This window comes from Heterocephalus glaber, unplaced genomic scaffold (genome assembly GCF_053883595.1).
Source record: "Heterocephalus glaber isolate CG9 unplaced genomic scaffold, H.glaber_assembly_v1.0 deba00001720, whole genome shotgun sequence".
Classification (NCBI taxonomy): domain Eukaryota; kingdom Metazoa; phylum Chordata; class Mammalia; order Rodentia; family Bathyergidae; genus Heterocephalus; species Heterocephalus glaber.
Genome location: NW_028258433.1, coordinates 9,183,480 through 9,255,568, shown reverse-complemented (window position 1 = coordinate 9,255,568; position 72,089 = coordinate 9,183,480). Strand labels below are relative to the sequence as shown.

General features: G+C 37.6%; 1 protein-coding gene across 1 annotated transcript; it reads right to left on the bottom strand.

The window, feature by feature from the left end:
• Positions 1 to 25,990: 25,990 nt before the first annotated feature.
• Positions 25,991 to 48,013, bottom strand: Sertm1 (serine rich and transmembrane domain containing 1). Its single transcript, XM_004854731.4, has 3 exons — positions 47,766 to 48,013; positions 47,065 to 47,227; positions 25,991 to 28,833 (listed from the first exon to the last, which is right to left on the bottom strand). Exon 3 carries the CDS (start codon positions 28,644 to 28,646, stop codon positions 28,323 to 28,325), a length of 324 nt encoding a protein of 107 aa, XP_004854788.1. The 5' UTR covers positions 28,647 to 28,833; positions 47,065 to 47,227; positions 47,766 to 48,013; the 3' UTR covers positions 25,991 to 28,322.
• Between the last annotated feature and the right edge of the window lie 24,076 nt (positions 48,014 to 72,089).

Sequence of the window (72,089 nt, the reverse complement as noted above, 5' to 3'; positions counted from 1 at the left end):
GAGGCAGAGAAGCTGAGCCAGTCCCAGCACCCAGAAGGAAGTTCCCTCAACCCCTTCCCATGCTTCTAGGGCAGAGAAGCTGAGCCAGTCCCAGCACCTGGAAGGAAGCTCCCCCGCCATCATCCCATGCTCCTAGGGCAGAGAAGTGAGCCGGTCCCAGGACCCAGAAGGAAGCTCCCTCGCTGCCATCCCAAGCTCCTAGGGCAGAGAAGCTGAGCCACGTGGGTGCCAGAAGCACCCCCCCCCACCCCGGGGAAATGAGAAGACACATAAACAAGCCTCAAAAACAGACTTCCAGATCACCTACACCAACCCCAAAGGGAAATGAGATGGAACAATCTGATACTCAACCACCTGGACTCTCTGAACTGGCAACAAAAGAGGATCTGGGAAAAATGAAATTAGAAATAATTACTCAGATAACAGCAAAGATTGTGCTCTTGGTGCAAGACATGATTAATAAATCTAGAGAGGACACAGATAAAAAAATAGAGGATCTGAGGAACATGATGGAATCCCAACATAGGAAACAAATGGAATCCATAAAACAGATACAGACAGATTTCCAGGAGATTAAAAACTCCATCAAAAGTGTGCACAGTAGAATGAACCAGTGTGAGGATAGAATTTCAGATATAGAAGATAAGATTGCAATTAGTGAGGAGGAAAAGAAAAATGGCTTTAAAATTGTAAGGGAACATGAGAAATCGATCCAGCAGCTGTTAGATGATGCAAAGAAGAATAACATAAGACTGATTGGAGTCAATGAAAAAGAGGAGAGAGTGCAGATGACATAAAAAACTGTTCACAGAAGTGATGGCAGAAAACTTCCCAAGGAGGGGAAAAGAACTTGACATACAGGTAATTGAGGCATATAGGACTCCAGCTAGCCTTAATCAAAAAAATCTACACACAGGCATATAATAGTTAGGATTCCAGAAATCCAACAGAAGAACAAAATTCTACAAGCAGTGAGAGAAAAGAAACAAATCACATACAAAGGAAAGCCCATCACAATCACAGCAGACTTCTCAACACAAACCCTCAAGGTAAGAAGAGCTTGGAGTGATGTATTTCAAGCCCTAAAGGAAAACAGCCTCCAACCCAGATTGATGTACCCTGCAAAACTATCTTTCAAAATTGATGGAGAAATAAGATACTTTCATGATAAAGAGCACCTCAGGGACTTCATGAATACCAAACTGGCACTCCAAAAAATTTTAGACAATACCCTAGGAAAAGACAATGAGGATCACAACCCCAGGAAACCCAGCAGAATGAATCCATTGGGCATGACAAATTAAACGCAAAGGGGGAGAATCCGACAAAAAAAAGTCATGACAAGGCTTCTAAAACTTTTAACTTCATCTCCCTAATGAGGGGATAATTCAATCTTGTTTTTGTACTGATTAGTATTTTTATCATTCTAGAGTTGCACATCTTTCCTTGTGCTATACTGGCTATTTATTATCTTCTTATGTCTACTTTTTAATTGGGTTGTCTATTGATGAGCTCTAAAAATTCTTTATATACTCTGGTCATAGGTTATATGTATTGTAAATATGGTCTGTTTAAGGACTACTTTTCATTTTAATGATGTCATTTAAAGTTCTAAATTTTGATGGAATCTCTATCAATTTTTTTCTTTTATACATCATGTTTTTTGCATCTCAGGTAGTTCTTGTCTACCCTAAATTCATAAACCTTTTCCCTTATAATTTCTTCTTAAAGTTTTATAGTTTTAGTCTTTCATATTTAGATTCATAGATCCTTTCAAGTTATTTTCATGTATGGAAATAAAGGGTTGAGGTTAATTTTTTATATACGGATACCAGGTGTTCTAGTACCATTTGCTGAAAACACTATCTCTTCCTCGGCTCTTGAATTGAGTTTATATTCTATAAAATGCTAAAGTTAAATAATCTTTCAAAACTCAGTGGACCATATATGTGTGGTTCTATTTCTAGATTCCCTGTTTTAGTCCAATGATCTATATGTCTTTCCTTACACCAACACTGCCTTGATTACTGTAGCTTTAGAAGAAGTCTTAAAATTACTTGATAAATGTCTTCCAACACTGTTTTTTGTCTTTTTTAAAAAACTTTTCTAGGTCCCTTGTACTCTTACATAACTTTTAAATTTCAATATCCAATTCTTCATTTATAGCAAGTATACACAGACCTGAATTTTTACATATACCTTGTGTTTTCTAATCCTGCTAAATTCAAATACAAGTTCTAGGGGCTCCTAGAGATTTCTTAGTATTTTCTCTGTAGATGATCATTTCATCTACATACAAAGTTTTGCTTCTACCTAACCAATCCTATCCTAGTTGTGTCATTTTATTGCCAGACTATTTTAGTGGGGACTAGGTTTCAAAGTTTAATGGACAGATAAAGAGTAAGCATATCTGCCCTTGTTCCCCACCTTAAGGAGAAAGCATTGTATCTTCTCCATTCATATAAGGCATTCTCACTGGAAGTATGGAGTACATGTCTTTAATCTGTTGAGAAATTTCTGTTCTACTTTTAGTCTCCTGATAGCTTTTACCATGAACAGCTGTGGAATTTAGTCCAATACTTTTTCTCCAACTAATGACAGGATCACATGGCTTTTTCCTTTCCTCTGTTAAAATGATGACTTTTGGGGGTGGATCTTCCAATCCTGAACCAACACTGCCATCCCTATAACAAAACTACTTTCTACATCCTGCCAGATCTGACTTCCAATAGTTTATTTTGTTAAACAAATTTCTATCTATGTTCATACTTTTTTCTTCTATTATCTTTATCCAGTTTTAGGATTAGCACAATGTTGAGTTCCTAAAATGAGGCAAGAAGTGTTCCTTCTTTTTTCTGCTTTAAATGTTTGATATAATTTATCGGTTAAAATGTTTATGAGCCTGCTGTTGTCATATAGGTAGGTTTTCAAGCTAGAAATATACTTTCTTTAATAGGTGCTATTCAAATTTTATATTTCCTCCAGAGTTAGTTTCATTAATTTGTCTTCCAAGGTACTTCTTAGAAGTTGTCAAATTTATTTCAAAAAAGATTTTTGTAATATGCTTTCTATATGCTTTTAAATTCTGTAAAATCTGTGGTAATGTCTCCTAGATCTTGATATTGTAATTTAAAAATTGTATAATTGATAGTGTGTAATAGGAAGGAAAGGTCTATCGGAGCAGGGGAAATGGGAGGGTAGGGGAAAGGAAAGAAGGGAAAAGAAAAAATATGAGAAAAGGAAAAGGAAACAAAGTCTTTGCAAATAGGGAAGGGTGGAGGGGGGTGAAGGGAGTGCAGGGGAAGGGGAAAAAAATAAGAACCAAGATACTCATGTAATTGTACAAGTTTCCAATGATGAATGCAACTGTATTTTATACCTAGAGTGCACCAATAAACTTAATGGGGAAAAAAAAAGAAGTGAGGCCAGAGTACACAGGAAGATCACACAAACTCTAGGGAACTGTTGAAGACAAGTGAAAAAGTCAGAATGAAAGAACAAAGACAAGAACAGAACAACCTATCAGCAATAGGGAAGCTAGAAACTGTATTCACTTTCCTTTGAGACTAATGATAATTGGGAGAAGGAAAAAGAGAGAAGAAAAGAAAAAGAAAGAAGCAATCTGAATTAGGGCAGAAAGAGGAACAAAAAGAGAGATGAAGAACAATGTGGCAGAGTGAGAGACTAAGAAAGAAAGAAAACAAAAAAAGAGAAAGAAGAAAAAAATTTGAAAAGAATAGAAAAAATAACTAAAAATTAAAAATAAGAGAAAAATAATTTTGAAAATAAAAAATAAAAAATAAAAATGAAGGGTTTCCTTTAAGGTATGTCTCTGCTGTCACAATAGAGAATGTTGGCATCAATGTGCAGATCTAAGTTAATTAGTCTCAGCAAGCCAGCAGCAGACCCCTAAGGTTCAGGCTGATTTCTGGCTGCAGGGCCCAATTTGAGGTCACTGACCTCTTGCAGGATTGAACTCTGCAAGGTTCTACTGCAGGCTCCAGCTGCCCGTACCCTGAAGATAGTCCAGGTACTGGTGGGAGGTGATGATCCCTCCAACTTACCAAGTACGGTGGTCTGGTGTGTCTTTATTGCAGAGATTCTCTTCACTTTTCTGGTGGGCTTCAGTTTTCATCAAGGAGCCTGAGAGAGGGCCTTTTTCTGTTGTTCACTTCTGCTGTATCTTCTGGAGCTCAGGACAAAGGCCTTTATGACCCCCTGTGCCTCTGGGGTGTGGATCCAGGTACAGGAGCAACCAGGAGATGGGAGGGGGGACGCTGGGGTGGTGCTGCATGTGCCTGCACAGCTCCTCTCCTCACTGGTGTGCCTCTTACTGGGAGGCCTGCAAGGGGGTGGTGTGGCGCCACTGGCTCTAGGAGGCTCCGCTCCTCACCATACCGCCCCTGCTGGGAGCCCCACAAGGCTCCTGGTGAGTTTTAGTGTCCTTTAGAAGAGTCAGACATCTATAGTCTACAACATTTTATTATATTACTTAGCTTTGAGTCTTTGCAATAGGTACAAAAAGAACAGTTAGCAGGAACGGGAAGAGTTGGAGAACTCCCTAAAAGGGGGCCTTGTCTAGTCTTGAAGGATGGAGAAGGTGTTGGGAAGGGGTTGGAGGAGGAAGGCAGGCATCCCTAATGGTAGGAGCATTAGGGGAATATCTGAGAATGGCCCCATACAGAGAAGGGCCAGTTCTATTCATATTCATATTCATATTCATATGTTGTGTGTCAGCAGCATAAACAGGTAGGACTAGAGTCAAATTCTGAAGGCTGTAGAAGCTGTGCAAAGAAATTAGGACCTGATGTAGAAGACAATAGAAGCCATTGGAAGACTTTGGGCAGGACCTCAAAATGGTAAATAATACATGTATTCAGAAAATCACCTGGAATTGTACATCATATATGGGGGAAAGCAGTTTGGAGAACAGAGCAGTCTTCCAAGTTGTTTCAATTATTCAATTCCGATTGACCAAGTGATAACAGTGGGAATGGGGAAGAAAAGAAGGTATTTATTCATAATCACTTATTATCCAAATATCATTCCTAGAGGAGAACATTGGGGATGGAAGAATTTGGAGAAAATTGTTGCATGATGAAAAATTTAGGAAAATAGCTGAACAAGTTTATCCATTGAAAAATTTTGGAAGTTGGACATTTATACAGAGTTCCCTTACAAGATTGTATCCTTGGAAAGTAGCTGGCTGTATATTCCTGTCAACAGAAGGCTGAACAGGGAGCAATATGATCTTTTTACTGGAATATGGAAGCCTGTACATGTGGAGATGCAGTCTTTCTAAGTTAGAAAAAAATATCAAATCCAGAGCGAAATAAGGTGGGTGGCATTTCTGTGACAGAGGTCCCAGATGCTGGACAGATTCTGCTCTTATCTGGGCCCAGGGTCATGTGTTGCCTCCAGTGGTACTTGGAAAAATGAATGAAGATAAATCCTCCTGTTCCTTTTAAAAATTCTCTACACATTTATATTTCTTTCAACATAACCCAAAGATTAAAGGCCTATGTAATTATCTTTAAAGAACAGGTTCTTAACATTTTCTGTTTCCTTGCTGTGGTCTCTACCCTCTCCCGTTGGACCAGCACCAAATTAGAAGGGCAAATTTCCACATTTCACTCATTTTATTCATCTCATTTTTAATTTACCCATGAATATATTCTATATTATAGCAGTATCTTTGTAATGTTTAAAAATCATAATTTCCATAATGCTCAATAACCAATTTCCTTTTCAAGAATATACTTCACTTTTAAATTTTATGCTATCAACAGGAAGAAGCTTATAGCATTTGTTGTTGAAAACCAGGAGAAGGCCATGTTGGCACATCTACTAGAGAACTATTGATAATGGCCAAAATTCAACTTGGTTTATTGGACTTCTTTTAAAAATAAAACCATATAATTGTGAAATTAAGAAACACTGTTTAGGTATATTTTGATAACACTGAATATAATTCATTCATTTCATCCACGTACATTTGAGTTCTTCCCCTCTCTGAGCAGTGTGCTCTGTGTTGGTGATTCTAGTGTCAGAGGTGGAGGTGATTCTGTCTCTTTCTGGGGCTGAATCTCCTAATCTTTTCTCCCTAAGTATTAATTAATTATATCATTCATTCAGTAGTCTTACAAGCATTTCAGAGACTCTATGCTAGATATGGAGGTAAAGGTGTGAGAAGACAAACCTAAGCCTTCTATGCAGTGGAAGAAGACAGACCCCTTCTGGCCCATTTTCTACCATTCTGCTCCACTGGGCTGTCTCTCCTCAGGCATAATCCAACTCAGTCCTTCCTATATCACTAGGAAAGTTCAATTTATCTTTCCTTTGCCATGGGCTCCTACTCAACAGCTTTTACTTCATGACACCATGTTCTTCTGCGCTATCTTAGATTTTTGGTAAAGTCTTCTTTTATGTGCCTCTCATGTACTGTTTTTGTTTGTTTCAATCCTAAATCAAAGCCTTTATCTTCTGAGTATATTCATGATACCAAAGGATCTCATCCATACCTTCAGTTCTGGCTCTCTTCTGACCTCCAGACCCATATTTCCAGCTTTTTGAAGGACCTCTTCTTGGGAATGACTTACAGCAATATCAAATGTATTACAAAATACCTATGTCTAACCAACCAAGCCCTTCCCACCTTCCTATTTCTTTTCACTCAGCCAGATAGGCCTGAATCCTCTGGATTTTGCAGCTTTTATCACATTGCTTTGCAGCAAATCACCAGTTATTTGATCTTGGCAAATAGATATCTCTGATCTCTTTCTCTAACAGATAGCGATGCTAGTCTCAATCATATGGGGTTATTGTGAAGATCAAGTGAAATTATTATAGACAGCTGAGTTAGGTAATAATATTATAGGCAGTCAGATAGGTCTAGGTCCTCGAGAGTCAGAAAAAAGGTAAAACATATCACAACTGGAGCCAGAGACACATCTGTTAGAAACCGGACCCCAAGATAAAGACAAGATAATCAGGCCTGTATACTTCCTCAAAGAACAAACACTAGGCCTAATGAAGTCTAGATAGACATCAGCCACCTTGGTGGGTGACCAGAGACCTCTGGACACACCATTTCCAAGGAGTCTTTGTTCTTTCTATCCACACTTATTATGGGGCTTGTTTTCCAATTGGATCACTATTAACTAAGTGAATACACTTGTAACCTTATTGGTTGATCATGGCCGTGGCCCACATTGTATCCATGTGGGTTTTACTCCATAAAACTTCTCTATACAGTGAAGTCCCAGGCTACCCATTTGGGACCCTGCCTGCCTCTCAGGAGCTATCCTATCAGTAAATATCTTACTACTCTTAACCTCCATTGTTTCTAGAATTCATTCTTCAATTTTTAGAGAACAAGAGCTTGGTGTATCAGACATCTAACAGGTGGGAAGATATAATATTTCACATTTCATCTCTGGTATTATTTCCAGTATCAAAATTATTTGTAGCATTTCACATGGTGGCTGATACCCAGCACAGGTTTACTTCTTTCTTCTCTTCTCCCTCAGGAGATGAGGAATATCCTGAGGACAGGGTCTGTATATTTCTAATTTGCAATGCTGTCATTGTTTCGTGAATCTGGGAACCTAAACAATAGCATGAATCTAAAACAGACCCTTCAGATTTGAAATTGGGGCTGCCAGTCCTTTAGCTTGTGTATCCATTCTGCAGGAAAGTACAAAAATAACTTTAGGATAGATTCTATACAGTGATGACAATAAATACTCATTACAGGTTTTAGGGTGTGTCTTCACATTTGTACATTCAGAACACAATTTGATCACAAACAGATCAACCAGACAAAAAAATCAACAAAGAAATATCAGCACTGAACCAAATTTTTGAATTTGATTTAGTAGATGTCTTGACTTAGTAGATGTCTGCAGTGTATTCCACCCCACAACATCAGAATACACATTTTTTCTAGCTGCACATGAGATATTCTCCCAAATAGACTACATAGTTATGTTCAGGAGTGGACAGCTCACCATGCCATGCCATGTCCTGCCACTGCTCTGTTGAAAATGCAGCCCTCAGCGATCCTAAACCCGCACTAGTAAAGAACTAAAAAGGGCAAAGTTTAATAAAACAAAAGGCAGTTTATTTGGAAAAAAGAGAAGAAGAAGGGTAGACTATTATGCTGGAGTGGTAGGGGACATTGGAGCTGAAAGCCCACAAGCTCTTATCCCTGGCTCCTTTTATGGGATGGGGACTATTGTTTTTCCCATCCCTCAGTTAGGTACTTGTCAATATCTGATCTGTTCTCTTGACTGTCTTTGATCCTAATCTCGCCATGTCTGCCTACTTTCCTTCTGGTCATTTTGTTTGTTCCTGTCCCTTTATAATGAATAAGTGAAGGTAGGAGGGCTTATAGGGAGGCAGCTTAGACTTATAGATTAAGTGTAGGGGACATGTGTACATGTGTGGATCTGGTGCAATACTATACTGATGTTATACTGATGTTACTGATGTTACTGATATTATACTGATGTTAAAATGAGAGCATACATATATGTGTATATTTGTAGGGGTATGTGTGTGTGTATGTGTACATGCATGTCCTACATATTAAATAAGAGTTCTTAGGTGGGCATCTCTTATCTCCCTTGCATTCTTTCAGGTGGGTGAGGGGAACTGGCTTTCCTGATCTTTCATGTCCCTGGCTTCCTCAATGTCCTGTTAAATTGTTATAGTAACTGTGTTACCTGGCACTTCTTTCAGTCTAGCTTCTCTCTCCCTCCTTTGTCTTTCAAATTGCCCTAATTACAATGTCTGCCTGCAGAGGCAGAAATTCTTTTTCCTGCCTATGATCCCATGTCCCTATAACATGCTAACTCATAGAACATGCTTAAGTAAATGCAAAGGAATTATTATCAGACCATTGTGCAATGAAATTGGAAATCAATGGCAAAAGAAATCCATGGCAAAAATTGCATAAATACAACAAAATTAAATAACACATTCTTGAACAACCAATGGGTCACAGATGAAATTAAAGAAGAAATTAGATAGTTTCTATAATTAAATAATGCCAATACAACAAACAAATTACAGGACCTGATGAAAGCAGTCCTATCAGTGAAATTTATAGCAGTGAATTCCCATATCAGAAAAACAAAGCAAGCTGAAATAAACAACCTAATGTTGAACCTGAAGCTTCTAGAAAAAGAAGAGCAAGTCAAGCACAAAGCTCATACAAGGGAGAAAATTGCAAAGATCAGAGCAGAAATTAATGCAATTGAAACTAAGAGAATGATACAAAGAATCAATGAATCAAAGAGTTGGTTCTCTGAAAGATTAAATAAAATTGATAAATCCTTAGACAAACTTATTAAAAAGGAAAGAAAAGACTCAAATTCATGCAATAAGAAAGGAAAAGAGCAAAATCACAACAGATCCTGCAGAAATCCAGAAGATTATCAATACCAACTTCGAGAACTTGTATTTTAATAAGATGGAAAACAGAAAAAAATGGGCATATTCTTAGATACATATGAATTACCAAAGCTCAATCAAGAAGATATAAAAATTCTAAATAACTCAAAATCAGTCAATGAATTTGAAGATGTAATTAAAAACCTACCAACAAAGAAAAGCCCAGGTCCTGACAATTTCAGTGCTGAAATCTACAAGAAATTTAGAGAAGATCCAATGCCACTACTCCTCAAACTCTTTAATAAAATTGAAAGGGAAGAAATGCTCCCAAACTCATTCCTGGAAGCAAGTATTGCCCTGACACCAAAACCAGAGAACAATCCAACCAAAACAAGAGAACTACAGGCCAATCTCCTTAATGAACATAGATACAAAAATCCTCAATGAGATAATGATAAAATGCAGCACATCATTAAGATGATTAAACACCATGACAAAGTAGGATTGATCCTAGGGAAGAAGGGATGGTTCAACATACACAAATTAATAAATGTAACACAGCACATTGACAGAACTAAGCACAAACCCCACATGATCATCTCAATAGATGCAGAAAAAGCATTTGACAAAGTCCAACACCAATTCATGATAAAAACCCTACAGAAAATTGGAATAGAAGATTTTTATCTCAACCTGAAAAAGTCCATCTACAACAAACCAACAGCCATTGTCATACTAAATGGCCCAAAACTCAAAGCTTTCACTTTAAAATCAGAAACATGACAAGGATGTCCACAATCACCACTCCCATTCAATATAGTTTTAGAAACATTGCCAGAACAATTAGACAAGAGAAAGAAATAAAAGGAATAAGGATAGGAAGGAAGAAGTTAAATTATCATTATTTGTGGATGACATAGTACTCTATATAGAAGACCCCAAGAACTCCATCAAAAGACTTCTAGATTTTTTTTTTTTTTCTGTACTGGGGATCGAACTCAGGTCCTTGCGCTTGCTCAGCAGGCGATGAAACCACTGAGCTAAATCCCCAGCCCCCAAGACATCTAGATTTAATAACCAAATTCAGTAGCATAGCTGGATACAAAATCAACACCCCAAAATCAATAGCATTCCTGTACACAAATAACAAACTATTTGAGAGAGAAACTAGAAAAACTACAACTTTCACAGTAGCATCAAAAAAAAAATAAAGAAATACTTAGTAACCAATCTAATGAAGGAAGTAAAAGTCCTTTACATTGAAAACTATAGTACTCTGAAAAAGGAAACTGAAGAGGATGTCAGAAAATGGAAAGATATCCTTTGCTCATGGAAAGAAAGAACCAATATAGTGAAAATGGCCATACTCTTCAAATCGTTATACAGATCAATCCCAATCAAAATACCAATAGCGGGGCGGGGATTTAGCTCAGTGGTTCTGGTGCCTGCCTCCCAAGCCCAAGATCCTGAGTTCAATCCCTGGTATCAAAAGAAAAAAACCCAGAAACCAATAGCGTACCTCATAGAATTAGAGAAAACAATCCTAAATTCATTTGGAACCAGAAGAGACTTCGAATAGCAAAAACAATTCTGGGCAAAAAAGGCAAGGCAGGGGGCATCACAATCCCTGACTTGAAATTATACTACATAGCTACAGTGATAAAAAGCATCATGATATTGACAAAACAAACAAACAGAAAATAGACCCAAGGATAAATAAAACAGATTAGAAGATGCAGAAACAATTCCAAAAACAATCAATTACTTTATCTTTGATAAAGAGCCAAACACCTTTACTGGAAGAAAAATAGCCTCTTTAATGGGGCTGGGAAAACTGGCTTTCCACATGCTGAAGATTAAAACTAGATCCATTTCTCTCACCATGCACTAGACTAAAATCAAAATGGATCAAAGATGCAAGTATTAAAACAGAAACACTAAATTTTCTGGAAGATAGATTAGATAGAACTCTTGAAGACATAGGTGTAGGGAAAGACTTTATGAACAAAATCTTGACTGCACAGGAAATATTACAAAGAATTAACAATTTGGATCACATCTTATTAAAAAGCTTTTGCACAGAAAAGAAACCACCAAAAGAGTAAAGGTACAACCAACAGAGTGGGAAAAATTTTTGCCCCCTGTTCCTCAGAAAAAGAAAGAATATTTAGAAAATATAAAGAACTAAAAAAAAAAAAGCCCCACAAGATCCCCCAAATTTAAAGACCCAATGCAAAAAATGGTCATCTGAAATGACTAGACACTTTTCAGATGACGTAAAGTGACAAATAAATATATGAAAAAATGCTCAACATCACTGGTCATTCAAGAGATGCAAATTAAAACAACATTGAGATTCCATCTTCCTCTAGAAAGAATTGCTATTATCAAGAAATCAACCAATAACAAATTCTGGCAAGGCTGTGGGAAAAAAGGTACCCTTCTCCACTGTTGGTGAGAGTGTAGACTGGTGCAATCACTGTGGAAATCAGTGTTCAGATTCCTCAAAAAACTAAAAGTAGAGGCTCCATTTGACTCCTTCTTGATGTCTTCCCAAAAGAATTAAAAGCATCTTAAACCTGTGATGCATGCACACTCACATTTATTGCAGCACAATTGGTAATATCTAAATCTTGGAAACAGCTCAAATGCCCATCAATGGATAAATGGATAAAGAAGATATAGTTTTTTATACAATAGAGCACTACTCTGCCATAAAAAAGGATAAACTTGAGACATTTCTAGGTAAATGGATGCACCTTGAGACCATACTCTCAAGTGAAAGAAATTTGACACGTTTTAAAAATTAATTTTATTGGGGCTGGAAATTTAGCTCAATGTTTCCACCATCTGCCTGGAAAGCAGAAGGACCAGAGTTTGATCCCTGGTACCGAAAAAAAAATTAATTTTATTGGTGCATTTTAGGTATACAATATAATTACATTCATCTTTGGAAATTTGCGCCTTTACATAATCTCTCTTGGTTCTTATTTTTTCCCCATTCCCTTGCCTTCCTTTCAACCCCTCCATTCCTCCCTATTTACAAAGACTTTGTTTCCATTTTTACATTTTCTCATATTAATTCCATTCCCTTCTTTCCTTTCCCCCACCCCTCCCACTTCCCCTTCCCCTTAGCCTCTTTTCTTCCTATTTCACATTATCTATTATACCTTTTAGTCCTTATTTACACTTTCAGTTTCTCAAACTAGAGAAACTATTCAGTATTTACACATGTGGGTCCTATTTTTTTCACTTAAGAGTATGGCCTCAATATGCATGCATTTAGCTCTAAATGTCTCTAATTTCTCATTTTTTATGGCTGAGTAGTACTCCATTTTACTAAAAAATTTTTTCTTTATCTAGTCTCCAGTTGATGGGCAATTGGGCTGCTTCCAAGTTTTAGCTATTACAAATTGTCAACACACATATTTAAATATCATATTGGTTTCTGGTGTGAGAACTGAAAGGGTAAGTAAGAAAAAAATGTATAATAGATGTTGTAAAGTAGAAAGAACATGTTCAAATGGGAAGGGAAAAATGAGAAGGATGAGGGGGAAAGGAAGGAAGGGAAAAGAAAAAAAGGAGACTAGAAGGAAAATAATGGAAACAATGCTTTGGTAAATAAGAAGGGGAAGAGGGGTTGAAGAGAGGGGAGGGAATTGGAGAAAAAAGAAGAATCAAGATATATTATGAAAGGGCTGGGGATTTATCTCAGTGGTTCTGGCACCTGCCTTGCAAGCACAAGGTCCTGAGTTCGATCCCTGGTACCAAAAAAAAAAGATATATTATAAAAAAAAAGATATATTATGTACAGGTACAAATTCCCTGTGGTGAATGTGATCATTATGTATATCTAAAATGTACCAATAAAATTAATTAAAAATAGTGCTGCATAATAGAAGAGCAAAAAAACCTGAAATCCACATTTCTAAAATTTACCAAAGTTCCCAATCTGCACATTGTTGCATCAGAAGGTTTCATGATCTTAATTTTAATGGGAGTCTTATAGTCTTATATTTTCATTAAATTTGCCTTAGATAAAATGCAAGGTATTACATTATTTTGGGGGATACCATCTCTATTCTACAGGGAAAAACAGAGGACTGAATATTAATAGCACACTTCCTTCACAAGGAATTCTTTGTTGTAGTTCAGCATTTACTATGACAATGTGGTTGAGTGTAGTTGAATTATGATCTTGCCTTGAGAAAAAAAATAATGAGTCTACATACCTGTGGCTTGTAAGCAGGTGCCCTGTAATTATGAAAGGGCAATTTGGTGTTTCTCCAACTTAACTGCTGAGTGATATGCAGTGGGTAACTGTGTTCATTCTGCTTTGAGCAAAAATGTCTAATTCATTGAAGAAGGCAGGTTTCAAGCTGCTGAGTCATGAGAGGTTCCTTCAACAAAGAGAAAGAGGATCCAGAGAAGAATTAATAACAACCTGGGGGGCACACATAGCCCACTGCAAGAGGAGTGAGTGGAGTGTCTAATTTTGATGCTTGAACCTCACAAGAAGCTAAGTGGCACAGTCCAAAGAGGAACTTATTGATAAAACAGTGCAAATGCAGTCAAGGGCTGCATTAAAACTTCTGCTTGAAATGATTTAGTAAAATTATTTAAGCTAAGCTTCTTTCTTGTTTTATGAAACATTGGATAGCTTCTAAGCAAACATTTAAAAGTAAATTTTATTTGTTTTTCCCTTAAGTGTATTTTGTATGGAAATATTTTTTTTCCCATTAAGTTTATTGGTACTTTTTCGGTATAAAATACAGTCACATTCATCATTGGGATCTTGAACCTTTACATGAGTATCTTGGTTCTTATTTTTTTCCCATTCCCCTGCGCTCCCTTCACCCCCTCCACCCTTCCCTATTTGCAAAGACCTTGTTTCCTTTTCCTTTTCTCATATTTTTTCTTTTCCCTTCTTTCCTTTCCCCTACCCTCCCACTTCCCCTGCTCCGATAGACCTTTTCTTCCAATTACACACTATCAATTATACAATTTTTAAATTACAATATCAAGATCTAGGAGACATTACCACAGATTTTACAGAATTTAAAAGGATATACAAAGCATATTTCAAAAATCTTTTTTGAAATAAATTTGACAACTTCTAAGAAGTACCTTGGAAGACAAATTAATGAAACTAACTCTGGAGGAAATATAAAATTTGAATAGCACCTATTAAAGAAAGTATATTCCTAGCTTGAAAACCTACCTATATGACAACAGCAGGCTCATAAACATTTTAACTGATAAATTATATCAAACATTTAAAGCAGAAAAAAGAAGGAACACTTCTTGCCTCATTTTAGGAACTCAACATTGTGCTAATCCTAAAACTGGATAAAGATAATAGAAGAAAAAAGTATGAACATAGATAGAAATTTGTTTAACAAAACAAACTATTGGAAGTCAGATCTGGCAGGATGTAGAAAGTGGTTTTGTTATAGGGATGGCAGTGTTGGTTCAGCATTGGGAGATCCACCCCCAAAAGTCATCATTTTAACAGAGGAAAGGCAAAAGTCATATGATCCTGTCACTAGTTGGAGAAAAAGTATTGGACTAAATTCCACAGCTGTTCATGGTAAAAGCTATCAGGAGACTAGAAGTAGAACAGAACCTTCTCAACAGGTTAAAGACATGTACTCCATACTTCCAGTGAGAATGCCTTATATGAATGGAGAAGATACAATGCTTTCTCCTTAAGGTGGGGAACAAGGGCAGATATGCGTACTCTTTATCTGTCCATTAAACTTTGAAACCCAGGCCCCACCAAAATAGTCTGGCAATAAAATGACACAATTAGGAGAGGATTGGCATGGCAGAAGCAAAATCTTTATATGTAGATGAAATGATCATCTACAGAGAAAATACTAAGAAATCTCTAGGAGCCCCTAGAACTTGTACTTGAATTTAGCAGGATTAGAAAACACAAGGTATATATAAAAATTCAGGTCTGTGTATACTTTCTATAAATGAAGAACTGGATATTGAAATTTAAAAGTTATGTAGGAGTACAAAGGACCTAGAAAAGTTAAAAACAAAAACAAAAACAAAAACAGTGTTGGAAGACATTTAGTACCTAATTTTAAGACTTCTTCTAAAGCTACAGTAATCAAGGCAGTGTTGGTGTAAGGAAAGACATATAGATCATTGGAATAAAACAGAGAATCTAGAAATAGAACCACACATACATGGTCCACTGAGTTTTGAAAGATTATTTAACTTTAGCATTTTATAGAATATAAACCCAATTCAAGAGCTGAGGAAGAGATAGTGTTTTCGGCAAATGGCACTAGAACACCTGGTATCTGTATATAAAAAAATTAACTGCAACCCTTTTTTTCCATACATGAAAATAACTTGAAGGGATCTATGAGCCTAAATAAGAAAGCCTAAAAGTATAAAACTTTAAGAAATTATAAGGGAAAATATTTATGAATATAGGGTAGGCAAGAACTACCTAGGATACAAAAAACATGATGTATAAATGAAAAAAATTAATACATGAGATTCCATCAAAATTTAGAACTTTAAATGACATCATTAAAATGAAAAGTCCTTAAACAAACCATATTTACAATACATATAACCTACGACCAAAATATGTAAAGAATTCTTACAGCTCATTAATAGACAACCCAATTAAAAAGTAGACATAAGAAGATGATAAATAGCCAGTATAGCACAAGGAATGGTGTGCAACTCTAGAATCAGAAAAATACTAATCAGTACAATAACAAGATTGACTTATACACTCATTAGGGAAATGAAGTTAAAACTTTTAAAAGCCTTGTCATGACTTTCTCTTTTTGTTGGATTCTCCCCGTTTGCAATTAATTTGTCATGCCCAGTGGATTCATTCTGCTGGGTTTCCTGGGGTTGTGATCCTCATTGTTTTTTCCTAGGGTATTGGCTAAAATTTTTTGGAGTGCCAGTTTGGTATTCATGAAGATCCTGAGGTGCTCTTTGTCATGAAAGTATCTTATTTCTCCATCAATTTTGAAAGATAGTTTTGCAGGGTACATCAATCTGGGTTGGAGGCTGTTTTCCTTTAGGACTTGAAATACATCACTCCAAGCTCTTCTTGCCTTGAGGGTTTGCATTGAGAAGTCTTCTGTGATTGTGATGGGCTTTCCTTTGTATGTGATTTGTTTCTTTTCTCTCACTGCTTGTAGAATTTTGTTCATCTGTTGGATTTCTGGAATCCTAACTATTATATGCCTGTGTGTAGATTTTTTTTGATTAAAGCTAGCTGGAGTCTTATATGCCTCACTTATCTGTATGTCAAGTTCCTTTCCCCTCCTTGGGAAGTTTTCTGCCATCACTTCTGTGAACAGTTTTTTATGTCATCTGCACTCTCTCCTCTTTTTCATTGACTCCAATCAGTCTTATGTTATTCTTCTTTGCATCATCTAACAGCTGCTGGATCGATTTCTCATGTTCCCTTACAATTTTAAAGCCATTTTTCTTTTCCTCCTCACTAATTGCAATCTTATCTTCTATATCTCAAATTCTATCCTCATGTTGGTTCATTCTGCTGTGCACACTTTCAATGGAGTTTTTAATCTCTTGGAAATCTGTTTGTATCTGTTTTATGGATTCCATTTGTTTCCTATGTTGGGATTCCATCATGTTCCTCAGATCCTCTATTTTTTTATCTGTGTCCTCTCTAGATTTATTAATCATGTCTTGCACCATGAGCACAATCTTTGCTCTTATCTGAGTAATTATTTCTAATTTCATTTTTCCCAGATCCTCTTTTGTTGCCAGTTCAGAGAGTCCAGGTGGTTGAGTATCAGATTGTTCCATCTCATTTTCCTTTGGGGTTACTGTAGGTGATCCAGAAGTCTGATTTTGAGACTTGTTTACATGTCTTCTCATTTCCAGGGGAGGGGTGCTTCTGCCTCCCATGCGGCTCACCTTCTCTGCCCTAGGAGCTTGGGATGGCAGTGAGGGAGCTTCCTTCCAGGTGCTGGGACTGGCTCAGCTTCTCTTCCCTAGGAGCCTTTGATGGAGGTAGGGAGCTTCCTTCTGGGTGCTAGTACCAGCTGAGGTTCTCTGTCCTAGGAGCCTGGGATGGAGGCGGGGAGCTTCCTTCCGGGTGCTGGGACAGGCTGAGCTTCTCTGCCTGGAAATATTGATATGCACAAAGAAAATTTTCTTCTTCCTTAAACTACTGCTCATTCATTTTGTGGGCATATTACTGTGGGTACCTTCTGTGCCCTGGCCTGGCAGGCTAGCTTGAGCCTTGCCTGAGAAAACCTCAGGGTGTCCTGTGTGAGGGACAGATGAACCATTGCAGTGGGGTGTGCTGTGGGTTCCATCAACAGGAGTGGTATTTATCCCAGAGGAGATACCCTGCCTGGGATGTAGGAAATAATATGTAAGAGAAGGTGAAGGATCAGGGTAATCTAGCCAGGCATTAGGGATGGGGAGGAACTGGTTCATGGTGCAGACAAAGGGAAAAACTTGTCCAAAGTTTGGAAGCAGAGGGATGAGAGAGAGAGGAAGTTGGGATGATGGTAAGAGAGAAAGGATGAAGCGCGTGTCCAAAGGCCTCTTAACCACAGAGAAATCTTATCTTTATTCCGAGCTCAATGGCAAGCCACTAAGAGATGGTAAAGGATGGATCAAATTTTTATTTCAGAAAGATTTCTTTGACTGCAGTTGGGAGAAAGAATTGGAGGGGAAAGAGGGCAAAAGCCAGAAGACCAGTTAAGGATCCTAGCTAAGTGACTTAAAGTAGGGCGATGATGTTAGGGAGAAATGGTTGAATTTAAAAGCTCTTTGGAGGTCTGAAGGTGAGGACTTTGTGGTTGTTTGAATGTAGGCACAACAATAGGTAGGATCAAATATCACAGAAGCCAGAAAGAGAGGAGCAGGTTAATGGGTGAAGGGGGGAACATGAACAATCTAGTTTTGGATATGCCGAGTTTGTGGCAAAAGGAAGTTGGATTTTGGGTCAGCCTAGAGTGAATGGCATGGAGATGGAAATGAGGCCAGGGAAGGAGCTGTGACTGCGTGCAGTGGAAAGAAAAGAAGGCTAAGCACAAATATCTAAAGTTTAAAAGAAAAGTTGAAAAAAAGATGCAGAGAAAGGTCTTGAAAAGGTGTGGCTAGAAGACTGAAGAGGGAATTAGGAGGCCTTGTAAAGAAGTGAAAGAGAGTTTCGAGAATGGGATTTCCTAGTGTGTCAAATGCTGCAAGGAGTTCAGACAGGGCAAGGACTGAGATGTGGGCATTGGATTTACAGACAAGAAGGTCAGTGACCATGAGTTAGCACAGCAATTTCAGTCACTGGATGTGTGTGTATGTGTTTGTGTGTGCATGTGCACACGTATGCACCCATGTGTGTAGAAACCAGACCTCAGGAGGTTGAGACAGTCAGAAAACTCTTTGAAACAGTCGAATGACAAGGGGAGGAGAGTGTGACAGCTGAGATCTCTATTGGTGCTTTGGACAACTGACACTGGCTCACTTGAGTGCCACCTAAGAACACGTCAGACAGTTTTCCTCGGTCATTGCTCTGCCTGCTCCTGGTGACCGTGATCTCTTCCCACATTCTGAGCCACATCCCCAAATTCCTGACATTTTGTCTGTTTGCTCTCTCCTAACTTAAGTTAGGACCAGGCAGGCCAATTAATGTATTATAAGAAAACAAACATCTTTTAAAATGATACTTTTTTATACAAGATATTTTTGCCTAAATTATTTTGTCAAATGTGAAATATTGGGGCTGGAGTTGCAGCTTGGTGGTAGAGCATTTATTTGCCTGGCATGGGCTCAATCCCCAGAACAATATATGAGATACTGAATATAGCATTCTTGTAGGAAGAAAGAGTGATATTTTACCTTTCTGTTGCTGGGACAAAATTCAGTAGTACCTTGGTCCTCATTGTTAATTGGTTCTGAAAGGTGTGATGAATGCCAAGTATAATAAGTACCAAACAAACTGTTTTAGCTGGAAAGGATGGTGAGTCACAAGGCAACTGGCATCAACAAGTTCTAGCTTCTACATTAAGTATCCAATGATGGATATTAGGACAAAATTCAACAAGCTTCAAAGTAGCTGAGTAACAAGGTATGACTATATCTGACAAATACAACTTCAATGAGGAAAGATTCATTTGGTCAAAGTTTCTGAGGTTTCAGTTGGTGGTCAGCTGGCTCCAAGGCAGAAACATCACAGTGGAAGGTCATGGTGGAGGAAAGCTTCTCACCTTACAGAAGCCAGGACGTAGAGTGGGTTGGAAAAAGCAAGAGAAAGAGGAAGGGGTTGAGGATAGGTTTTTGCCCCCAGTGACCTAATCTTAACAGCACATTCAACTGTGAGCTCATCAATGGATCAATCCATGGACAAGGTGAACACCCCCCAAATCTGATCTGATCACCTTCCAAAAGCACCACCTCTGAACCCATGAGCCTTTTGGAAGACTTTTTAAAAAAAATCCATAACAAGTGATGTTAAGATGGGAACAGACTATTTCTGCATGGTTTGTTTATATTTGTAGTTTATGTTATAGTATTGTGTCATACCATTACCAAAACAAAAATGATCACTCTAGATGCTTTCTGAAAATTTTATATCAGTTGGTTAGTTGGCTCTACTCCAAGTAACTGGGAGATGCACAATCATTCCATAAATCCTCTTTCAGAACTTTTTCATTGCAATGCAATTGAAAGACAAATTCTCTAGAGGAACTTTCATAGATTGGAATACAAATGTCTTCATGGCCTTAGTACTGTTAGGGATCCAGAAGAAGATAGTTTAAAGAAGCTCAGGATGTAGATGAACAAGCCAGCAGGTGCTGCTGACTCTGAGCACAGCATAGAAACTTCAGGCAAGTCCCTGTGTGGGAGGACTTTATGCTCCTGGGAAAAGTCATTGAGATGAATGGAAGCCCTAGAGGAGAACCTCTGAGGTTAGTGAAGGACAGCATCAGAAGGAGGGGAGAGAAAGTATAGTGAAACAAATTATTTTTACTAGTTTAAAGAAGCCCAAAGCAGGAGGCAGTAAAATCTGTAAAGAGGAAAAAGAATTCAGGCGGAACCCTGGATTTCATTCAACCTAGCAAACAGTGCAGGATAAATTGTCTGCAAGGTCACTGAAGCGGAGAGTACAAATAAGCTTGAAATACTTTGATATTTATATGGAAAAACTGATGGAGAGCTACTCTGGTAGAGTCAGAAAGAGAGGTTTAAAGTTTCAAAAAGGGCAAGTTCCATGAAACAAATAAGATCCCTTTTCCTGTTCAACGTTTTTTGTATGTTCTTTGACTTATTACCACTTTCCCTGTCCGCACGAACATTTTCAGGGTGTAGAGTGTTCTCTGCTCCATCAAACTAGTACTCACTTCTAAAACTCAGTGATCCATGTAGTTGTGTCTTTCAGTCTGACTTCTTCTACTCTCTTGTTTAAGCAAAAGAATATTTGCTATAGCTGTCATGAAGAAGTTGGCACATTGAAAGGATCCTCCGAGGGTCTCTGATTCACATCAATTTCACTAGTTTTTGAATGATTCTGGTGATGTCCCCGTGAGTCAGTTCTCCTCACAGATCTGAGTTCTGCTGTTTTCCTTCTTGGAGGAGATGGCATTTGTTCCTGCATAGTTGGTCTGTCTTTTATTCCCTCATTCATTCTAAGAAAATTACTAAGCCCTCCTATGTGCAAAAAACTGAAAAAAAAAAAAAGACCTGAAAGTTTGCAAAGTGTGTACACACACACACACACACACACACACACACACACAAATTGCTTTTACTTTCAAATAAATATGTGAAGCAGAAGGTTATGGCATTCCTCTGCTTATGAGGGCTCAGCAACTCAGCCACAAGATAACACCCAAATCTAATGCAGTGTACAAGGTCTGCTGGCTGGGGTCCTGACTAGCTGAGGTCTGGCAATTTCATTCTGTACATTCCCTGGAAGAGACTTAATAGCCTTTCTGTCCTCCTGGGGTCATTAGCAGGAAATCTGTCCTCTGTTGCTCTCAGATGAGGGCACATGGGTGAGGTGAAAAGCAGGAACAGCCTCCCTATAAGGGGACTCTTGTCTTTGACCTTGGATTTTAGACTCCACCCTGTCAACATGTTGCCTGGGGTATCTGGCTACAAGCCCTGAGGTGCAGTTCAGACTCCAGGACCCTGAGAATTATGATGCTGCACCTAGTGTGGAAGGTGGGAGTATTTTGAAGATGGTTCTTTTCTGATCTGCTGATCAGCCTTCTGCTTCTGCAATATGGAATGCCCAGCAAGCCTTTGCACATACTTTTCAGCCTCTCATATCTTTGGATATTCTGTTCTCCCAGGGAGCCTTCTTCAGCATCATACAAGTGGCCTGACTCAAGCCTCTTCAACACAGAAACAGGCTTCCTCCTTTGTGTGTCTGCTGTGCCTTGTACCTCCTTCTAGTAGAGCTAATTTTACAGCTAACAAGTGCTAATAGCAATCTATTCTTGCTTCTAGCCATTTTGCTGAGGCTGGGTTGGCAGGACACCAAAGTGCATTCATTTCAATTAGATAAAAAAAAAAGTCAAAGGCATTGAACTTGAAATTGGCCTTATGGGCCACATCAGTGGGTGGAATACAGAGAGAAATGAGAGGTCAATTAAATGTAAGAAGGATTATTTTTTCCTCCAGGTAACTGTGGAGTCTGTGTTTTGATTTGTGGTTTTATGCTTGTGGACTCCAAGTGATTGAAATATTGGAGATCCAACAATCACTTTCATGTTGTAATCTTCTAGAAGGTCATGCTTTGGGTTGTAAGTTTGGGGGTGGGAGGAAATGACTCTTTCTGCAACTCAAACAGGATCCTCTCAGAAAGGTCTCCTTTTGTCTAAACTGTCCAAACTTCCAACTAAATTCAACATTTTCTATCTCCTTTCTTTGCTGTGTTTTTTCCTCCTACTTTTGCACCTATAATTATTCAACATACTATGTACTTTACTTATACTGTTATTGTGTCTTCTCCACTATATGTAAACTTCTTGAAAGATTTTTGTCTGTTATTCTCAGTGTTGAGCAAAGAACAATGACTGGCATACAGTAGGTGCTTAGTAAATATTTGCTAAATGAAAGACCATCTATCATTTCATCAGAAGTGGATGTCTCCAAAAGGGACTCCTGCATACATGTTGTGTGAATGTGTCTCCATGTTTCCTGGGCTTCCCACAGAACTAAGATGTTTTTGTGTCCACATATCAGAAGCAGGGTCCTTTCAGTATTCCAAAGCTTTGGCCTCTGGTATGTCAATGAGTAAGGAGGCTGTGTAGGACCTGTAACCACATTTAGCAATAGCCTACTGTTCTTCTCTCCATTTTCAGTGAGTGCATGTTTATACTGCTCTGAGATCGATTACAAAGTTTAATGCTTGGTTATATACTTATTCCTCAATCATATCTATTATAAATGACCATGAATGAAAGGAAGGAAAGGTATGAAGCCTAGTAGTCATGCTGCAAAACATGGAGCCTGATTTTTGGAGCAGAGCCTCAATTTTACCATTCATCAATTTTGTGACCTTCCTCAGTTTCCTAATTTGTAAAATAGGAATAATAATGGTACCTATCTCATAAGTATTATGAATGAATGCATAACGTGCTTGTAAGAGTATCCAACACATAGAATGGACCATATAAATGCTAATAACTAGTATTACTTATCATTACTATTATTCCTGCTTGACTAACCACCTTGAGCTAAAGCAGTTTCTTTTTACTGTATTACTAGTAGTATGTTTAGACACTTTTAATGTTATTACAACTGGGAGTATAATAATATGGCATATTCTTAACCAGAATTCTCCGTGGATTTCCGTCTATACATGCACAGCAAAATGATGTTTATAATAATACTAGGGGCACCAAGAGATCTTGAATTACCTTCTGAATCATCAAAGCTGAGTTACTTTAGCTTTGGAGTTGAATGTATTTTATTATAAACAAACAATAAGCTTCTTTGAAGTTTGGTAATCCATAAGTAGCAATAAGCAAAAATTTTTAAAGAATTATATATTCTTGAATGTTAGGACTAAGAAAATACGGCTGCTTTGAAAACCAATGATATGCTTGCTGGTTAATTGGGTCAACTCTGTAATTTGAACAACTGCAGAAATACAGAAAAGCTAGGCTTGCAATGGGTTGATGGGGTCTCTGGGTATTTAGAAGTGACTACAGAGGTAAGCTGGCTCTATTGCAATAAAAAGTAGTATTAATAGAAATTGTCTCATGCAAATGTTGGATGCTTAGGCTTTTGAAGTAGAAGGCTTAGGTCTTGAAGGCACCATCTAACTCAAATCTGATTTTACTTGTATTAATTCAAGTTTGATTGTAACCCTAAGTCTCTTCAATATATCTTTTACACTTCCTAAGCCACAGGACACTCACCATCAGTCTCTTTGTCCTTGATCTGTTTCACCAACATTATTGATTGCATTCCAATACATAACTGTCCCCAACACCAGTGGGGACGCCAACATCCAAAGGAGAGAGGCATGAACAGATGGAGCTATTGGCAAGACAGCTGTGGAGTTTTCCTTATGTACCCATAGGTCTCTGGGGAGACGTATGTAGGGGATAGGCAAAAGCAAGAACACAGCAAAAGAGTAAGGGCATAGTGCAGGGAAAATTAGATTAGATGTGTAGAGAGAGGATGAATGAAAGAGGAATTTGATGTAGGAAGGTGGGCAAAATAGGCGGCAGGCAGAAACAGGAAATTTAAAAATGTCTGAAGCCAAAAATTCTACATTATATATGATTGACATTTGCATACATAATATTATATGCCATGTATTAAGCAATGTAGTGTTAGTTTACATAAAATTTGTTAGTTACTCTTCACAGCACTGTAAAGATATTATTCTCTTCATGTTACCAAAACCTGGAGCCTCAGAGAGGTTACCAAAGGTTACAGAAGTAGCATTAAGGGCTTGGGGTTTGAATAAAAGTCTGTGAATCCAAATCTTATGTTCTATGATAGGTAGCACTAATTAAATGGGGCAGACAGATAACTGAGGAGAAGCTGTCAAAAAATATCAACTATTCACAAGAGGCTAGAATCCTAAGGAATGGACCACGTAATGTACAAAGAATGATAGCTTTTTGAGGAATGAGATTTTAAAAAGAATAATATTTTAAATGCTCCAATTTTACTGCTGCATTAGTTTCATTGGACCATTAGTCACACATTTTGTTAAAAATACTGGAGTAAGACTTATTGGAACTAGGGACTATAGATGATTGAAAGAATTCAAGAAAGGGCCAACTGGGGTGAAGCTAGGAGAGGTTAGGAGGGGAATGAGAAGTGTGTGTGTAAGAGAGAGGAGAGGAGAGGAGAAGAGAGGGAGGGAAGGGGGTGGAGGGGGAGGGAAGACAAGAGAGAGGAGAGGAGAGGAGAGGAGAGAGAGGAGAGGGAAGAAGGAGGGAGGGAGAGAGAGAGAGAGGTGGTGGTAATGGTTAGAGGAGGGAAGTTGTGTGGTTAAACTCATTCTTAGCTAAGATTGTTTCCATGGAAGATGAACAGATATTTGTAGCAGACATCACACTCTCCACCCACTCTCGTATCCCACCCAGGGTGGATCAGACAAGGACTTTTTGTCCATCTCTGGTCTATTTTTCAGAAAGCAACTAGATTAATCTTTCTTAAACATAAATTCAATTATATAACTTTCCTGCTTAAAGTCCTTCAATGGATTCCCACTGCACTCAGAATAAAATCCAAGCTCCTGTACAACTATAGGGCTCCACATAACCTGTGCCTGCTCATTTCTCCAAGCTCATGCTCTGCATCTCAACATAGGGACTTTTCTGCCTGCATGAGCCAAGGCCTTTCCTGCCACTGGACCTTTGTATATACTCTTCTCCTTGCAGAGATCACTCTTCTCCAAATATTTCCAAATGACCTTGTCAGAAATGTTCTAACCACCATATCTTAAGTGAACTTCCCTTGTGGTCTATCATTTCAGTCATATTCTCTTGATAGCACTATTTGCAATTGTAATTATACATATCATTTTCTGAGCTTCGTCTTCATTAGGTTATAAACTTTGTGAGGGCAGGAACTATGTCTACTCTATTCAGTACCAAGGCATGTATCCATTGATTTACTAAAGGCCTGTTGACAACAATGTCTTCTTATAGTATTCAAGGTGGCAAATACCCTAATTCAGAATGGGTTCACTCTAAAATGAAGCCACGTTTGGGGTAGTTTGATGAGGTCTCTAGAAAATCAGAGGTGATGACAGAAGTTAGAGGGCTCTGTTGCCATAAAAGCAGTATTAATAGAAAATGTCTTTTATAAAATGGCAGATGTTTAGACATGGCTTCGAAGTAGAAGGATTACATACATACATATATCCTTACAAGAGAGAGAAAGAGAGAGTGAAAGAGAGAGAGAGGCAGGTTATAGAGAGAAAGAGAGATGATAAATTCTATAGACATACAGATGGATAGAAATTTCGTGTACAGAAATATAGATATAAATTTACTATATAGATAAAATGATACAGTTAAAACTCCTAGGAAAACCCTCTTTCTAAGAGAGAAAACTGTGGATCACCTCAATAAAAATATCACAGAAGAAACCAGGCTTCAGTGGACTTTCCTTCTTTATTTATAAATTCATCTTCCAGCCTTTTGGACCTTTTTTACACAATACAAATTCATCTCAAGTTGTACAATCTGTTATGTTGACAATCTTGTAATGACAAATCCTGTTTTCCATCTTTGAATGTTGCTCCTAATTATTCCATTTAATGTTGTGAGCAAGAATCTTTGTGGCAGGGGAGGTGGGGAGTACTTGTAGAATTGATCAGATTTGATTTTTTAAGTAGTTTTGCTATCAAAAGTCTTTGTATTTCTTCCAGAAGGAAAGGATATAAAGTTACACCTTAGGGTAAATCATAATCAGATTGTGGGGCATTTGTCCTTTTGTTTTTTAAAAATCACTTTACCCATGCTTTTTCCTTCTCAATAACCAAAATAGCACAAGAATAATCAAAGAGCAAAAGTGGTACTATAGATGTCTCTAATCTTGTATAGCTTTCACACAACTTTTAACTGGAACATGTGAACATATACATAAAAATATCTTTATACATGTACATACATATGTATACTTAGAGAATGCTAATAATGATCTAAAACAGCAGTCTCTCTAGTGCAAATTTTATGCTACACAGTAACAACAAACCCACTGTTATGCTTTAAATGGCAGCAGAGAGAAATTTTTCACTCATAAATTTTAGGGCAGCAAGTTTGTCCTGATCTTACGATGTTTGGAGATTTTTTGATATATAAAGAGTTAAATGTGGTATGATTTAAGTGAGGGTTATGGATTTAAAAACAGGACTTCTGATCCACATTTCCAGGCCTCATCTGGAATGACATTGCTTTCTAAAATGACAAAGATAGACTGCAAAATGGTGGGTTGTTTCTCCATTCTTGTCCATTCAGAGTGTTGATTCTACAACCAAAAGAAGTGTGGACGCTCCACCACTTAAGTTTATGTTGTATTTTAAGCAGGGAATGATTTGGTAGCCACGGGAAGACTGTGGCATGTTGGTACAATGGCCACACACTGTTAGGTATTTATACTGTGGGCCATTTATTTTTAAAATTAAATTAAAATTCTTATTCTTGAGAAGCTGTAGTTTGTTTACTTTGTTTTGTTTTTAGTGGCAGCTTCATTTCCTTCACACTCCTTGCCTGTGTTCATGTGCATATTTAATTTCATGACACCTCTCCCTTCTCCAAGTTCAAGTGTACCTGACAATCACAGTATGGCAGCTCCCAGGATTACTAAAGCTCCCAGCAGCTGCACAACTGGGGATGCTACAACTTTAATATAATCTCACATCCTGAAGTCCAAATGCAGAGTACTATATTAACAGGCAACAACTACTTACCAGAGACATGGAACGTTCATGGAGTATATAATGGCATGTATGTTAGCAATTTAGTCTCTAAGTATTGCAACCTCATGTGAATGAACATTAAGCTCTGACATTTTGGGGCCTTAATATAATTATGCACTGAAATTATAAAAACTATAACACCGAATAAAGGAACATACACAACTACTTGGAGTCATTACTGTATAAAGTACAACTAGATGAATATTTTCCTATTCTTAATTCTCAACAATGGAAATTATAAATCTAAAATAAAAACTTCTTAGTGTCTCTCCTGGTGCTTCTCTTAGCAATAGGAATAGCAATTATCACAAGAATTCCGCAACTGAGGATCATTACGGCTACAATATAAGTAGAAGAAAAACTTCAAGAAGCAGAAATACATTATAAACTGCATCATGACACATGCACTTCTTGCTATTAAAAGTTATAAACTCTTCCAATACTTTTCTAAATGACTTATATCCATGAATAAATGTAATTTTCATTTGTTAAAGTGAAATGAAAAAAATTTAGCATATTTTTATCTCCAGTTTTAGAAATATTATGCATTTGATCCAAATTGACTCCTTTTTAAAATTTGATATCTCCACTTTATCTCATTAATAGGAAAATATCTCCTACATCCTTCAGAGTTAATTTTTCCAGTTTCTGTGGGCTCATTTGGTCTCGGGGAAATGAAGGAAAAGAGTCCATACCCAGCATTCACTGTGAGGCTTTCTTATTTGAGTTCATGGCATTCAACCAATGCTGCTCCACCTCGAAGAAGCCAACTCCAGTTCTGTCAAAAGGTGAATGTGAAATTCCACACCTCAAAGTCAGTGCTCATTTCTGTCAGGATCAACTTCCCCATTCATAAATGAAAGCATCAGGAACAGCAAAGGAATCAAAGATGGAGGATGAAAACAGGTTGAAACCGAAAGGGTCATGCCTTCCATGAGGCAACACTCCCCATGAGGGAAAAACCTAATCTACTGTTGCTTTAATTAAGAATTTTTCCATTTTGTTTTCAGGATGAAAGGTTGGAAAGAGTGGACCTTTGAGAGGAAATGCTACAGACTTCTAAGTTGGTGAAGGAACTTCCAGCGTCACTTGGATACTCTGGGTAGGAAGAACTGGAGGAGATGATATTTTTGAGCCTCTGGAGGGCAATGATTAAAAGCAGAAGCAGAAAGGCTAAGAGGCTGAGAAATATGGACACATAGATGTAGACATTCGATAGATGGCCAGAGGATGGGTCCACTGACGTGGACAATGACGTAGGATATAGCTCAAGGAAAGTTCCATTCTCCACACTTCCTGCAAATCCAGATGAGGAGTCGGGCTCAGACATCTTTATAGAAGGTGAAAGATGAGCAAATCTTTTAGCAGTCAAAGTTTCACAGAGGGGTTAAAAAGGGAGACAGTGGCATTGTGTTTTCATCATAGCATCAGTAGAAATTGCAGGCTGATAAATCAGCACAATAGAATTCTTGGTTTTTAAACAAAATCAGCAGCAGGGGATAAAGTGTCCATCGAGACTGCAAAAATAAACACAAAACAGCAACTCAGTGCATTCTTCAGAAAATATAACATTTAAATCTAATTTTTAGTTTTTATTTCAGTAAGTTTTCATTATAAAACTCACTAGGGGAGGAAAAAATGAAATCACCCTCCCAGGAGCAAGTAATGTTTATGTCTTTATATTACAAATTATGATATAAAAATGAGCCTTTATTTTCCCTCCATGGTACCTGAGGTGCCAGGTTTCTCTGAGAAACTAAAGATAAAATGTGTTCCATCTGCTGTGATTTCAACAGATGCTCTACGTGAAAGCTCTGAGAAGAGAACCCTAAAACTTTTAACTGCAAACCTCCTTCCTTCAGAAAATTAATTCTGCACATCCTGACTCCACTAGCATCTTTCTGGACCGATATTTCCCATGTTGGAGAATCCCTTGACATGTAAATATGCTTTAGTTGAATGTTTGTAATTCAACTAATTTTTTAATAAAAATTTTATCTCTGTGAAATCAGGGGCCATTTTTATGTATTTCTTTTCTTTCAATGTGCCTAGGTAATTTGTTTTACATACTTTAGGCTTTGAATAATAATAAAAAAACCCCTTCAGACTAATTTAAAAAAAGCTGGATTCCTGAATAGTAGGGAGTACTATGTTTGCTCTTCAGAGATTTAGGTTTAAGACCTGATTTCTGTCACCTTTGGGAAGTGAGGCATGTTGCCGACATTTCCTGAGCTTTTGTCATCTGTGAAATGGGGGCAGCTGCCCCATGTCCTCACCAAGACAGTACACATGGAAGCACTCTATGAAGTGTAAAGGTTGAGCCAAAATTAGTGTGTGTGTGTGTTTTAAGGGGTGCTGAAGGGGAATGCTTTTCCCTTAGCCAGGTATAAAGAAAGGCTTTTCATTACATTCAGGTATTAGGGAAGCAGCTTGAGGGAAGAGGAACTCTTCAGGTAGAAAACTTCAGAAGTCTCTTGAAGTGCAGAAAGGTTGCTTTTCCTAGCTCCTTCTGGCACTAGATCATTTGGCTATAAACTGCTACATTGTGATTCAGGTGTGGTGGTAAAATGTCAGCAGAAGAAAACTTTTTCTCCCCCTGGCTTTCCCTTCTTAGACACTGCCTGGCGTTTTACTTTGAGAATTTGCCTTTTCCTTCTCTTCTCCAAATCTAATTAACCAGCTGATTCTTTGAGTGGCTGACATTTGCCATCACGGCTGGAGCTGAGCAGCACTAATGATCTCTGGGAAGGGGGAGCATTTCAGAGGGCTGTCCCTGTTAGGTGTCACACAAAGTAAAGGCTCTTAGCTTCTCAGAGTAGGCCGGGAACAATGTCTTAGTAGTTCTTAAAATAATTTGACTCCTACTCCTCAATATGCTTTGCCTTGAAATTTCAATCCCATTAAGCTGCTATAGGCTACTAGCAATGTTAAAAAAAATCACAGTGGGAATGCCAATGTACTACACTGTTTTGGCAATACTTAGCTTTATTTTACAGCATGTAAATGCTCCAGTCTTTCATCTTTAGGGAATATAGCAAAGTATCTCTGAATATGGCGCACAGAAAAAAAAAACCTAGAATAGAAACCTCACAGACTAAATTAAAAAAATTCTTGAAACAGTCTGGCACAACTAACGTATGGCTGAATGTGACAATCCTGTGATTTTAGCACTTAGTATACTGAGGCAGGAGAATCCTGAGTTCGATGCTAAATAGGGTTACTTGATGAGTTTGAGACCAGCCTGGGCTACTAAGTGAGACCTTTTCTCCAAAAAAACAGAAAAGCAAAGTGCTGCTGAGGCAACTGAATAGCAAAAAGTTAATTGATTTGACATGAATAACATTGTAAATAAAGATAAATCAGAGTTTTAAGCTTCTGCCTCACCCCACTCCCACTCCTTATATTATCTAGCCTCAGTTTTCCTACTATCCTGGTAATAAGGACTGTATGTTTACCCCTTTTGTAAGCATGGACAAAAAAGGCAAGGGCTGTTCATCTTTCATTTTCCTCACAAGTCTGTAGGGCAGAGAAAGAGGAAGCAAAAGTTGTACCCATTTTGCAGACGAGAAAACTGAGGTGCAAAGACATTGTGATTTAGTCTGTACAGTAGTAACTAAAACCCACTTTGGAATCATGTTCTTGGTTTTCTCCACTTGGTAGGAAGAGAAAAATGGTAAGACTTGGGTAGTTAGTTCTTCTCTGCCATTTACCTGGGGCAACTCCGTAGCTAGTCTTACCAGTTCAGTTTCCCAACTGCACAAGAATAACATTCACCTTTCCTATCTCTCCAAGGGGCCTGAGTTAAATGTGATACTGTTTCCGTAACCCTGCTTAGAAAATCAGAAAAGGCCATCCACATAAAGTACAGCAGACTGACAGTTCCTTCTGATCACTTAGAAAGACTGATGGAGCTGCAAGATCTCGGCCAGTCCTACATTTCTGACATGAGAAGGTCAAAGATTCAGCCAGAATTGGCTGAATTTTCTCCAGTCCCTTCTCTGCACCCAAATCTGTTAGCATTTCTTAGGGTTGGGCCTGGAAGCACACAGACAATGTCACTGTGGTATTAGTTAAGTCTGTGGCAAAGCTAGCAGTTGGCTACCAGACCACCTGTTAAAATCATGATCCTTCTCCACTGTGTGTGTGTGTGTGTGTGTGTGTGTGTGTGTGTGTTACAGAAGACTGAACCCATGGCCTTCACTCCAAGCTACACCCTCAACCCTTTTCCTACTTTTTATTTTGAACATTAATTTGGTTTTGGACTCGAACTTGCAATCATCCTGCCTCAGTCTCCCAGAGTGTTGAGATTACAGATGTGCAGAATGATATCTCGTTACAGGGTTCATATTCCCAGAGGGCTTCTTCACTTTCTGAAGGTCACCTTGGTTACTGTGATCCTCAACTATCTATGGCATAGTCTATAGAAAATTAGGCATAGAAGATTTGGGCAAAGCCTCTGATCTCCTAAGTGGCCTCAGAAGAATGATAGAAAATAAACAAATGAAATCCCTCTTCGATAAGACAGCTTTATTGTCATTTCCAGAGTACATCTTAATTTAAAATGATAGCTACACAAATTTCTTGTCATCGTTCTACTCTGAGATGAATAGATTACATGCATTGTTAGAGATTATTTTAATCTGGCACCATTATTTCTCATTTCCTCATGAATTTAAAAATCGGTATATATCTTCCTCCTCTCTGGAGAATGTTTCACTTGACAGTGATGAATAATGCTCAGGATGAACCCATCCACACGTGCTTAGGGATCATGATGGCTGGCACTGCGGAAGAGAAGTCAAACATGCATGGTGGGCTGTTTCTTTCAGATAGGTTTGAAGAAAAGAAAGAGACTTCACCTTAAATGCATAGCCTTGACCTGTCTCAGGGCAGTGGCACCAGCACACTTTCATTTCAGCTAACCTCTGAAGCTATGCAGAGATTTTGATGTTTTTTTCTCCTGAACTGTGTTCAGAAAGTGATTTTTTTGAGAAAGGAAAATGAGACAGCTGGATCACAACACCATAAGCGAAGATCTGTGGAATTGTTTTAGCTCACGATCAGCCAGTTTTCCCTTGTCTCTTTGAATAAAAACCTGTGTTGGAAAGAAATCTACAAAAAGGCAATGACCTACTGAATTGAGCCAAGAAGAGTGTAGCCTAGCGTGATGGGAGGTGGAGAGACCTCACACACAGGGCAGATCCTGTTTTAGGTCACTCAGTAACACGTCCCTGTGGCCTCCTGAACAGAATAAAGCTTCCTTCGTACAGGGTGGTTGTGAGGATTGGAATGTTCTGAAAAAACAGAAGTATATTCTTTGTCATGTATTTCCATCTCTTTATTCCTTCTAAAGGCCCTCACCACAGAGTCCGCTCAGAGAAGTGTTCAAGTCCTGCAGCAGACAGACAGCACGAGGCCTGAGCCTACACCTTGGCCTTGACTTCTGCAGCACAATGGTTTATAAAATTCAGCCTCAAATGTGGCACAGCAATTTTGGAATTTCTGCCGTTTATTCATATACATCTCTGTGGGTGACAGTTACTTAAAGGGTTTTTGGTAGTTGTGGAAAACTAGGACAAGCTGCTTTGTCCCCTTGCAGACATTGTTTAAAGAGTGACCTAGCTGTTATGATCAACAATTTCACACCAGGGTCTTATCAGTGTGGAGTCCTGCCGTGTTACCTTCCAAAAGAAGGTCCCCCTAAAATATTAAGAATGATGCTGTAGCGTGTTAACATGATATACTTTTGCCAGTAGATGGATGTAAAATTAAACATAATGCAATCAAAGCTTTTAGGTGATGTACTGGATCTCTTTCTCTGTGGAACACACAGAAACTCCCAGGAAACTTCCCACATCTGAGCAAAACTGTTTTGAGCTTACTAGAAAATAATACATTTTATGTAAAACCTTGCAACCATTCCTTTGCATAATTATCTTCTCTTTTTAATACTTTCTTCCATGGCCTTTAAGTCATGCTAGGAGAGAGAAGATTGGTGCAGATGATACATTCTTTTTACCACTGGCTCTAATTGTAAATCTTCACATGCAGGCAATGGCACTTACCTCTGGGCTTGCAATATTCACAATAAGGTTTATTGTCTTATGAGTTATTCTTATTCAAAGATGATTCAGCCATCCATGTATCTGCCTACTTGAGAGCTATCCTTACATATCTGCACAGTGCTTTGGGAGAGGAGAATTTTGTGTGAAGCCTTCTTATGATTCCTTCTATCAGCCCAGTAAAAAACAAAATCAAGTTAAGGAAATAAATGCTTCTATCTGCCATCACCTATTGAGCCAGAGGGGCATCTTCTAAGAAGAAACATGGAGAGATAGAGATTCTAAACAGTGCCTTAGAATTCATGGATCTGAACACGATAATGTAAGATGAAAAATTAGAATTAACAGTCCTTTTTACCTACAGTTCAGATGAATGCTCATAAAATATAATCAGAACACTTCCATCATACTTTGGTAAAAATCATATAAATGACAAAGTAATAGCTCGGCACTGGTGATTTATTTAAAAATCAGTTCTAGGGCAAGTTATTATGTTCTTCTGGCTTCAATCCAGTCTTCTCTGTCTCTCCCTCCGTGGACTTATGCCTACCTGGAATACTCTCGGGCTCGGTAAGATATCCCACCTGCCATCTTAAAAATATATGATACTTTTAGGTTAAACAACTTATGTTATCCTAAATATTTAAAAATTATCAATATAAGGTATAATTTGCAGAGTATTCAGAATATACTTTCTTGATACACAAAAGAGTAGATTGAGGGACATTAAAAAAAACAAGAGAATATTGGAAAAGTGGATATGAATATAATTGGTATGACCTTCTACTTTGTATAGTCTCAAAAGTAATTGTAAATGAAGTCCCTGGCATTTACACAGCACTGATTTTGGAGGGGAAATCAAACTATCATTCTTAATAAATTTAAATATATTTATATTCCATGGGAAGATTTTATGACCAATCCATTGCGTTATCCAGAATAATCTTTACAAAATTATACTTTAGAGTTTAAAAATAATATAATCATAGGCCCTGTTGACTAACATAAACCAAATAAGAAATGTAACAACTTCAAGGTTAAAAAGAGCATGAATTGGTTAAGTAGCAAAATGATGAAAGTCACTTATAGAGTAGGAGAGAATGGTATTGGCTAAATGCTTCATTTTAAAAAATGCAAACAGCCAGAGAAATAATGATTTGATGATCATAGGCAAGGTCATAATGAATCAGTGAGAAAAGAAAGTGAAAAGCAAGATTGGCTTTTCAAGATATTACAGCATATTTAATGAGGGATTTTGGGCTCCTCTCCCTATACCCAACTCCAATCACTTCCAATATTTTAGAAGTATATTGAGAAAATTATTTTTTACGCGCAGAGCAGCTAGAATAGGTCAAATCACAGCATTAGAAATACAGAAAGACTTGCTTATTTTTAGCAAGACTAGGTATGTTTTTAAAATTTCACATGCTGTGGTAGGAGAATGAAATAATGTTTATTCCTTTTCTGTTCTGTCTCATTTTGTCTCTGTAGTTATAATAATTTGTATCCTGTATATACTTTTTTGTCTCATCAGGATATGCTCATAACAGTCTCTTTATCTATCATGATATTTGGAAAGAATTTGTTCTTACAATTGTAATTTGTAATTGTCATAAATCCCTGAGCTTTTAAAACATTTTAATCTGTATCTGTAAACCACTAGATATCTGCAGCCATTCAGGGCATTTTGGGTGCCTTCAAAGCTTTGTTAAAGGTGCAAGAAAGAGCATGAAAATTTGGTTTTGCTATAACCTTCGCTGAAGTCCTCTTTGAATGTAAATAGATCCTGAGACATGGGCAGCCACCAGCTATCAAGCTACTCAGAATAAGAGGAAAATGTGGATGGAACCACTGATTCCTTATTAGAGCCACTCTCCCTTTCCTTTTTGTTTCTACTTCTACCTTCTGCTTTAAATATTCAGACTCCTCAGACCATGGCTTACTGTTATCTTGGTCTTTTTTTCTGTCCAGTTCTCATTCCATTTCCCTCCATCTCCCTTAGGCATCCAGGCTAAGGTGTTCCTGTAAATGCACAGAGTTGTTTTTCAAATGCCTATTTCTCATTTACAAGAACGGCTCTTCAGTAAGTGTTTCTTTCACTCTATAACGGTGACCCACCCTTCCTTTCCACTTGGAATAGCTTGATAATTGAGGCAACAGAGAAGAGAGGAATGTAAATTATCTAACATACCCATTCTTTATTTTTGCACATAATATACTACAAACAAAAGCCATTCTCTATCCATAAAATCACATATATAAGCCCAATTTGGAAAAAAAATGATGATATTGGTTGGCACATGCCTGTTATCTCAGCACTTGGGAGGCTGAGGCAGGAGGTCAAGGCCAGCCAGGCTTACACAGGGAGTTCAAGGTCAGCCTGGACTGCAGAGCGAGAACCTGTCTCAAAAAACAAACTAACAAAAAAACAAAAATCAAAAAGAACTTCTGTATTAGCAAAATAATTAAGCGGGTCACTACTTATATCTATCTTCATTAACAGACATAATCATGTATTTGTTTAAAGTAGGGTGGTTTAGAGACCATGTCTACCTTTTACCTAAAAATGGATTAGAACATCATCTATATCTATATCTATATCTATATCTATACCTATACCTTATATATCTTCTTTCATTTCCCAACAGGGACACAAGATCATAGATCTTTCACTTAATAACATTGTAAACTTAGCCATAGCATTTACTTGAATTAATGAAACATCATCTCTCACAATAAAATTACAAATAGAATCCTAGTTGATTATATAGTCTGGATATCTCCTCTGGATATTAGCCAAGTATTTAGCATAACATATACATGTGAATTTTGCCAAGTAAATTTCTTAATTCTTCCAGTCTTTTGTGGTTGACATTCAAATATGGTGACACTTTCCACAGTAAAATGGGTATTTAAGAAGAACACTGCTTAGAAACTCCTAGTTTAGGCAGGCTAAATTTTGGACACATTCAGTTTTGGCGGTATGACATTGATAGTGATCAGCTGACTACTCAAAGGGGGAAAAAATACCAGTAAGATGCAGGTTTCAAGATTTATCCCCCTAATGCAATGCAAAATTATTGGTGAATCTGGAATTAGTTAAAAGAAAGATGAGCTTTGTTATAAGGACATTATTAGGACACTGGGGAAACGTGAGTATGGACTATAGATAATTGTATTTAATGAATATTAAATTTCTTAAGTGGGATATAGGAACATGTTCTTGATAATATATTGAAATAGCTAGCCATAAATTGTCATAACATCAGCAATTAACCCTAAGGTGGTTAGATCAAAATAAAGATGACATACATATACATCAAAAGATGATAAAACAAGTGTGTCAAAAATGTTCACAAATGGTTATTCTCACTGAAGGATATATAGGTGTTTCTTATTATTCTGGCAACTGGTTTTGAAAATTTTCAACATATAAGCTGAGAAAAAGTGATTTATTTCTGAAAATTTCAAGGAAATATTTTGGAAATAATATGCAGTGAAGCAGCCATAATGTTAGAAGCTTCTAAAGATATACAAGGATGAAAGGGTGACTTTCAAGTAGGCATCAAAAAAGTTCAATTATTTGTTGCTACTACAAGCTGGTGATGCTCACTAAGCATCAGAGGATGAGTTGGAGGACATTTCACATGGCCAGGAAACTGGATCCACAGTGGGGGAAGAAGCTATCTGAAAACCAGGAATGGTGACTCACCAACTGGCCTTATTCATGACATTGCTCTTGCCACCACCCTCTGGACTGAAGCTCATCTGAGCCTCCTAGATTCAAGAATCCATTTATGTTCTCTTACATCATCAGTCATTGTCAGAGGCAGACAAAGATATTCCTCTTGCAGTTTTAATACCCAGGCAAAGTTAGGGGCCTGAGCCTAAAGAATAGTTTTTTTGTTGGAGGGTTCCGGGGATCGAACTTGGACCTTGTGCTCGCAAGGCAGGTGGCGGCACCAGTGAGCTAAATCCTGGGCTCAAAAGAGTAGTTTTTTAATGAGGACTGTCAGTAGGTGGACTGTGAGAACCTCACAGAGAGCCCACAGTAGCCAATAATTCTCGGTTCAAAGTAGAGACTGTAGAAAACAACAGCAGCTTATAAACTAAAGAGTGGGAGACTTTATCTAGGCAACAAAAGCAAATAGGTTGCAAAAAAGCAAGTTCCACAGATTAAAGACTCACACTTTTTAAAATTCCTAACTAGCAACCACCTCCTGCATCATCCTGGTTTGGTTGAGCTCTCCCTCTCTCCCTAGTGTAGCAAGAGTTTAAATGTGACCCCATGGATCTACTTCCAGTCCAGGATCAGAATATTTTGAAATAGGGGAGAGCAAATAATTTAGAAATTGAATTTAGTCACTGCAAAATGTAGCTGTATTGAAAAAATCAGGAGCTTTGATTTTTATAGTAATCACCAATCACCAATGAGGTTACAGCTAGGTACCCAGAAATGATGAGTACCAGATGAGTCAGATATTAGATGAAGATATAGAAAACATCATAATTACAAGGAGACAAAGTGTTCTCTCTAGGTGGAAAAATCATCTGGATTTCATCTATCTGGATTTCCAGGTGTACCAGGGAATGCAGGAACAGAAAGAGGATGCCATGTCCTTCACTAGGAAAAGCACATCCACATGTGGGATCTCCTGAGCGCCTCCTAATTGCCACTGTGAGCAGAAAATCAGAGCTTGCCTCCCTTCTTTCTCTCACAGGAGACACAGCAAACACAAGCCTGTCTGACAAGGAAAACGTCTACATGTTCCTTGTGACGTGGAACAATATGGTGTGGTAGGCTATCGAATATAGGAAGAAACCAAACCCTCAGCAGCATGTTGTCATTTTAGACAATGAACAAGACCAAACTCTGCCAAAGACAATATGGAAGCAATAAACAAGTGTAGGTTCAATTCTCACAGAATGTATTTCATCTTGCAAATGTAAATAGGTGAAATTGAAAAATAAGTTAGAATTATTTGTAGAAAACATACTACCTCATGGTGAACTATTGAAAATAGTTACATATTCTTTTATAAATATAAATAAATGTGGTTTTGGTCAGCAATTGTGGATAATCTTTTACACAAAACTTCACTGAGTCTGACGTTGTCTATAATCAAGGCTGAATTCTCCCTCCTACCTTTGAAGGTTGTATGCTTTGTGTTTTTTATTCAATTGTAGAAATAGTCTTGGTCAGAACCATATATTCACTCACCTTTAAGTATTTTTGCTTCAGTGATGTAGACTGGAAAGAAGGCAACATGAGCAGAAGGGTGGTGGGAAGTAGAGGAAAGGAGTAGGTGGTGGTGGGCATCCCTGAGTCATGTGGAATAATGATCTGTGAACAGACCATGATAGGAAGAGAAGCAACCTAGGATACTTGGGAAATGGAAAGAACATTCAGACAAACCAGTCTGAGAAAACCACCACCACAGCCATCATAACAACATAAATGACAGCTACTGACATTTGTTGAATAAAAAGCACATGCCAGGTGTGGATATGTGTTTGTGTGTCTGTGCATGTGCGTGACTATTTTCTTTAATCATCACAATTCCTCAGGGTAGGTATTATTATATACCTCACCATTTTTTAAAAGATGAGCAAATTATATTTCAGAGAATTCAAAGGCTTGTCCAAGGTCATGCAGCCATTTAGAGGCAAGGCTAGAATTAAAAATCTATGATTCCAAATGTTATGTTCATCACATTTCTCTCTGGGAGGCTGAGAATTGAAGAGGGATACCACTGAGACTTGTAGTCTGGTGTTATTCATGAAATGCTTCTGATGTAGGCATCTTGTAGGATTGCATGTTCCCACCCCCTCTGAATATATGAGTTATTTTGGCCAATAAAATGTAGGGAAAGTGGTAGGTGTCACTGGATAGAAAATGGCAGACCCAGTGTGAGGACTGCTGTGTCCTTTCCCTCTGCTGCAGTAACTACGTATGTACTTCTCAGTTTGTATCAGTCCAAGTCCTTGAATGGCCTTGGCAAGTGCCTTCACCCTTTCAGATCGAATGGTGTGTGTGTGTATGTTTTTGACCAAGACTATTTCTACAGTAGAATAAAAAACACTGAGCACACAATCTTAAAGGCAGGGGGAAGAGTTCAACCTTGACAATAGACAAGGTCAGACTCATAATTCCCACTGACACTTAGCATCGACAATAAATAAACGTGCTGCTTTAAACCACCTACAGAGAATTCTAATTTTTTTGTTATTATAGTGTAGTCTACCTTCTCCTGACAAGTGTAAGATCTCACTGTCCTATGACAGCAGCGTTTATGTGGGGTCTCCAATACCTGGGCAGTAAAGAAGTCAAATTCTGAATAACAGAGTTGTACACAGTGAATATATAATTTATAAATTAGAAATTATAGTTAGTAATTATTAATACAATAGTATGTTAACTAACTAATCTATTAGTAGGTAGAGCCACAGATATGTTCCCTAATAAGCTAGAATATGATAAGCTGCTACAGTATAAGAATAATCTTTTTTTTTTTTATTGGGGATTGAACCCAGGGCCTGCAAACTGAGCTACATCCTTAGCCTACTGACTGTTCTTTAAATATGCACAAATGGTTTCAAGGGGAGTAAGTGACAGACAATGAAGATATTAAGAGTAACTCATGATCTCTTAATGGAAAAAAAACTCCCTCATTGTACAAGTAAGGGTCAGTGACTCTGTCTTTAAGAAAAGCTACATTTAGCCATTTATTCAATGAACAATTGTCAACTATGAGCTACATACAGGAAGTGATAGTATGCTAGCATTAAGTGCACAAGTCTATGCAAATACAAGTTTTAGAGTTACCATTGTGAGTAAGATGTGTAAGAGGCTCCTATATTATTTGTCTTATATGTCTCTTATTATCTGGACCTTATTATCTGTCTCTTATTATCCCACAGATTACTTTTCCAGTCTCATTTTTCCTACTGTATTTCAAAATGATGTTTTATGCATATCAAACTGTTCCAAATTCCTCAATTACTTTTAAATATTTATGTGTCTTTAAATGTATCTTTTGAGATAGCATCTTGCTACATTTCCAGGCTGATCTTGAATTCCTGGGCCAAAACAATCTCCCTGCCTCAGCCTCCTGAGTATCTGGGACTACAGGCATATAGCACTGTGCCTGGCTAATACTGATCTTTAATGTCATAGACTCCACCTAGTTTCTCCATGCAAATTTATGGTTCCCTCCTCTGCATTCTCAAGACATTTTCTATACCTTTCAACACTAGCATTTCTCACATTTTATTATGCTTGTTATATTTATTTACCTGTCCATTTGCTTTGCTAGACTGTAAAGTCCTAGGAAAAGGATTAACAAACATTTCACTTATTTTTATATTTGTAGGCCAGCACAGAGTATGACATAAAGATAATTATTTGTTGTTGAAAAAATAAAGAAATTTGAAGCTTTATGGAGAGACAGCTCATGTTTATTCTATTTTTCACAGACAAAAGAATATTTATCAAATGAATGAAAAATGACTATATAAATCACAGAGATTATTGAAAAGACTACTCAACAGTAATGAAATTTGATGAACATTTCTCAATTTTATAAATATTTTAGATATGGCAATAAAATTAATAGTTTCAGGTTCCAGAGAAAACTCTGTCCATACTTTCTTATCAATTAATTGTGTCTTTCAACAATATCAAAAAAATTTAGATTTTATTTGGTTGAGTGTTCAGGATTCTTGAGGAAGGGATGAAGGAGTATGGTATAAATTTTGAACTACATTCTTTCAAACATAGCTGGAATGTTGTAAAAAAAATACTCCAAAGGGCACAAAAAAATTCCAATTTACTACAGTGAATCAATGAAACTCTAAGTGGATGAGCCCAACTGCATTTTAAAAATGTAAACTCCATGATAATACCTTCCTTTGAAAATTACAAGTCCCTTATACTCACAACGTATGATACTATGTTCATCTGTGGGGATATCAAGGAAAATACTTTACAATAGTTTTAGGGGAAGTTTGTTATAATTTTATACTTTGAGGAATATCATATGTCATGGTGCTATCAGCCACTCTATCTGAAGGTGAAGTCAAACCAAAAACAAAAACATTTATTTGAAACTTCAGTGGAAAAGCAGCACAAATAAAGAAAATGTTTATATTTTTATACACTTTTCAATTTGACCACCAAGTGCCACTTCAGAGATCAATGCTACACAAAGTAATCTCTTGGCTCCCTTGGTGACATGCTGGTCACAAGTCCAGGTGAGATGAAGAATTTACAACCTGAACAATGCTTCCTGCATCAAGAAAGTCAGCTAAACTAAAAAATGTGATTACTGACTTATTTGATTCATATTTGGACACATGTTCCATGTTTCATTATGAATGAGTAACTAAAAATTCTAAGATTGGCACTGGGCATGGACCAGACTTCCAGTAGCACTTCAGGCAGACTGTAGCCCTGGCAGCGTGAGGAACAATACTTAGAAGTCTCATACTAGAGAACTAATCCAAAAAGTTCAGCTTCTTAGGTAACGAGTATGAGAAATGAAAACAGATGAGCATAAAAGGAATCAAGTACTTCCTATTGTTATTCATTGCACAACTAACTTAAAATATTTATTGTTTACCTAATTTATTCCTTTCATTTATAGTCTGTCTCAATAGTAACTTTTCTCTCTATATAAGAAAAAACTTAAGCAACCAAAACCAAACAACAATAACAACAAAGGCAAAAAAATTTTCAAAAAATCAGAGCTATAAGCTTCAAAATCAGAAAACAAGGACACCAAAAAGTGAAGTATATTTTGAAGGTTGTTGTTCATGTTTTGTGTTCTTCTGAAAAAGATGTGCATAGGAAGACTGAGCTTGAGACAGAAGCTACAAATTCGGAATTGAGGACCCCTTTTTCCAAACTTAGGTCCACTCTATACTCATAGCCAAGGTGGACAGTCAAAGCCAAACGTTCAAAATATTTTTGTTTACACAGGCTTTTTATCATATAAATAAAAATCTGTGTTAAGCAGGGTCCAGCGGACATATTTAAAATGAAAACTGACTCTGATAAACAAAAGGGGACAGTGTGTAGGATTTTGGAAAGTCATTGCGTTGAACTAGACCAACTTTGTTGGCAAGGGGTCTTTCTGAAAGCCTGAGACCTTCATCAACTCAACAGTTCACCAGTCATTCTTAAAAGCAGTGCTCTTGATGTAGCATGTTCATCAGGAAACCAAGGTAGATAAGCTTATTGAGGAGTGTTAGAAAGTACAGGTGGCCAATACTCTTGAGTGAAATAAATAGGACACACATGTGTAAATACCAAATAGTTTCTCTGGTGTGAAAAACTAAAAGTGTAAATAAGGATCAAAATGTATAATTGATATTGTGAAATAGAAAGAAAAGGTCTACAGGAATAGGGGAAGTGGGAGGAGTAGGTGAAAGGAAAGAAGGGAAAAGAAAAAATATGAGAAAAGGAAAACCATGGAAACAAAGTCTTTGTAAATAGGGAAGGGTGGAGGGGGTGAAGGGAGAGCAGCGGAATGGGGAAAAAATAAGAATGAACATACATCATGTAAAGATACAAGATCCTAATGATGTAACTGCATTGTATACCTAAAATGTACCAATAAACTTAATGGAAAAAAATTACAAGTGGCCAAGGCATATGGTAGGAATGGTATTGATAAGTATTTTCTTCTTTGATCTAAGTCCCATTTACTTGTAAATTTATGTTCTTATTATTTGTGTAATTTTTTATATGAATACAAAGTGTCAATAAACATCTTCTATAGGTGAAAATATTTTATGTGCCACACATCAAGAAGATACTCTGTATGTCTATTGCCTGTTTCCCTTTCACTTCAAAATATGTGTCAGAGGCTAACCATGTAAAGAATAAATCCTAAGAATTTATCCTCTGGGAAATAATCAGACAAGTTTAAAAGTTGCATTCACAAAGATGTATTCCATAGCTAAATGCTTCTTCAGCTAAGCCTCTGGCTTGACTCCTGTAGGTAGAATATTGGCTAGAAGGAATCCTGCCAACTCATGCACTTAAAGTTTGAGCTTCTTCTTCGTTGTATTCTCTATATCATTAACTAATAGGCTTTGTTATTTTTTTTTTCTTTACTTGTCATTATGATCAGTAATGAATGTCTATAAAATTAGGCCTATGGAGCTTTATATTACTATAGTAATACAGTAATACAATATGTCCACGAGTTAAGGATTGGTTAACTAAGTGATGGAAGAGTCATACATTGGAGTATTCTGATGCTAATGAAAAGGATTTTATGTTAGAAAACATGGATGCTGGACATGTATGGCTAAATCAAGAAAGTAAATTTTAAAATAGTACACATTATGATTCCATTTTTGTAAAACAACTATTACTTCTCTTACTGAACACACATATACAACTTTAGATTTAAAAACAAAACAACGGGTTATGCACCAAGATGTTAATATATGTTTCCGTTACAGGGTAGCATTATGGATATATTAATATTCTATTTTGTGTTGGGCAGGGGATTTAACTCAGTGGTTCCGCCCCCTGCATCACAAGCACAAGGTCCCGAGTTTGATCACCAGTACCAAAAAATATATTTATATTCTATTTTGTGTATTTTGTACTTGAACTTTGATACAAAGAACATGTTGTTTTATAGAAAAAATAATAAAGGTATTTTCCTTATAAAATAAAATTTATTTATAGCATATACAATGAAAATGCTGCTAGTTTTTAACCCCAGAACTCACTTTTGTCTTCCTCCCTTCGTCTCCCCCCTCTTCCTTCCTCTTTTTATTCCTCTTAGTCCACTTGCTCTTGCTCTTTCTACTCAATATATATGTACTTAAGACAAACTTCTGAAATGGTTCATTTGTATCATTTCTTTCAAAATTTAAGACTCTCAGCTGAGGCCTGAAAGCCTTCCCAAAAGGGCTTAATTGTGCTTTCAGTTAAAGTTATAACCATGCTATTTAAGAAAGGAGAAGAATGAATCCCTCTGTTATAATCCTGGTCACAAGGGAACTAAAAGTGATTAAGAACCTAACATTGGCAATAGTTGATAGATTATCAGGTACTTTTAATCAGTACAAGATTATTGTGGCAAATTAATTAGGAAAGCTGTTGCTTTGGCTTCTTCTGGGGAGTGAATCTGTATGTTGAATGCTACCTGAATCAGTGGAGTTAGTGTTTCAACCATGGGTTAAATTACTTTGTCTTTCTGAATTTGAAACCGGTTCTATCAGACATTTGTCCTTTTGTTTTCCATCAGAAGTTGAGTTCAGGTCTGTCATCTTAAGTGACCCTTTTCACAACAATTGTAGGCTTACATTTTCCATATCTTTTCACTATTGTCTATAACAAGACTAGCATGAACAACCAAATCCATACTACAGATTTTAAGACTGCAATGCATAATTTCTCTTTTTAATATAATAGTTTGGAATTTAAAAGTTAGGAACTCAGAAAATGTTAATGATGTGTCCTATTTCTGATATGATCGTGGAGCTTTGAAACACTGGCACTGTTCTGACTGGATTGTGCCATGTTTTGCTCACAGATGTTGTTAAAGTGTATATGGCCACTCAAAAGTCAGGATTTCTCTTTCCTCAGTCTTTTTTATTACCAAAACTTAGTAAAGTGTAAATAAAGACTATTTCTTGGTTCCAAATGCGAACACGAGTGTGGTGGTATTTAGAAGTAACTCTTGAAGGAAACATTCTTCATCCAGAGCCTGAGCCTCTCACTATATCCTGTAGATACATCCCAAAAATCAGAATAAGAGCTGGGGCAATCACATAATTTAGCTCAGTAGCTTGTCATTCTGTATCGGAAATGGCCAATGAATGCCCGAATAGATTTCCTTAATTCAAGTCAAAGGATGGGCCACAAACATACACCAAGGACTTCTTCACCTGTATTGTATTCTCTAAGCCATTACTAACAGGCTTTATTATTTTTTCTTTTACTTGTCATTATGATTAATAATAAATGTCTATAAAATTAGACCTATGATGCTTTATACTACTATAGTAATATAATAATACATGTTCTACATTTGTAAAATTCTTCCTAATACCTAATTAATATAAAAATCATCATATAAACATGAATATTAAAATACAAACAAGTAGAGTGGAGAAAAGCCCAGAGAGAAGTATTATCCAATTACCTCAGCCTCGATCTAGAATAAAGGCCAAATAAGAGAATTTTGCCCGTGATGGATTAGTTTTTCGTTCTTATAATGAATGTATAATTTCAAGTTTACTTAATGACTCATGTGATTGATCACGCTTCCCAATCATCTCTGTCATCCCTCACCTGGTCTCATTAAAAAAAATAAGGAAAATAAAAAAGAAATTAAAGATCCAGTAAATAAATCCTCTGGTGGATTCACTACCATACAAATCACCTTGTTATTTATCTCTTAACCCCTGAAGTGCTTGTGCACATCATAAACATTTAGTAAAATCTGGTGAACTGAATTAACTATTAGCACAGGTAAACAGAATTGATCTTACTATGAGGCTTCTTTAATGACAACCATGAATGTGTATTGAGCTTTTCAAAGCATTTTGTTTTATGTACAGAAATAAAAAATAATAAATAAATATGTTCCTCAAACTCAGAACACAAAATGCAACACCCTACCCACTTTCTAGAAACTCAGCATTCCCAGCACAGTTGGGGTTGGTAGATGGTTGGCCATCCCCACCATGTCCAGTATTTGAAGGTGACTAGGGCATGGCCCGAGGAAGGGTCAGTGTCACGGGTGACAAGGCACCCACGCATGCACTTCAAACGTCATCTGCATCGCAGATAAACAACAACTAGTGTGGCATTTAAAGAGCATCCTGCATGTACTGGTTGTAGGGGAAAGATACCTCTCTATTTGGCAAAATGGAGCATATTTAATCACAAAAAGATACTAAAGATCCTCTATGGGCTATCTCACAAATAAGATAAAAGAATCCTACTGGCTAGATAATTAAGTAAATTAAATACAGTATTGCCTTTTTAATGAGGGTGCATTCAGCAGCAAAACTGCATCAGGAAACCTTCTAGGAAAAGACTATCACTTATCTAGCCTCTTTTCCCTTGATAGGCTATTGTCTGAACAAGGAATCTGGGAACTCTAAAGTGAAAGGCAAACGAGGAGAAATATCTTTGGGAGTGGCCCCCAGGTGGGCAACGGGACAGTCACCGCTGTTGCACTTGTGTGACGGACCTCTCACCTAACTCGATGGCTTTGAGATGTCCTCTAGCCTTTGGATCTCATGATCCACCACAAACAAACGAACAACAAACAAACCCGGAACTCAATTTGGGGGAAAAAAACCCCAAAACCAAAAACAAAAAACCAAGGAAAATTAACAGAGGAAATGGAGGACATTAAGAAATAGACCCAGTCTCTGGAATCCAACACCGAACCCCAGCTCCCACAAGGGCCAGGCATCTGGTGGCCAGTGGCAGAAAGAGCTCAGGCACAGTTCCAAACCTGGTTCTCAACAAGATGTTTCTGTGAATGAACGGATCTTTCTGCTCCCTAAAGGACAGCACATTACGTATCCTTCTTAACAAGATCTCAAACAATTTGCCCGTAACCCACGCGCCTTGCCTGGGAAACACAGGATTCCAGCGTCTCATCAAACCTAGGAAAGGAAAAGGTCGCCAATGCAATTACTTACTGGGTTTTCGGAGAACTCGGAAAAACACTGCTGGGGAACGCGTGCTCAGCGCCAGGAAAAACTTCTCCGGAATTGAAGCCACCCGAAGACAGGTAAAAAACGTGGTAGGGAGCAAAGGTCGTCAGTGTGCCAGTGGCCAGTCCCCAGGAAGGGGCAGATGACTCTAGAAATGCACATAAGCACAAAACAAACAGAATGACCACACACCATCACAAAGACCAAACGAAATGCACCTAGAAGCACACTCTGCAAAGTGTAGAACTGTCTGCTCCTGTGTGGAAAAATCAACCTCTGCAACGGCGGACACCAGGGCAGACCTTTCCTGCTCCCTGTGTCTGGGAACGAGGCGGGTCATCCTGGGGCCAAGGACATTGTGCGCCGGGTCTCTCGCGGGTCCCACTGTAGCCTTTGGAGTCTCCCTGAGCCCCTGCAAGCTGGGCTGCCAGAGGCTGCTCCGGGACCCTACGGAAGCAGCCCGCGGCGAGAAGGACAAGATGGGGTGGGGTTTCTACAGCAAGGAGCCCGGGGAGAGTCTGGGACGAGGCTCGGGAGGCCGAGGGACCCAAGGCCGTCCTAGAGGAGGAGTCGGGGAGCCCCGCGCGCAGGGCGAGCTCATTCAGGCGCTCAGCAGCATCCTGTGCGTCTGGACTTCCCACTCCTCTGCCTTGGGTCGCCGGCCTGGGCGGTAGCCCCTCACTGACCTGCAGGTCTGGACGTGTGATCACCTCGGCCGGGCTCCGGCGCTCTGGGTGGGGTGGCGACCCTGCCTCCGCGTTGCGCGCGGGTCCCCGGGAACGCTGGGCTCAGGGGTGCGGCGCTGGCCAGAGCGCACGAGCAGCGGGCGCAGCGGGAATGGGCCCGGGTCTGTGGGCTCTCCCCGACCCGCGCGCAATCCCTCCGCCCCTCTGGGCCCGCACAACCAATGGCCGCGAGCGGGGCCCACTCCTCGCCTCACCCCAGCTGCAGCTCGCGAGGGCGCTTGGTGCTAGGACTACACCCCGCTCTGGCGAGGGAGGAGCTTGCGCCACCGTTGGAAAATCCCGGAGGTTGAGGAGGCGTTTGCGCAGGGAGCCCCAACTGGGAAAGGCAGGTGTGGTGTGGTTAACTTTTACTTGGGTATATGAAGTGGAGATGCAGTTGCTTTGGGACACAGGGACCTCTCTCTGTAGTGAAAGCGTTCACTTCTTGCCAAGTTTCTTCTCTTACATTTTTTATGCGACCCATGCTGGCCCACCCCAGTGACCCAGCAGTGCTTCCTCACATACCTAGCGCTGATGGCTCTGACTGAGCTTCGTGAGGGCATCCTCCTCATCCCACCTCCAGCCTCTCTCATTCAGCGGTGCTGTGTGCTATCCTCTGAATCCTCGGCCACATCATCAGATGAATGAATAGGATTGCAGTGTCTATGACTGCCAATCATGAAAGCCCCTAAGGGTAGAGAGAGCCATCTATCATAAAGGAACTCTGGAAAAGGTATCTTTAATTGAGATGTCTCCCTTTTGTTATCAGCCAGCTTGTAACCTTCTCCTCAAGACTGTCTCTGTATTTCAGTTTTTGAACTCAGCTGAGAAGTCTGACTTATTTGATGTCTGAGGTCTCTTTTACTCTGACATTTAACAATCCTATTGGCTGTGTGGCCTGCAAAGGGCTGAGCCCCTGGGCAGTGTTGTGGCTACCTTCTCCTTGAGCCCCTAATCCACCTGCTCTTTGGTCTTCACCCTGAGACCTACCTGCTGGTGAGCTGGGAAAGCAAATCAATACAGGACCATGCTGGCCTAGTCTCAGGGACCATTTACACTTGCACATATACTGCTATTCACCTGGGGTTAAATGCTAGGACCCTGTTACTTATGCCTATGTTCAAATGTTGTTCAGGTAGAGACAGGCAGGGGCATCCGGCTTAACTCTGGGGCACCTTGGTAAATAAAGGGTGTGTCTTCCCCTCTTCCTTCTTCAGGGCAGTTATGGGTCATGTGAATCTCTGCTATATGGATCTTTCTGTGTTTGATCTCAAGTACAAGAAGGAAGAATGAATCGTATTGCAAGGCAGACTTAGAGAACTGTTTTCCCCCAACTCCTTTGCATTTTCACTCTGAGCCTCACTTGCGCGGCTCCCATGAGTTTTGTTACATTCATCTACCTCCTGTTGTGTTGTGCACTTAATAAATTCTACCTTGTATTCTTACTTAGCCTTGTCACAAGCAATAGTGCCATGAAATGATTGGTTCAATAGATACCTGCATTTCAACACATAATAAAAATGTATGTCCCCTGTGTCACCTAAAACCATATCAAGTATCACTGGTTGTTCTCACACCTCCCTTGGGGAACCCTGAGAGTATGAGAGCACAGTTAGATCTACTGACCTTTAACATAAGTGTCCTCAAATTTCTTTGTGCTTAAGATTCCTGCCCCAGCCCCACGGGTTCATTCAGACTCCACATAGTTCTAATGTGGTTTGTCCACTGAGATGTCTTGAAGATTTCAGAGAGTAAGAAAACTCTCCATTGTCTGGCAGACATTTAATCTATACTGGCATGAGCAGTTCTTTATTTTTCCCTTGTTTTTCTTTACTTGTCTTTCCTGTAAGGCTTTTCTTGACATTTCCTGAACTTTGTTAGTGTATTCATTTCCTAGGGCTTCTGTAACAAATGACCACTTAAGCCATTACTGGGTGGACTAAAACAACAGAAATTAAAATGTCACTTGGTTCCTTTTGGAATCTCAAAGACCTCTGAGAGAATCTATTGCATACATTTTTTCCTAGATTCTGGCAACTTTTGGTGTTTTATGACTCGTAGGCAGATGCATTACCCCAGTTTTCTGCCTCTGTCTTCAAGTAATTTCCTTGATGTGTTTTCTCCCCCTTTCTTTTAAAGACATTTTCATTAGCTTTAAGGCCCACCTTAAACCAGAATGATTGCATTTTGAGATTCTTAATTATATCTGCGAAGACCTTTTTCTCAAGTAAGGTTATACTTATAAGCTCTAGGAGTACATATATTTTGAGGAGAGACCTTTCAACACACCATAGTTAGTATTAGTGGTTGTCCAAACCTTCTGCTTTTGGGCCAGGTTGTTCTAGCTCCCCAGTCATGACAGCAAATAAACTCTGATGATATTAGGTCTGAGAGTGGTTGTCAAAGTCAACAAGGCCAACTGTTGCAATAGTTTTTTTAAAAGAGCAATTATAATAAAAAAGGGAAATGAAAATGAAAGCACTCAAACCCAGCACAGGAAAAACATGTAAATGTGTTTTGGGGTCTTTGTAAACTCTTCTTTCTCCTTGTTTCTTTGGGCTAAGATGCATTAATATTGCCCTTCTCTGAACTGGCAAAAAACTCTTTTAATGCCTCCAGAGATTGTGAAGAATTGAGTCAGCTCACCTGATAGGGGAAGCTGAGTTTATTTATTTATAATGCAATAGACATTTTTGAACCGTCTACTACATACTGGGCAATGCTCTAGGCACTGGATAAATGAATAAGTCAAAGTTTCAACACAAAAATGCTTGTAGTCTAACCTGGAAGACAGATGTGAACATAAATACAGACTTTGACTAACTGTGCCTTATGTGTCTTTAAGTGAATAGTGCACATGAAACAAATCTCTGTGGTCTTTTGCATACAACATTGTCTTGCATTGGACAGTTAAAATTCCCACTTATGGTTCCCACTAAGTGAGCAGCCACATTCTATTCTTCTTAGCATAGTTCTTGGCTAAGGATGGGCTTGTAATGAAAGGATCTGAGTGTAATGGGTCCTGCAGTTTTCCTTAGCTTCCCTTGATCTGGCCCTTTTATTATATTTTCTCCTGTTCAAGACCCAGTGGCAGGCAGAGACCATTTCCCACTGATGAAGCCTAAAAGGCCATGTACTCTTTTCTACCCTACCCACACCACCCCACCTCACACTGCAGCTGGGTAAGAGCATGTGACCTAGTCTTAGCCAATCAAATATACCTTCCTTAACCCTGGAATTAGGAGGTGGTTATGCAAGGAAGCTAAAATGGGGAGAGCTCTTTGTGGTAGTAGTTGCAACAATGTCCATTTTTCCAGACCCAGCATGGGTAGGGGGCAAGCAGTGATGTCTGTTTTTCAGTATGCAGGTATCAGTTGCTAGTTATGGTCCCTACAATCTAGTGATGGCAACAGAGTCCTTGCTCAACTAATTCCACATTCTGATTTGGCTGCAATTCTCCCTGCTTTGCCTCCCTTTGTCTCTATTTTCTGAGCATCTCTTTGATCATTTCAATGAATTTCCTTTTTGCTTCAATCAAACAAATTTATTTCTATTGCTGGCAATTAAAGGTACCTGCTAAGGCCTGGAAAAGACTATTTCAACAAGAAGGTTAATTAATTGATCCAGGTACCTTCTACTTTTAGGGCATTTGAATTAGAAAAATTACAGTGGATCAATTAGAATCCAAAGGAGACACTAAAAATACTCACCCAAAGACTATGAAACAATTGGGGCCATGTGTAGGAATTATAAGTAGAAAAGAGTTATGAATAGGCAAAGTTGTGAGTTAGCAGAAATCAAAATACTTGCAGAGGAGAGAAAGGGAGTCGGGGTTGGCTGATAGCATCAGCAAGTAGAAATCAAGGGAAGGTGGTGGTGGGGGGAATGAATGAATTTGTGCCCTTCAAAGGACTCTAAGCTCACATACCATTAGATCTATCTTGAAGGCTAAACTATTTCCAATTTCAAAATTACAATTTTATTTCTATGAAATAGAATAATGCTATTCATAGGTTGCCTTGAAATTCTAGTTGGTCTTATTTGGACAGATTTGAGACAACACAGTAAGATTTATCCCATATGACCACCCTCCTCCCAAATATTATAATGATGAGAGAGCTAGGACCCAGTAAATAGTGTACCTTGGGAGTCACTAATCTATCTATCCTCAAACATTATTTTCCTGAATTTTCCAGCAGCAGAGCCTCTTGTCTGAATTGACAAATGAATGCTTTATTAGAGGCTCCTGTTTAATGTGTGCTGTTTCCTGGAGGAAAAAAAGAGCCATAGGTGCATGAGCCATTAATATCTGAGCAGTTCATATGAGTTGAATTTTAAATTTGAACTCTCAGAGATCTGATACTTAGGGGATGAGCTAGTTAGAGGGCTGGAAAATTGGATGCAGGGCAAGGGAGGTGGGGAGTAGAAAACAGAAAATGGCAGTGAGTGCTGGTGGGAGTGTAGACTGGTGCAAGCACTGTGGAGATCAGTATGGAGATGCCTCAAAGAACTAGGACTGGAAGTCCCATTTGACCTCGCTATTCCACTGCTGGGGATCTTCCCCAAAGAATTAAAAGAATCATACCACAGTGATATGTGTGCTCCCATGTTCATAGCAGCACAGTTTGTAATAGGTAAAACTTGGAAACAGCCCAAATGCCCATCAACTGGAGAATGGATAAAGAAAATGTGTGGTTTTTTTTTTTATAAAATGGAGTACTACTCAGCCATAAAAAATGAGAAATTAAAGACATTTATAGCTAAGTGGATGCACATTGAGGTGATACTTTTAAGTGAAATAAATAGGACACACATGAATAAATACCGAATAGTTTCTCTGGTGTGAGAAACTGAAGTGTAAATAAGGACTAAATGTATAATAGGTAATGTGAAATAGGAAGAAAAGGGGCAAAGGGGAAGGAAGTGGGAGGGCTAGGGGAAAGGATAGAAGGGAATGGGATTAATATGAGAAAATGGAAAAATAGGAACAAAATCTTTGTAAATAGGGAGGACTGGAGGGGTTGAAGGGAGGGCTGGGCAAGGGTGAAAAATAAGAACCAAGAGAGACTATGTAAAGGTGCAAATGTCCAATGATGAATGTCATTATATTGTATACCTAAAATGTACCAATGATTAGAATGAATAACTGATAATGTAAAATAGGAAGAAAAGGTCCAAAGGGGTAGGGGAAGTGGGAGGGGCAGGAGAAAGGAAAGAAGGGAAAGGAAAAATGATGAGAAATGGAAAAAATGGAAATAAAGTCTTTGTAAATAGGGAAGGGTAGAGGGGGTGAAGGGAGGGCTAGGAATGGGGAAAAAATAAGAACCAAGATGCATTATGTAAAGGTACAATTCCCAATGAGAAATGTAATTGTGTTGTATACCTACAATGTACCAATAAAAGAATTTAATAAAAAGAAAATGTCAGTGAGAGGCCTCTAGGTTATTCTAAGGAAATGTCTTATGGAATAGTTTCATAAAAGAAGTCTGCAGTGGGTAGCCCAGTGGGAAAAGTGCCAGAGAGCCATGGGGCACGATGGTAGCTATGTGAACACAATGGACATAGATGCTAAGCATTCTCACTTTCCAGCCTCCCTTGCACTAGGTCCAGTGTATGAACTTGCATAGTTTTCTCTATACTTGAGCAGTTGTAGGAGATGAAGTCAGGCTAAACTGTGGGCAAAGGCAATGGCCATGGTATCTATCTACTCTGAGATTCTGTTTAGAACCACATTAGCTATAGTTGTACTTTGGAGTAACTCAGGAATTGTGACCTTCATTTTAATCTCCTGTGACAAACAGTGCCCTCTCATGGCTTGTAAAACAGAAAATATCTGTGTGTCTCGCCCAGTTGATGAATGGTACACAATCTAGAAAACAAAGTGATTTTGTTAATGAGACTTGAAGCAGAAAGGAGCTGAAGGGAGGGAAGATGCATTGAAGCTTCTTTAAATGAAAGGAGTCTGAAGTTATCCCTAAAGAGCTTTATTTATTTCTTCAAAGTCTAAAATATATCACAGAAATGTTTTTCTTTTCTTTTCTGAGAATAGTGGGTAGAACTGTTCTTGAAATAGCTGCGCATGACATCAGGATGCAGGTAGGAGAAAAATACTGATGCCTGGACCATCTTCTCGTAAGGTACAAATCTCAGTCATACTTGTGTGGCCAGATGACTTACTGTGGCTTATAAATCAATAATGAGCAATGTGAAGAGCAGATGGGGACTTTAATGCATCCTCCACATCTCTGTCTTGTGACTGGCTGAAGTCCATGTGCAATTTTGAAAAGGATGTTTGAAAAGGATATTCATCATTTTAAATTGCTCTGTGGGAGCTTTGCAGTTCGTAATGTGCCACTTAGGTACTTCTCAAAGATAGGTTTCCTTGATGTGGTTCCCAATTTCATAACAGCAAAAGGGCAGCTTAGGGTATTAGGATGGGAAAAAGTAACTTTGAAGGAACTAGCAAGAAACATGGGGTAGAGTGGGAGAGATTTAAAGGGGTGTGAAATACTGACACTGCATTCTGCCCCAAAATGCTGGCACCAGGAATTCCCATTGTGTGGCCTTCCTGTCCACTCTTCAGTTTTACCCACAGATACCACTGGGAAAATCTACTTAGAACGTTCAACTTTTTCTAGTGGGGAAGAATGTTAAAAACCCAAGAGTATAAAAATTTAACAAAACTAGAGTTGATGATTTATAAGAAAATAGAAGATTGTTAGTGAGATGGTTCTGAGTCAAGCATATCTGCTATATTCTTTGCCTTCTTTTGCAGCTTTCCCATGAAGATCCTCAGCAGAACATATGTGAATGGCATTGACTTTCTAGTAGTGTTGCGCAGGCACAACTCCCAGACATCCAGGTGAAAATGAATGAACAATCACTAGCCTGGGAAAATATGCATCTTGAGCAAACATGCTCTAACGTCAAGAAAAGAGAAAAACAGAACTGGACCCCAATTTTTTCAGCACATTAAATATTAGCAGAGTATACATGTGAAGAATTAGAAAACATGAGACTCCCATAAACTCTACAGAGGAGGGGGAAGGAGAAAGCAGCACTCTTAAGGGATCTACTATTGCCTATTGATATGTTTTTCCTCATATGTTAAAAAATGTTCTTCAAAAAGCTCAGGGAATTATTTCTATGTAAAGCACATGTAATTAAAATCTTTTAGGAAGTTATGCAATAAAAACAGAGCCAGTGATAGTAGCATTTTCTCTTCTTGATTTAATATGCAGGCAAGTCAGCAGAGAAAATTTTCCCCGAACGTGTTTTGCAACATAAATTTCATAAGTGTATCCATTTACTAAAAAAATGTTTATTGAGCACCTTGCCTGTTCATGGGTTAGGGGGCACATAAATGAACAAGACAGCCTTGTGCAGTGGTAGCTGCGATTCTCTGAACACAGCAGACCTTGAAAATGTGCCTCTCCTGTAACATCCCCTCCCAACAGCATGCAGGCTTGCTCTTGATCTTGCCATTCCTCATTTTCTCCCTTTTTTAAAAAAACAAAAACCAAAACAACAACAATGACAACGACAATGACAACAGCAACAGCAACAAAAAACAACTAATTTCCTATCTTGTTGCTATCATCTCTTTTCTTTTCCTACCTATCTAGGTACTTCCACAGCAGCATATCTTCATCAGACCCTCAAAACCAGCAGCCCTACGACTTCTCAGATTATTATCATTTTGAGGCAACTTGGATTCCCAAAGCATATCACCTTGGTAGATCTCAAACTAGGTGCACATAGGTAGAGGCGACCTTCATGACAATTATGTTTTCTTTAATTGATCCACCTGAGAACTCACAGGCATACGTAGCATACTCCTCCTACCCCCTCCATCCCAAATCTTACTATCGCATATTTAAAGGCTGTAAAACACACAGGATAGAATATAATGTCCAAATATTATTTTTGAGAACATTTTCTTAATAATTAAAATTCTTAGGATTCTCCTCATTTCCATGTCTGTCTTCCATGTATGTTAGTTAAGGAGAAACATAGTCTTATAAGCTTATTTTTACCATGTTGAGATGTTCTGAATTTAGCTATTGGGTAGAATGGTGTGGAAATAAAAACAGCAGTTTTTATTTAATGACTTTGACTCTTTCATCTGTAGTCTGTTGTCAATGAAATTATCACTCTGAAAGTCATGTGAGAGCAAAGCAAAGAAAATATCTTTGAAAAATACAAATGTATTTTACATATTTGAAAAATTTGCCTTAGCTACTCAAGATACTTATCTTCAGGACTTAAAAATAAAATTTCAGAACAATTATAGATTTACAGAAAAATTGCAAAGACAATATACAGTTTCCATATACTATATACTCAACTTCCTTTTTAGTACCATCTTAATTATTATAACATATTTGTCACAACAGATGAACCGATTACTATTCTAATGTTGATATATTATTATTTTTTTAACCAAAGGCTATATTTTAATCAAATTTTCTGTTTTTAGCCAATATCATTTTTCTGCCCCCATCAGGCATACCACATTACATTTAGTTACCAGACCTTTTTAGTCTACTCTTGGTTGTGATCATTTCTCAGATTTCCCTGTTTTTGATAATCTCAATTTAGAGGAATACCAGCTAGGTATTTTGCAGAATGTCCCTCAAGTGAGGTTTGTATGAAATTTTTCTCAGGATTAGACTGTGGTTATTGGTTTGGGGGAAAAAGACCCTGGGGCTAAAGTGCTATCATCATCACATCATTCTCAGGGACATGCTATGAATTTGAACCTTCACTGTTGATGCTAACTTTGCTCATCTAGCAGAGGTAATGTCTGGCAGGTTTCTCCTCCATGAAGTTACTCTGCCCACCGCTCTAGGTCTTTTTATTAGCTCAGGACAAGAACATTTTAACTCTCCCAGCAGCATAAGTTCATGGTACTGATTCTTATAAATATCAGTAGAATGCTTTTCAAGACTAGCAATTTTTCAAAATCTATAAGGTAGAAATTTTATGTGATTTAAATCCATATGTATTATTGAATGAGATAGCTTAAAATTCACTTTTAAATAATCATACATGGGCTGGGGATTTAGCTCAGTGGTTTCACCACCTGCTGTGCAAGTGCAAGGACCCGAGTTCAATATCCGGTACCCCCCCCCAATAAATAAATAAATAATCATACAATATGTATTCAAATTACTACAATATTCATGTTGTTTCACCTTAGAAAATGTTTAATAATTTCTACTTACTAATAATAAATAATACTGTATGTTGACTACTGGACTGTATGCCTTTTGCTTTTAATTCATTCAGAGATGATTCTGAATTTATTATTGAAGATCACTGATCTGATAAAATTAATGAAAATTTCTGATTTTATATTAATTCTTTAATCATTCCAAAAGGATAAAAACAAAGCTTGATGCATGAATACAATTCATTTACCAATGGAAAGTCATGTGTGTTTCTGACATTCTCTTCACTTAATAAAAAATAATCATTATATTTGACCACTAAATTATATTATTATAAAATAATTGTTGAGAAACCATATATTATTATTGCCTTGTTTTTCATTATAACTGATTATAAACATAGGAAACAATTATATTACGTCTATATCATCTGATTCTTGACTGCAGAAGCAAGTAATCTAGCTTGCAAAATGTTAATAATTTATTTCAGTATTTTAATAACATCCTTCAAATATGTATGGAGAGCAATTTTAAAAAGAAGTCAGCCTCTTTGTAAAAGCAATGGAGTCTGATATCACTGCTTGATTTGACAGATAGGAGCTTTACCAGCTGGATTGCAAGGAAGGTTTTTTTCAAATATTAAATTAGTGAAATTTGAAACTGTAAAGTACCAATGAAAATATATACAAATATATATTAGAAGGGTACCTCAATGATGGGTATATAAGATCATACTGTATAATTTCCTCAAGATTGAATTTTAATTTAAAAAATGAGATTTGCTAATAACATTTCATCAAGCATACTATATTAAAAATGAATAATAAAATTAACAATTCTGTATTCACTTTTCAAAATTCCTTTGTGAATATATTGGATTAAACAAAATGCCTCTGAGTGAAAGAATAGCAAGCATAATTTATGTTCAGAGAAGTCTTTTTTTGGTATATGTTCCCCAAATTGAGAAAATAAATGGCTCCAATAGCTGAATAATAAATCTTTTGCAATTAGAATTTCTAATTATTACCATTAATAAATTGAGTTGTCAACTGATAATTAGCATATTTCTTATGATAAATCCTAATATGACTTCTACTTTCAACTCAGGAAAAATTCAAAGCATTGAGTGACATTACTACAAAATATTCCTCCATTCCTGTCTACTTTAGGTATAAGAAAAAAGTCTCTCAGCATATATGTATGAATAAAGTATTAGAACATACTCAGTGGTCTATATTTTCTGTAATTTAATCTCAAAAGTAACATTTACTCATAGATGAAACAATTAATTGCAAAAATTATCCTCACTCATCTTAACTATCCCAGTTTTTAAGAGAGCTTTTAATAAAATGTTAGTTTTTTACATTTAATACTTAGTAATCAAAAATTTTAATATTTTTAGATGATAAAATGTTTGAATATATAAAGATTATTATAGTCACTTTATAATAATTGTAATAGTAACTCAGTCTAGAAGAAAACTTTACCACTTATAGCCTTATGCTCATGGAAAATACAAAAATTACATTAAACTTTAGTTTAGATACATATTTTTGTTGCAAAGAAGTGTGAAGGTGATAAATAAAAACCTTAGGAGTACAAAAATATATCATAAGATTCAGTTGAGTGGGTAGGTGTGAAGGGAGTGGACTAAAAGTACAGGCTCAAAGAGAAAGAAAAAGATGTAAAATTTCAATATAAGAAGCTCTTTAAAATGTATTTTTAAATGGGTGATGGTGGGTACCAAAATTATATGGTATTTAAATTCATTGGTTACATTTTTTTAAATATAAAAGTATACCGTATGTCAAAAAGTCTATCACATTTAAATTTACAATGAAAAATTTAGATGTTACCTTAAAAATGTGTGGAGGACACATAGTCTTTCAAGACCATTTTTAGTCTATGCAAAAAATTTGGGAGACCGACACTAATCACTCTTTCCAAACATCTTTGAGTTCTTTGTTCTTCTCTTCTGTAACTCAGCTTATCAGGCAGCCAACTGGTCAACCTACCTCAACCCAAGTATCTACTGACCATACTGAACTTAGGGCTTCCTACTGCAGCTCAAGGGTGCTGAAGAGAAACTGAGACCAGTGTATCTGGCTTCGTGTTCAAGCCACTCAGAAGACACACCATGCTGCCTAGCAAACCTGTGCTTTTCCCAGAGATCTTCAACTTCTCACTTCCAGACAACTATTTCACACTTTGTTTTCTCCCCTTAAAACTTCTATACCATTTCTTTGACAACTCACAACTTAAAACATTACCTAATACTTCCTTGAGAAAGTGATTAAAATTAAATAACAACTTTCTCTTGTTCCTCCTGAAGACTGTTTGCACCCATCCTCTCCCTTTCCTCTTATTACTATGGCTGAAGTCATTCCTATGGGAGTCTGGAACTTCCTCTTATGCTCTGGGTTCCATTACCTCTCCACTTCTTGAGAGCATTGTCCTTGCAATTATACCTTCTCACCTGTATCATGACTGATGTCTTTCTGTATCCATCATTCCCATCAGATTAGTAACCTGCTTTCATATATTCTATCTTAAAAACAAAAAAACCTTCCTTCACTGATTTTGTACCTTATACTCCCTATTGTTTTACTTTTCTTCATAATTAAATTTCTAAAAGGGGTTTGCTTTATTTATCCAATCAATATTTTACTTTCTTACCTTACATTCTAGACCCAGTCTACTCCAAGCAGAACCCTGTTGCACCACTCCATGGAGACTTCTCTCATTAAGGAAGTTTTCATACTGCCAAATCTAATCAGGATTTTTCTACTCTTACCTGACTGATTCATTGATAACTTCCTCTTTCTAGAAAAGTTCATCTTGATGTCTATGATACTCTCTAATTTCCTTCCTCTCCTTCTTAATCGCCTCTGCCTTTCTTCTGCTCATCTGGACCTCTAAATTTAGACTAATTTAGTCTTAGTTCCTCTTTTCTACCAAATGGACACCTTCATTGGGTAATTTTATCCCATGGCTGAAACACTCGTTTAAAGCTAATGTTTGTCTGATCTATATAGCAAAATTCCCTTCTCCCCACAAGGACCTACTGACATCCTCATTTGTATGTCCAAACTTAAATCAACTTGGTTGTAATAGAATTCTGGATTTCAGTTGCTCACTTAATTCCATATCTATATTCTATCTGTAAAGCTCAGTTAATTAATGGCATAACTATCCACTCTATTCTTAATCAAAACTAGGCATTTATCTTTGATTCTATTCTTTTTTATTTCTCATATCAACTACATTTTAAAAAGTCTTTTACATAATCAAAATTATGCATAATTTGTCCACTGTTACCTCATGTGTCAAGCAGTCATTATCTCTCACCCCATCATGAGACCCTTTAGTTAGGTTTTCTGCTTGCACTTTGATTGGCCAATAATCGCTTTCTAGTCAACAATTTGAATGAGAAAAGCATTTAATATGTGTAAATCAGAATACTTTATTCCACTACTTATATGGCTTTTAATTATAAATAAAAATTCCTATGTAACCTGCCCCTTTTAATATTCTAATACACTGTTAAGTTAACCTACTTGGCCTAAGGAGACCTCTGTACTTGAGTCCTTGTTTAGCAACCTGCAATGTAACTTAGTATATATACTAACTGAAAGCCTAATTTAGAGTGTACTTTTCCCTTTTTTTGGTACCAGGGATTGAACTTGGGACCTTGTGCCTGCGAGGCGGTGGAACCACTGAGCTAAATCCCCTGCCCTAGAGTGTACTTTTCTAACAAACAAATGGGTCCCAGCCAGTCATAGCAGCTGACCTTCAGTCAGTAGCAAGCAGCTAACTGATCAGATCATGTTCAAATAAAACAAATACTGAGCTGTAACCAATTCAGCTGTCTCTGTACCTCACTTTCCTTTCCTTTCTGTAAGTGCTGCTTGACTACAATGCAAGCCCAAGGTTCTCTGATTTTGTTTTGGGTTTGTTCATTTTCTTAAACAGTTCTTTCATGTTTTCCATCTTATTTTGCCTTTCTAAGTCTTTCTTTTTTTTTTTCTGAGTCTTTCTTAAGTAGTTTCTTTGTATTTATCTTCCATTCATGTTCTTTCTTAAGCTTTATCTCATATGTTTATTTTGTCCATTGAGTTTTTATTTTTGCAAGCTTTTCTGTCATTTACAGAGATTCTATTTTTTTCTTATTTCAATTCACTCATTCTTGATGATCTCACTTCCTTGCCACGTTAGACAATTTTCTGTTGCTGTTAAAAACATACTTCAGATAATTATAAGGAGAAGAGATTTATTTTGGCTCGTGCTTTCAGAGGCTTCAGTCTGTGACCACTTGACCCTATCACTTTGGGCCTTTGGTGGTACAATGAATCATGGTATGGGAATGTGCAGTGAAGGTTTTGCACCTCACGGTAATCTGGAAGCAAAAAGAGTGGGAGCAGGAGGTTCAAGCCTGGGGGTCTCCCTCAAGGGTATGCCCTAAGGACTTAACTTCTGTCCACTGAGAGTCCTCATCTCTTAAAAGGTCCACTATCTCCCAGTAGCACTATGGAATGGCAACTAAGCCTTTAGCGTATGGATGTTTGGGGGACGTATAAGTTCCAAACCATAACATTGCATGTATTTTCTATTCTTTTTTTCAATCTATAAACATTTTAAACATTAAGCTTATGAGCCCCAACCCCAGCCCAAATCACTATGCTGAAATCCTAACTCCTAAGGTGATGCTATCAGGAGATGAGGCTTTTGGGAGGTGAGTAGGTAATGGGAGTGGAGCCCTCATAAATGAGATCAGTCCCTTTAATAAAAAAGCATAAAAAGATTCCTCATCCCTTCTGCTATGTGAGGACACAGGAAGATGGTATCATCTATGTGCTAGAAAATGGGTCCTCACCTTTCATGAAGTTGATCTTGGACTTCTCAGCTTGAAGAACTGTCAGAAATAAATTTCTTTTGTTTATAAGATTTCCAATTTACAGTTATGTTGTTATAGCATCCCTAACAGATGAAGACACACTTATTTTATACCACTTATCTAATGATTCCAGTATCTGAATTACACAGACAACTGATTTTACTCTTTTTCACTTGTACTTATGCTGAATGCTCCTTCTGGAGATTTATTTTCTCTTAGGGAAACCTAAACAGTTTGATTCTTTCCTGCACAGGGGATTTAACTTTATTTTTTTAGATCAGAGCCACTCTACACTAATTTTTTGAATTACTATTTCCTGAGCCATAAGAGATTGTGTAGATTTCTACCTGAAATCTACCTGAAAGGGAAACTTTGTGATTTGTTTTCATGGGGGTCTTTTTTTTCTCCACCCATAGACATAGGCTGGAAAACTCAGTCTTTTTTTTCTTTTTCTGCAGGTAGCATTTTACCAATCTAGTTCTTCAGTGGGAGTATACCTTTATGCCTGGAGTTTCAGTTGCAATTCTTCATTTTCAATAGGTTCAAATCCTTCTCCATCTGTTCGACAGGGTGAAACTAGCATTTGTAGGAGGTTTCTGATGTCAGTGACTATTTGCAGGACAGTCTATAGCTTCAGAACTTGGTTAGTGCTCTACTTGTATCACTTGTGTGCGTGTGTGTGTGTGTGTGTGTGTGTGTGTGTGTATTGCACATACAGAAAGAGGGAGAGAGAGACAGAAAGAGAGAGCAAAATAATAAGCTAGCATTTAAGAGCATATTTGTAATATTAAGTATGCTTAGGTACATTATAGAATAGTACTTACCACAATTTGTGTGTTATTAGCATAACCTGTGTTACCTAAATGGACTATAAACTTCCTGAGACAAAGGAGCATGTCTACATCTCTAGTGCCTAATATATAGTAGTTGTTCAGCAACTATTCATGCAAGGATAAAGGAATGAATATATGCCATAAGCTTGGCAGTGGTGCTTATGTAATTAACAACAATCTCAGATTGTAAGCTGGGATAGGCAGGAAATACTTATTTTGCATAATTCTACTTCATTTCTGATTACAAGTCTATTTTCAATCAATTAGTTAACCTTAGTCCTTCTAGGGATCCCCACCACCACTTTTTGGAAGTTATACAGGATTGCAGGTTCGACGCAGTGCTGAAGATGCCCGGCTCCTCTTCATATCTTATCCTCCATGCCTACCACATGTCCATCATTTCTGCCTGCTTGCCTTCTTCAGATTTGGTTCCTAGCTATTTCTGTTCCATCACCAGGACACCTTCGGTGTTTATCTGTGGTCTTGGTTACACTCAGGACCCATAGAACTCTTTCTGTAGCCTTTGAGAAAAATTAATCTAAGCAGAGATTAATTAATCAATTAATCTATGACTCTCCTTCCTTCTGTGCCTCTCCAAGTGTTTGTGTATCTTCTTTCTCTAGGAATGCAGGCATTTAGTACACATAATTCCACAGCTACCTTGGCAATACTCCTTGTACTTTTCTCTTCTGAGGCTATGAGCTTACAACCACTAGAAAGAAGGGAAAGGGGCAGGGAGCAAAATGGAAAGGAAAAATTTAAACTAGCATCTCAAAATACTATCCTTCTGGCATTGACCACCCATCTGTGGTTGTGATTGGGCAAAGATAAGGAGTGGAAGAAAAGGAAAAATTTCAAGGGATGTTCTTAGGGAAAGACAAGCCATATCTTGTAATTTCTTTGGGGAAAATGGATAGAAACAGTGCAAATTGAAGACCACCAGTATCCCACAGGTGTAAGTAAACTTACTCTGTAAATGACTACTTGGTACATATTTTAAGTTTTGCATGCCATATTCCACACAGTTGTGGTGGCAACTCTTCAATTCTTCTTTCATAAAAGTAGACATAGAAGTGGGACTTGGCTGTGTTCCAATGAAGTTTTATTTACCAAAGCAGACAATGGGGATTTGGACAACTCCTGATGTAATACATGATTCACAATCTCCAAGAAGCTTGATGTCTTGTTGGGGAGTAGTTGAATCTTTTTTTTTTAAGAGTAGGAAAAATTTATTGAGAGAAAGTTAGCTTCTGTCTAAGAGAGACAGAAGGGGGACTGGAAAATGGGTTGCCCCTAGTTGAATCTTGATGTCACCTAAAGGTAATCTTTATTTTACATTGTCAGGATCTAGACATTTCTCCTGTTCCTTTGATCTTTCAAGGCTATACTTCTCAATTTTTGTACTGTCCTCACAACTTGGCAGCTGGATTTCTGAAATTTCTCTGAGAAAGAGAGAAAGAGGAGAAGAAAGAGTAGGGCCTATTATGACCTACCATAAAACACACGTGGTAACTTTTTTTCCCCTGAAACAGGGTCTCTTATGTAGCCCAGGCTGGCCTTAAATTCAGTCTTCCTGCCTCAGCCTTCTAAGTAACATGGCATTTCTGCCACATTCTATTCCCTAGAAGAGAGTCATTGAGCCTGGCTTGTACTCCAAGAGAGAATTGGACTCTACATCTTGAAAAAGAGCCATCAAATAATCTGCAGATATATTTTAAAGCTATACCAATCTGTCTTGACATGTCATTTTGATTGATATGGAATAAATAATACCATATTTCTACAGATAAGCTGTTAGAAAAGCAGTAATAATCTTTTCAAAGAATTATAGATATTCTTAGACACTATAGTTTTTAAAGGGTGGGTGAGTTGCATTGAAGAAACTGTCAATGAACTTATCAAATTCTGTTATATTAAAATGTACTGGTCTATCTTGTACCTTGAACGGGTGTTTTTCCATGGTTTTGTAACATCACGCATTAGTCATTTGGAACATTGATTCACTAGGTTGTGTACTTCCAGGCATTGGCATATTTCATCATGCAATATAAAAACTCATATTTGTTAATAACATTACTTATCTTCACATGATCTTAGCCAAAAGGCCGAGAAATTATTTCATTGCCAATCTTATCAGACAAGTTTTTGAGTATTGGAAAGCTGTCGGGTTTATAGTTGCAGATACAATTTCTCTAAAATTCTAATTTTCCCTTGAAAGCTTGAATTTTGTCATTGGCAAAAATATTGTCATTTCCCCCCCATAAGCATTAGTCTCATGTGGAGAAAATGTCTGCTAGATACTTAAATCTAAATAAGCATAGTCATTCATTGATTGAGGTAAAAATGCTATTCTCTGAAAATAGTGGTTGTTTCATCTCACAACTCAAACAAACTTACAGGAGCTATATACCTTGAGATACCACCATACTTAAGTAGGCATAGAAGTACTTTTTTGCATACTTCCAATTTGTCAAGCATTATATTAAAAATAGGCTCAAGGGCTGATATTTATTTCATAAAATAAATATTTATACTTTTTCATCAAGGACATTTTAAAGTTAAACTCTCCTGGGACTGACAGAGCTAAACCACCAACAGTTTTACCCACCACTGCCCTTGTGTCGTGACTGCTAACATCAACACAATGAAGAGAGGCAAACAATATTTTAGTGTCATTATGAAAATAGTTTTGAATTTCAGTATATCCTGAAGGTGTTCAGGGACTCTCAAATGTCCATGGCCAATAAGTAGAGTACTTCTGTCCTGAGATATTGGCTAGGAGCCAATTTCTCCTGAGAAAATCAATTAATCTCTCATAAACTTTAACCCTTATCATTACCTCCTCTTTACTACTCACATCTCACCTTCTATCTCTCTGTCTCCAAACACCACTACTTCTCTTCTCCAGGCTGAGGAAGTAATTGTATTTTCTTTCTTGGAAAACCTCTCCTACTGCTCCTTCTTCTTCCTCTTCTTTCCACACAGACCCTTCCTTCTTTCTCTGCTTCTCCTCCTTTTCCTCTTCATCTTCTTTCTCTATTTTATTGTTGTAAAAACACAGAGGACGTGATTTATCCTCAACATATTTTTAAAGTGAGTAATTCAATTCTATTATCTGTTATAGGCATAACATTGCATGCAAATCTTTAGAGTTAAACATCTTGCAAAATTGAAATGTTGTACCATTGATGAACGCTACACAACTCCTTTTCCTCTCTCCTCATCCCTGGCAACCACCATTCTATTCTTTGCATTTGTGAGTATTTTGTGAGTATTTGTTACTCTTTGTGGTGTTTGTCCTTATGTTATTGGCTGATTTAACTTAGCATAATGTCTTCCAAGACCATTCACATTATAGAATATGGAAGAATTTCCATCTTTTTAAAGGAGAGATTGTCTTCTGACATTAAGTTCTGTAGAGAGTTTTCTAAAATATTGCTTTTACTTTCTTTTTTTTTTTTTTGGTACTCGGGTCCTTGTGCTTTCAAGACAGGAGGCGGAACCACTGAGCTAAATCCCTAGTCAAATATTGCTATTAAATATTAAAAAGATATTTCACGTGGATGGTAAAAATCACGTTAAAATAATTTTTGTGATTAATTCACACATCTCTTTTATTCAAGGTATGAATATTTTGCTCTTTTCAGATTACACCTAACTTATTTTCTTTTTTTCCTTAAATTCTTTTATTGGTAGATTTTAGGTATACAATATGTTTACATTTATCATTGGGTGCTTGTACCTGTACATGATGTATCTTGGTTTTCATTTTTTCCCCCCATTACCTGTGCGCCCCTTACCTCCTCCACCCTTCCCTATTTACATACTTTGTTTCCATTTTTTTTTCTTTTCTTATAATTTTTCCTTTCAATTCTTTCCTTTCCCAATCTCCTCCCACCACCCCTACCCCTTTGGACCTGTTTCTATTTCAAAGTATCAATTATTAGTTATTAATCCTTATTTACACTATCAGTTACTCACACTAGAGAGAAACTATTGGGTATTTACACATGTGTGTCTTATTTATTTCACTTAAGAGTATGGCCTCAATATGCATCCATTTAGCCATAAATGACTCTAGTTTCTCATTCTTTATGGCTGAGTAGTACTCCATTTTATAAAAACCACATCTTCTTTATCCAGTTTCCACTTGATGGGCACTTGGGCTGTTTCCAAGCTTTAGCTATTACAAACTGTGATGCAATAAGCATGGGTACACATATATCTCTGTGGTATGATTCTTTTAATTCTTTTCGGAAAATGCCCAGCAGGGGAATACCTGGGTCAAATGGGACCTCCAGCCCTAGTTCTTTGAGGTATCTCCACACTGATTTCCATAGTGGTTGCACCAGTCTGTACTCAGACCAACAATGGAGAAGGGTTCCTTTCTCTCCACACCCCCGCCAGCATTTGTTATTGATTGATTTCTTGATAGCAGCCACTCTTTCTGGGGTGAGGTGGAAGCTCAGTGTTGCTTTCATCTGCATCTCTTGAATGACCACTGATGTTGAACATTTTTTCATCTGTTTATTTGCTGCGTTTACTTCTTTATCTGAGAAATGTCTGTTCCTTTTAGATGCCCATTTTTGAATTGGGTCTTTGAATTTGGGGGGTCTGATTTTTTTTAAGTTCTTTATAGATTCTAGATAGTAGCCCTTTGTCTGAGTTACAGTTGCTAAAATTTTTTTCCCACATTGTAGGTGGTCTGTTGGCTCTTTTGGTGGTTTCTCTTGCAGTGCAGAAGCTTTTTAATAAGATGAGATTCCAGTTGTTGATTCTTTCTGCTAGTTCCTGTGCTACTGAGGTTTTGTTCAGAAAGTCTTTTCCTATGCCAATATCTTCAAGAGTTCTACCTAATTTATCTTCCAGCAAGTTTAGTGTTTCTGTATTAATATTTAGATCTTTAATCCACTTAGATCTCAGTTTAGTGCATGGTGATAGATATGGGTCTAGTTTTAATCTCTGACAGGTTGATATCCAGTTTTTCCAACACCATTTATTAAATAGGCTATCTTTCCTCCTATGAGGGTGGTTGGCTCCTTTGTCAAAGATGAGGTGGCTGAGTATGTCTGAAGTTGTTTTTGCATCTTCTAATCTATTCCACTGATCTTCGGGTTTGTTTCTTTGCCAGTACCAAGCTATTTTCATCATAGTAGCTTTGTAGTATAGTTTCAAGTTGGGGATTGTGATACCCCCAGCCATATCCCTTTTGCCCAGAATTGCTTTTGCTATTCTAGGTCTCTTCTGGTTCCAAATGAACTTTTGGATTGTTTTCTCTAGCTCTGTGAAGTATATTGTTGGAATTTCAATCAGCATTGCATTAAATCTATATAGCAGTTTTGGAAGTATGGCCATTTTCACTATATTGATTCTTCCTACCCAGGAACAAGGGATGTCTTTCCATTTTCTTATATTCTCCTCAATCTCCTTTTTCAGGGTGCTGTACTTTTCAGTGTAGAGGTCTTTTGCTTCCTTTGTTAGATTGATTCCTAGATATTAATTTTTTTGGATGCTATTGTAAAAGGCATTGTTTCCCTAATTTCTCTCTCAGCAAGCCTGCTATTTGTGTATAAGAAGGCTATTGTTTTTTGAGTGTTGACCTTATATCCAGCTACTCTACTGAATCTGTCAATTAAGTCTAGAAGTCTTTTGGTAGAGTTTTTTGGGCCTTCTGTGTAAAGTATCATATCATCAGCAAATAATGACAGTTTAACTTCTTCCTTTCCTATCTTTATTCTTTTTATTTCTTTCTCTTTTCTAATTGCTATGGCTTATGTTTCCAGAACTATATTGAACAGGAGTGGTGATAGTGGCCATCCTTGTCTTGTTCCTGATTTAGCGTGAAAGTTTTCAGTTTTTGACCATTTAGTATGGTGTTGGCTGCTGGTTTTTCATAGATAGCCTTAATCAGGTTGAGATAAAGACCTTCTATTCCAATTTTCTGTAGGGTTTTTATCATGAATAGGTGCTAGATTTTGTCCAATGCCCTTTCTGCATCTATTGAGATGATCATATGGTTTTTGTCCTTGACTCTGTTAATATAGTGTATTACATATACTGATTTACAGATGTTGAACCATCCTTGCATCCCTGAGATAAATCCGACTTGGTCAGAGTGTGTGATCTTCTTGATGACCCTTTGTATTCTGTTTGCCAGTATCTTGTTGAGGATTTTTGCATCTATGTTCATTAGGGAGATTGGGCTGTAGTTCTCTTTTTGGGTTGGGTCTTTCCCTGGTTTTGGAATCAAAGTGACCCTTGGTTCCAGGAATGAGTTTGGAAGCCTTGCTTCCCGTTCAATTTTCTTGATGAGTTTAAAGAGTAATGACATTAGTTCTTCTTTAAATATCTTGTAGAATTCAGCAGTGAAGCCATCAGGACCTGGGCATTTTTTGTTGGTAAACTTTTTATTACATTTTCAATTTCACTCATTGTAACTGGGGTGTTTAGAATTTCTATAATTTCTTCACTTAACTTTGGCAATTCATCTGTATCTAGGAATCTGTCCATTCCGTCTGTGTTTTCCATTTTATTGGAGTAGAGGTTCTTGAAGTAGGTATTGATGGTCCTCTGGATTTCTGCTGGGTCTGTTGTGATTTCCCCTTTTTCATTCTTAATTGCATGGATTTGAGTCTTTTCTTTCCTTTTTTTGATAAGGTTGGCTAAAGGTTTATCAATTTTATTTATTATTTCAAAAAACCAACTCTTCAATTCATTGATTTTTTTGTATCATTCTCTTAGTCTCCATTGCATTGATTTCTGCTCTGATCTTTATAATTTCTTCTCTTATACAGGCTTTGGGTTTGTTATTCTCTTCTTTTTCTATGAGTTTGAGGTTCTGCATTAGGTTATTTATCTGAGTTCTCTCTGTTTTCCTAATATGGGCATTCACTGCTATGAATTTCCTGCATAGAACTGCTTTCATTGTGTCTGTGTCCCATAGATTCCTAAATGTTGTACTGGCATCATCATTTACTTGTAGAAATGCCTAATTTCTTCTGTAATTTCCTCTGTGACCCATTGGTTGTTCAGGAGGGTGTTATTCAATTTCCAGGTGTTTGTGGGAGTTTTTCAGTTTCTCATGTTATTGATCTCCAATTTTATTGCACTATGGTCTGATAATATGCAGGGGGTAATTTCATTTCTTTTACATTTACTTAGACATGTCCTATGAGCTAGCATGTGGTCTATTTTGGAGAATGACCCACGTGCAGCTGAAAATAATGTGCATTCTGATTTTGTGGGTGGAACACTTGGTAAATATCTATTAAGTCCATTTGTTCAATAGCTTGGTTCAGTTCTAGAATTTCATTGTTAATTTTTTCCTAGATGATCTGTCTATTTGTGATAGTGGGGTACTGAGGTCCCCCACTACAAGTGAATTAGTGCTTATTTGCTTTTTCATGTCCATTAATATTTGTTTTGTATAGTTGGTGGCATTCGTATTTGGTGCATATATATTTAGGATTGTCATCTCTTCCTCTTGGATTGTTCCCTTCACAAGGATGTAATGAAGATCTTTGTGTCTCTTAATTAGTTTTGGTTTGAAATCTCCTTTGTCTGCAAATAAGATTGGTACCCTTGCTTTTTTCTGGGTTCCTATAGTGTGGAGAGCCATTTTCCATCCTTTTACGTTCAGTCTATGAATTTCTTTTTGATTTAGGTGTGTTTCTTGTATACAGCATATTGCTGGATTTTGCTCCTTAATCCATTCTGTCAGTCTACTTCTTTTGATTGGTGAATTGAGGCCATTAACATTGATAGTTATAATTGAGAGATATTGACTCATCCTTGTCACGATGTTTTACTGTTGTTGGCTCTTATTTCTTTTCCCCCCTCTCCCTTTAGTTTCTTACGTCATCTGGTGGCTTCCCTCTGTTAAGCCTCATAAAGTTGTGACCTTCGTTGCCTTTTTCTAGGATATTGCTTAGAATTGTTTGGAGTGCTGGTTTGGTGTTCATTAAATTTCTCAGGTGTTCTTTGTCATGGAAGTATTTAATTTCCCCATTGATTTTGAAAGCTAATTTTGCAGGATATAACAGTCTAGGTTGGAAGTTATTTTCTTTTAGGGCTTGAAATACTTCACTCCAGGCTCTCCTTGATTTGAGGGTTTGTGTTGAAAAGTCTGCCGTGATTCTAATGGGCTTTTCTATTTAGGTGATTTGTTTCTTTTCTCTAACTGCCTGTAAGATTTTGTTCTTCTGTTGGGTTTCTGGGATCTTGACTATTAAATGTCTACATGTAGATTTTTTTGATCATAGCTCGGTGGAGTTATATATGCCTCGCTTATCTGTATGTCCAATTCTCCCCACTCTGTCTGGGAAGTTTTCTACTATTACTTCTGTCAACAGTTATTTTTTACTGTCAATTGTACTTTCCCCTGTTTTTTCATGGACTCCTATGAGTCTTATGTTATTCTTCTTTGCATCATCTAGCAGCTGTTGAATTGATTTCTCATGGTCCCTTACTATTTTTAAGAAATCTCTGTTTTCATGGTCCTTCACTGCAATCCTGTCTTCTATATCTGATATTCTATCTTCAGATTCTCTTAGTCTGCTCTGCATGCTTTCAATGGAGTTTTTAATCTCCTGAATATCTGAATCTGTTTCATGGATTCCATTTCTTTCTTATGTTGCGTGATCATGGTTTCCATTTCTTTCTTATGCTGGGCATTCCTGGCTTCCAGCATGTTTCTGAGCTCATCTATTTTTTTTTTATCAGTTTCTGTTCTTGAGCCTCTAATCATGTCTTTCACTCTGATCACCATCTCTGTAGTTGTCTGGGAGATTATTTCTGCTTTGAATTTTTCTAGAGCCTCATTCATCTGTTTTGTTACTTCCTTTGCTGTCAGTACAGGGTGTCCAGGTGGTTGATTATCAGACTTCTGCACCTCATTTCCCCCAGAAATTGCCTTTTGTGGGCTGGAAGTCTGGGTTTGTGACTTGCTTAAGTGCCTTCTCATTTTTGTTTTTTGTACTGTCCCTGGTTTAGTTCCTGGGTTGATATTATGAAGTTGTTTATTGTAAGTATCTTTGTTGATCTATTTAAAACACTTATGGAATGATTGCTTGTCAGAGGTGTCTTACAGATATAGCTGGTCTTTAGGTTTTGAGTCTCTAATGACTCTGAGGCTACCTCATTTTCATTATACCAGGAAGGAAAACTGTTTAGATCAATCACGACACCTTAGCCTAAGTCATACAATCAGCAACACCATAGCATCAAGTATCTCTTAAAGAATGACAATTTATGGAAGTTATTAATCTATCAGCTTTAAAAAATTAAGGGCCTCCTTCAAGGTGTATCTCTGCTGTCACAATAGACAATGTGGGTAGCAGTGTGCAGTTATTAGTCAATGAGTCTCAGTAAGCTAATCCCAGACCCA

Excerpts from the sequence above, each read along its gene's own strand:
- Sertm1 (XM_004854731.4), bottom strand. The coding sequence starts at position 28,646 with ATGTCTGAGCCCGACTCCTCATCTGGATTTGCAGGAAGTGTGGAGAAT.